Source organism: Herpailurus yagouaroundi, unplaced genomic scaffold (assembly GCF_014898765.1).
Source record: "Herpailurus yagouaroundi ecotype Mexico unplaced genomic scaffold, PumYag 163, whole genome shotgun sequence".
NCBI lineage: Eukaryota > Metazoa > Chordata > Mammalia > Carnivora > Felidae > Herpailurus > Herpailurus yagouaroundi.
The window spans coordinates 19,934,826-20,005,328 of record NW_024412404.1 but is presented as its reverse complement, the minus strand read 5'-3'; the positions used below and the strand labels follow the sequence as shown (position 1 = coordinate 20,005,328).

Genomic DNA, 70,503 nt, shown 5'->3' with positions numbered 1-70,503 from the left:
GAAAACAGCCCGGCGTCCAAGAAGGTCCATTTCCCAACTGGCCGGGCAGGGAGGGCGGGAACAGAGGAAGGAAGGGAACATGGAGACCCACAGCCTTGGCTCCTCCAGCATGCTCATGGTAACCCTTCAGCCTTCCCCACTCCTGACTGTCCCAACAACCCCGTGGGGCAGGCATTATCCTGAGCCCCTTTCTACTGACAGGGAAGCTCAAAGACATGGCAGACGCCCAGCTCTTGTCTCGCTGGAGCTTCTGATCCAAGAAGCAACTTGTCCTTGACTCACGCCGGTTTTGTCCTGGTAGCTAATTTTTGAGGCCTCTCAGCAGGCTGTGAGAGACAAAGCGGCTTCCCCCATGAGCCAGATGGGGGTGGCGGTGCGTCAGGCCTCCCCACCCGGAGTTAGCAAGGAGACAGCAGAGACTCAGGGAGGAGAGGAAAGCTTCCCACCGGCCCGCACCAACTCGTGGCGGAGGGGGGTGAGAACGGGCCTCTCCGGTGTGTTTGGGGCCCTTGTGCAGTGAGGTCAGTGCCAAGTTAGGGACCCACATGGGGGAGGGAGCAGCTGGACAGGCCCCGTGGCAGCTTTCTCTCTCAGATGAGCTCGTAGGGAGGCCTGGATGAGCTCACGGACAGTTGTGCAGCGGAGCCCAGGGCACAGCTCTGTCCAGATGTGAGGGATTAGTGCTGTGTGATGTGGAAAGCAACCTCAGCCAATCCTTTCCCCTGGAGGGCTTTTGGAGCCAAATTAGACCTCATTGCAGACTCGTACAAAACAGGATGTTTTAGGCCGGCGGAGGGGAGTAGATTCATGTTGTTCAGGACTTACAGGGCTGGCGGACCCTCACACTTGGCCAGCCAGGTCAGACTGTTTCCTCCTGGCCCAAGCTGGGGCTGGGAGAGGGCAGGCCGGGCTCCGGGGAGAGGCTTGGCCAGAGGCTCATGGGCGGAGCCCACAGTGGCTGTGTGTGGACACAGATCCACACTGGACAGACCCCCTTTTCACGGACAGCCCTCCCTGGGGGTGAAAGCGACTCTTCTTGCCCCCCAGGAAACCCTTCCTCTCTAGACTGGGCTCTGGAGAGCTGAGTTCTTTCCACTGAGACAGATGAGTCAAACTTTCTAGTCCCTTCACCATGGCCGCTTCTAGATCTGCTTCTGCCTATCAGAGGCCCAGAACAGAGCACAACCATCCAGGTGGGGTCCCTCAGACCACCCCCTCCCTCTTCCTGAGCCTTTCCTGTCCGCGTATGCGGCCCGCAACAGCTTCTGCTTTTAGCTAACAACCCTATCAGACAACTGGCCTTTATTGTGGAAAATTTCAAACCATATATACAAGAGCAGAGAGGGTAGTGGGAAGAACTCCAATGTCCCCGTCACACAGTTTCAACAATTATCAATTTCGGCCAATCTGGTTTGGCCACCCATGCCCCCGCCCACTCCCAGGCCTGGATTACTTTGAAGAGAATCCAAGATATCATAACACTTCATCTCTAAAGATTTCAGTATGGATCTCTAAAAGACTCCCTTTTTTTAAAAATTTTTTTTTTAACGTTTATTTATTTTTTTGGGACAGAGAGAGACAGAGCATGAACGGGGGAGGGGCAGAGAGAGAGGGAGACACAGAATCAGAAACAGGCTCCAGGCTCTGAGCCATCAGCCCAGAGCCCGACGCGGGGCTCGAACTCACGGACCGCGAGATCGTGACCTGGCTGAAGTCGGACGCTTAACCGACTGCGCCACCCAGGCGCCCCTAAAAGACTCCCTTTTAAGAACATAACCAGTCCTCACTTGAGCCGCACATATACTAGAAAAAAATAACCGAAGTACCATTGTAATGTCAACCCCCCTCCCCAAAGTCAACAAGACCATTGTTTTTTTAAAAAAAATTTTTTTTAATGTTTATTTTTGAGAGACAGAGAGAGCGCGAGCAGGGGAGGGGAAGAGAGAGATGGAGACACAGATTCTGAAGCAGGCTCCAGGCTCTGAGCTGTCAGCACAGAGCCCAACGCGGGGCTCCAACCCACAAAGTACGAGATCATGACCTGAGCCGAAGTCAGACGCTGAACCAGCCGACTCCCCTGGCGCCCCAAGACCATGGTCTTTTGAAGAGGCTTTTCTAAGTTCAGTGGCGGGAACTAATGGAAAATACGGAAACAAATTGTTCTCCGTGAAAGATGCTCAGGGTGGAAGGGAGTTTTGTCTCTGCTGTTAGTTCTTACCCCTAAGTGGAAGAGCTGGGATCCAGAGAGAGTTGGGACAGGAAAGTCTCAGGATGGGAAGCCTCTGGCAGAGATCCAGAAGGCCAGCTTGCTGCGGTGAGATCAGGAGAAGGGTGCTAGGGGTCCAGTCATTTGCTAACCATGTGACCTTGGGCAGGTCACTCAACCTCTCAGAGTTACACATTCATCACCAGCAAAATGGCTCACCATCTCTGTCCTCACCTCGAGAACTGTCAACCTTCTGGGCGACTCTGTATGTCCCCTTGGGCCATCCAGCCAACGCCTGGGTCTTACGGTTACAACAGTTTTGCACCTAGACAGAGCAAGTCCAATAACTCTTTGTCCCCACTGTGCCTCAGATGCCCACATCTATGGCCGCAACCTTGATATTGCCACTAGGAAGCTGCTTCACCTCTCAGAGCTGAAGCTGCAATATCTTTTGCCACTCATTCCTTCCGTTACTGCCATCACCCTTCAGCCCCTCCGTTTCTCCCAACTTATTGGCCCTCTTCTTGGCCTCTCTCCTTCCTTATTCAAGCTAGACTCCAGAGCTCATCCCCTTAAATGCTTGCTGGTCAAATCCTCAGTCCTTTGCTCGCTTGCTCTCCCCCATACTCTCTCTGCAGACTCCCAGCTTCCGCTCCATCCAGCCACCTGTCCTGGCCACTCCCAGCCTGTCAGGTGGCACACTGTGGGTCTGGGGTTTCCAGAGTTCTTCCCTGAGTCGCGTCCTTCTCCATGGCCCTCCTCATTCTCCTCATCTCCTCTTGAAGTCCTCTGTATATTTGAGCCCCCTCCCCAGTGGTCTGCTGATAAAGTGGCTCGCAAAAACAGACACAAACCGAAACAGGGCATTTGCTGGTTTCCATGATGTAAGTGCTCTCACTGCGCCTCCCGTTTTAGTGGCTGTGTTCAACAACCCCCCTTACAGAATTCCTGAAAACTTCACAACTAGCTTCCTCTTTCACAAGCCAACGTGTATTACCAGCAGATGATTCCCCTCTTGCTTTACAGAGTGAACAGAGGCCAGCAGGTGAGAACTCACGCAACTTCTTGGCCCTTGGAGTAGAGGTCTGCTGTGCCCCTTGTCCTCTGCTCAGTTCTTCTTTTTCTTTTCTTTTTCCTTTTTTTACTAATTTATTTATTTATTCTTACAATTTACACCCAAGTTAGTTAGCATATAGTGCAACGTTGATTTCAGGAGTAGATTCCTTAGTGCCCCTTTTAGATGCCCCCATTTAGCCCATCCTCCCTCCTACAACCCCTCCAACAGCCCTCAGTTTGTTTTCTGTATTTAAGAGTCTCTTATGTTTTGGCCCCCTCCCTGTTTTTTTTTTTTTTTTCATTTTAATTTTTATTTTTTGAGAGAGAGAGAGAGAGAGCGCACAAATGGGGTAGGAGCAGAAGGGGGGGGGGGATACAGAATCCAAAGCAGGCTCCAGGCTCTGAGCTGTCAGCACAGAGCTCAACATGGGGCTCGAACTCATGAACGATGAGATCATGACCTGAGCTGAAGTTGGACACCTAACCAACTGAGCCACCCAGGCGCCCCTAAATCTTTTTTTAAATTTAGTGATTTAGTTTTGAAAGAGAGAGAGCACACGAGTGAGCGTGGGAGGGGCAGAGACAAAGGGAGAGAGAGAATCCCAAGCAGCTCACAGCCGGGAGACCGAAGAAGGGCTCGAACTCACAAACTGTGAGATCATGACCCGAGGGGAAACACGAACACAAACACAAATATGGAAGCAAATAAGCCCAGAACCGTGAGAGGAACCTTGACTGTGGACCCTGGGTGGATGTTTCTCACTGAAGTTCTGGGCTTGAGAAGCTCTGTGGGACAGCTTCCAAGGGACCTGCACTTCCTGCCGTGCTCCCTCTCAGCCCGGTGTGGTGGGCGAGCACGCCCGGAACTGAGACTGCTATGTCTCCTTTACTTCCGGAAACTAAGTTGACGTGAGAGAATCAAACCCCTCACTTGAATTATTTTGACTTAATATGTTCCTGAGACTTTAACTTTGTCATTTCTGGCTGCTCCCATCATTCAATTTAGATCATTAATATAAATTAGTATATGCCTTTCACCTTTCTGTGAGAATCCCAGATGTGAAAGCCTGAGTGACTCTTTCTTTATTTTGAACCGTGAGTTCCATTTCCAGCCCCTCACAGATGGGCCCCTCCTGTCTCACGATGTTTCTTTCTTTCCGATGACACTCGGGCCCTGGCGTTTCCTCAGGTGCTCATTTTCAGCCTTCCTTGGGTAGCCTAGAAGAGTTTGCTGCAGTCACTCTCATACATCTTGCCTAGCTTATTTTTGCCAAATCTGATCACTTATGTATTTAAAACTTCTGAATAATATACATATATCACCAATCTGCAATAATCCTGATTCAAAAAAAAAAGTTCTTCATTCATTCAGTCTAATCTGCACTGAAACCCTTTTTTTAAATTTTATTTTTTTAAAATTTACACCCCAATTAGCATATAGCACAACCATGATTTCAGGAGTAGATTCCTTAGTGCCCCTTACCCATTTAGCCCATCCCCCCTCCCACAACCCCTCCAGCAACCCTCTGTTTGGTCTCCATATTTCTGAGTCTCTTCTGTTTTGTCCCGCTCCCTGTTTTTATATTATTTTTGTTTCCCTTCCCTTAGGTTCATCTGTTTTGTCTCTTACAGTCCTCGTATGAGTGAAGTCATATGATTTTTGTCTTTCTCTGGCTGACTAATTTCACTTAGCATAGTACCCTCCAGTTCCATCCACGTAGTTGTAAATGGCAAGATTTCATTCTTTTTGATTGCTGAGTAATACTCCATTGTAGATATATGCCACATCTTCTTTATCCATTCATCCACCGATGGACATTTGGGCTCTTTCCATACTTCGGCTATTGTGGATAGTGCTGCTATAAACACGGGGGTGCATGTGTCCCTTTGAAACAGCACACCTGTATCCCTTGGATAAATACCTAGTAGTGCAATTGCTGGGTCGTAGGGTAGTTCTATTTTTAGTTTTTTGAGGAGCCTCCATACTGTTTTCCAGAATGGCTGCACCAGCTTGTATTCCCAGTCCTTTGTTAAGTTCTTTCCTTCAGGCTGTAAGTGTGGTTGTTTCTTTGACTTAAAAGAACAGAAATGACAACAAGAAACATTCTGTAGACCATGTGATCTGATCTCCCTTCCTTCACAGCCAAACTTCTTGAAAAATGTTTCCCAGGGTCCAAATTTCCACCTTCCAACCTCTCTTTCCGTTCCCATCCCACAGCATCTCGGCTTGGCTTTGCCTCCACGACTCCGTGAACAGGGTCGGGGTGGAATTTAGCAGGACTTTCCTGTTGCTCTTTCAATCCTTATCTTGCTAGACTTCCCTGCTGCTTTAGGCCATGCTGACCACTTCATCCTCAGGGAAGCTCCTTGCTTCTCTTCTGTTTCTGGGACAGTGGCCTTCTTCCTGAGTATCTGCATTCTCCAAGGATCCAGCCAACTCTGCTGCCTCACAGGTACCTGGGGGTCACTGACACAAAACCTGAGCTCAGAACCTTCTGGTGTGATGGCTGGTGGTGCCAGGAGGAACCAAGGGGGAACCAGCATTGGGGAGAAAAATGATGAACCAAAATCCGGACGGGTCAGACCTCAGATCTTCCATTTAACTAGCTGCGTGACATAGGATATAGCATTTCACCCCTCTGCATCAACTGGGGATAATAAACAGGTTATTGTAAGGATTGAATGAGTTCGCACACTTGTTTAGCAGGCCATGTGGTACATAGTAAGTGCTCATCAAATGTCTGATATTAATAACTGGTCATTAATGTCAGTGTGACGACTAAAATATCTTCCCTTCATCCTCTCTATACCTACTGCCTCCCCTCATCACTTCTCATAGGAATTCCTGCAATAACTCCCTGCCTTCAAAGCCAAATCCCTCCAATCCATTCTCTGTATTTAAAAAATTCACATAGGACCGTGTGACTCTTGGGTTGAAATAAACCCCAAGATAAGCACTGCGGTTGGCTTATTAGGGCCTCTGGTTTTGTTTCCATGACCCAGTGTCCTCCCATCCACCCTGTGCTTTCCAGCCACGCCAACTCCCTGAGGGTTTGCACACGGAACCGTGCCGTCGTGTGCCTCTCTCTTTGCACACGCCGTTCTCTCTGCAGCCTTGCCTCCCTTCCTTACCTCACCCAGTTCAGGCAGCAGCTTCTTGAAGAAGCCCACCTGGGTATGGAGGTGACCATGGCCATAGAGACAAGCGAGTGATTGGGCCAGCCCCCCGGCCCCTCACACCCTGACCCACACACTGAGCCTTCCTTCGCTTCTCTGTGACTGTTTTCAGGACCCACCTCACGGAGCCCAGCGCTTTACGGGAGTCTCTAGTGTCACAGGGAATGGTGACAAGGCTTGTTTTTCCACAGCTGCTGAACCCTTCATGCCCTCCCATGGAGACCCAGCTTGGAACACAGGGTGTGACAGACACATGGCTATCCACGGCCGTTTAGACGTCATAGAGGAGGTAATCAGGGTGACTTGGGAGGACGTACAGCTTCAGGACCACCTGGCAGGCTGGCAGCTTTTTTTTTTTCTTTAATTTTTTTAATGTTTGTCTATTTTTGAGAGGGAGAGAGACAGAGTGCAAGCGGGGGAGTGGCAGAGAGAGAGACACACACAGAATCTGAAGCAGGCTCTAGGCTCTGAGCCGTCAGCACAGAGCCCGACGCGGGGCTCGGACTCACGAACCGTGAGACCACGACCCGAGCCGAAGTTGGATGCTTAACCGACTGAGCCACCCAGGCGTCCCCAGGCTGGTAGATTTATAGGGCTCAGGACCACCTTGCTTTGGAAAATCGGGAAAACCCATGCCAATTCTGCTCCCTGGCCACCATGTGAAACATCTCCCTGCCCTGTCTGGGCTCTTAGGCTGACCAGCCCTCAACAGACCCTGCCCCTGGTGGGGGGTGGGGTGGGGAGAGGGGCTTGCTTAAACCCAGCTAGAGATTGCCACATAATTACACAATGAGATGGTGGAAATTTGGTCACTGTGTTTTGTTTACACAGCCACGGTTTGTAACCGGGGGTCTATAAACTTGTGTGGGAAAAAATTACACCTTATTTTCACAAACCTTTAACTGGAATTTAGCATTCCAATTCACTATAAATACAGGCAACACACCATAGTAGTCTTAACAGTACTGTGACTTTGTTCTCAATAGAAATCACAGATAATTTCACTCCATCATAGTTGTGAATATATCGACACATCATTTATCCTTGTCAGTATGACGTAATTACAGTCGTCGTTAGACCTGATATTAGATCGTGTTATTTCCTAAGTTAATAAATACATACATTTTTACATCAAAGATTTAATTTTTAGCACTTGAACAGTATTTTAATGCAGTGGGAATCCTTGGAAATCTTAATATGCTTTATTTTGTTTTCAATTAAGGTATTTTTCTGAGAAGGGGGTCTGTAGGTTTCACCAGACTGCTTTTCATTCATGAAAAGGCTAGGAACCCTGAATAAAGAACATTTCAAAATCCCCCACCTGTCATTTGGCAGAATTGCCACCAGGGGGCGGGGCGACAAAAGGAATGTGAGCTCCTAGTGGTGAAGAACGGAAAGGAAAACAGGAAAAAGGGTGGCTCCTTGTCAAACCTGTTGTGACTGGGTGAAGCGCCTATGGCCCGAGCCAGCGGCGGCCTTAGAGAACGAAGCCCTAGGATCCTGTCATGGGGGAATGGCGAGGCCGGCAGGGGCTGAGCCTGAACGAGAAGGGCCCAAGTCCCCTGGCGCTCAGTTCTCTCGCGCCCCACTGGGCCGCCCCTTGCCCCTTAGGATGTGGCTGATGGACTTGGCTCCACTCTAGTGCCCCACTCCTGCCCCCCTGCCCCCGCCCCGCTCCCATCTCTCTCGCTCTAGACGGTGGAGAAGACGGTGGAACACCTAGAGGCAGAAGTGAAAGGCTTGCTGGGTCAGCTGGAGGAGCTGGCCTGGAACCTGCCCCCGGGGTCTTTCAGCCCCACGACCCCCGACCTCCTCGGAGACGGTGAGCGGCTGCCTCCGGCTGGGGTGGGGGGGTGGGGGGAGGGATGGTTGCCCACCGCACGGGTGTGGCCTGGACAGGCAGGGAGAGGCCTCGGGTCAGAGTTGGGAGGGCATCACCCCCTCCCCGGCCCACCCCCAATGTTCTTTGCCCTCGCCCCCCTCTGGAGGGCGCTGCAGCCTGGCATCCGGACGGGGCTTCGGGAAGAGCTGGCACAGTTCACCGGGGTCCCATCCAGGGCCGCCAGGGGCACGGCGCTGCTGCCTCCTCCGCTGGCCATCTTCCCGCCTCAAAGCTCCTGGTCTCCTTTCAGGTCCCTTGCAGGGAACCACTCCTGCGCCACCACAGAACCCTCCGAGGGCGCGGCGGAGGGGCTGCCCCCTGCCCCTCCCCGAACCCCGAGTTCCCTGTCACAGGAGTTGGGGGGGGGGGGCAGGGGCCTGGGAGCGGGGCCGCGGGGGGCCTTCAGCGCTCCCGAGCCGTCCTTTCTCTTTCAGATGGCTTTGGAGCACCGGAGCCAGAGCTGCCCGGCAACTGGAAATGACACGCCCGTGGTGCAGCTTCTCTGGGCACAGAGTGGCACATGGTGGCCTGCCTTCCTCAGCTTTGTGCACAATAAAAGCTACTCCCTTGGGCCTCTGTGTCTGCTGACCGTGACCCCTATAGCCACAGCCCCTTCTCTGTCCACTCCCACGCCCTGAGGCCCACATCCTCCTGCAGGCTCAGACCTGGGGACTTCCGGCGGGCTGCTTCCGCCCGTCTTCGTTATAGGGGCAGACAGGGCAGGAGCTGGTGCGGAGGTGAGGCACCTGAGGCCCAGACCCGCAAGGGGACACAGCGGAAGGGCCCTTGAGTAGCCTCACTACTCAGAATGTGGCCATAGATGAGCGGCAGTGGGAGCCCGTCACAACCCAGACCTCCTGAATCAGAACCTACATTTCAGTGAGATCCCCAGGGGACAGGTGTGCAAATTTGTGTGCGACTTAAAACCTTTTCTATTGAGGTAAAATTCGCGCAACGTAAGTTTCAGATTTTTAACCTTGTTAAACGGTTCAAATTCAGCGGTTTCACACTGTTGTATACTCATTGCCGAACATTTTCATCACCCCCAAAAGAAACCCTGTACCTACAAGCAGTCACTTTTAAAAAATTTTTCTTTTTATTATTATTATTTTTGAAAGAGAGAGAGAGACAGAGTGCGAGTGGGGGAGGGGCAGAGAGAAAGAGGGAGACACAGAATCCGAAGCGGGCTGGAGGCTCCGAGCTGTCAGCACAGAGCCCGATGCCGGGCTCGAACCTCCAGATCGTGACCTGAGCCGCAGTCGGTCGCTTAACCGACTGAGCCACCCAGGCGCTCCCAAGCAGTCACTTTCTATTCCCCTTCCTGCCATCCTTCAGAAACCACTAATATTTCTGTTTCCATGGACATTTTATATAAACGGAATCATACAATATGTGGCCTTTGTGTCAAACCTTTTTACATTGACCATAATGCTTTCAAGTTTCATCCGTGTTGTAGCATGTATCAGTACTTTATTCTCGTATAGCTGAATGATACTATACCATTTTACATTCTCCCAACAATGTGTATAGAAGGGTTTCGATTTTTCCACATCTTCACTGTGTATCTTTTTAATTATAGCCATCGTATTAGGTATGAAGTGGTAACGCATTGTGGTTTTAGGTTGCATTTGCCGAATGGTGATGACCATCTTTTTTGTGTGTGTTTCTTGGCCATTTGTCTTTTTGCGGAAATATCTATTCATGTCCTTTGCTCATTTAAAAATTTTTGTCTTTTTGTTATTGAGTGGTAAGAGTTCTTTATGTATTGTGGATACTAGGCTTTTTCAGATATATGACTTACAAATATTTTCTCCCATTCTGTGGGTTTTTACCTTCTTGGGTGTCCCTTGATATACAAAAGTTTTAATTTTGATGAAGTCCAATTTATCTTTTTTTTTTTGTTGTTTTTGCTTTTGGTATCAGCAAGAATCCATCGCCAAATCCAAGGTCATGGGTATTTATTCCTGTTTTCTTCTAAGATTTTTATAGTGTTTGCCATTACATTTAGTTCTTTGATCTGTTTTGAATTACTTTTTGGATATGGTGTGAGGTTGGGATCCAACTTAATTCTTTTGCTTGTGGATATTCAGTTGCCCCTGCATTATTTGTTAAAGAGAATATTCCTTCCCTATCAAATGGTTCTGGCACCCTTGCCAAAAATCAATTAAACGTAGATGTTTAGGTTTCTGAATTCTATCCCATCTATAGGTCTATCTTTATGCTGGTATCACACTGTTTGAATTACTGTAGCTTTGAAGTAAGATTTGAAATTAAGAAGTGTGAGATCCCTGACTTTGTTGTTCTTTTCCAAGACTGTTTTGGTTATTTGGGGACTGGTCCTTTGCAATTCCACATACATTTTAGGATCAGCTTGTCCATGTCTGCAAAAAGGCTGCTGGAATTTTTATAGGGATTAGATTGAATTTGTAGATCAGTTTGCAGAGTATTTGCCTTGTCAATACTGAGTCTTCCAATCTGTGAGCACAGGGTGTTTTGTATTTTTGTGTTTTCAGTGTACAAGTCTTACACCAACAAATTTACCCTTACGTATTTTTTGTTATTATTGTAAACTGAATCTTATTTTCAAATGGCTCACTGCTAGTACATAGAAACACAACTGATTTTTGTATTTTGATCATGTATTCTATATCCTGCAGCTTTGCTGAATTCGTTTATTAGCTCTAATCGTTTTTGTGTGGGTAGGATTTATAATTTCCTATATAAGATCATGTCATCTGTGAACAGAAACTTTTACTTCTTACTTCCAATTTGGATGCTTTTTCTTGCCTAATTGCCCTGACTAGAGCTTCTGGTACAATGTGGACTAGTGGTGGCAAGAGCAAACATCTTGTCTCGCTTCTGATCTTAGGGGAAAGATTTTCTTCTTTCACCATTAAGTATGTCAGCTGTGGCTTTTCATAGATACTCTCTATCTCAGGTTGATAAATACTCCTTTTCTTACAATTTTGTTTTTAACCATCCAAAAGCATTGGGTTTTTTTCAGATGCTTTTTCTGCATCAGTTGGGGTGATCGTGCGGTTTTCATCCCCCTTTATCCTACTAACAATGTGTATTACATGGACTGATTTTTGTATATTGAATGGTTCTTGTATTCCTTTGATAAATCTCACCTGGCCATGGTGGCTAATCCTTTAAATACCCTGCTAGATTCAGCTTGCTGCTATTTCATTGAGGATTTTTGCACTTCCCTTGTGATCTCTTTGTCTGGCTTTGGTATCAGGGTAACATTGGTCTCATATGAGTCAGGAAATGTTCTATGTTTTGAAGAGTTTGAGCAGGATTGGTGTTACTTCTTTAAATGTTTGATTGAATTCACCAATGAAGTCTCCTGGTCCTGGCTTTTTCTTTGTTGAGAGGTTTTTATTATCGATTTAATCTCTTCTTATAGGTCTATTCAGATTTTCTATTCTTGAGTCTCATTTGGGAATTTGTATATTTCTAGGAATTATCCCATTTTATGTAGGTTATCTCATATGTTGACATGAAATTATTAACAGTATTTTTGTATAACTTTATAATCCATTAAAATAAATAACATTTTATTTCCATAAGTTATCAGTAATGTCCCACTTTCATTTCTGATTTCAGTAACTGAGTCTCCTCTGTCAATCAGTCTAAAAGTTTGTCAATTTTGTTGATCTTTCCAAAGAATTATTTTTTTGTTTCATTGATCCTATTGTTTATCTATTCTGTTTATCTGTGTTCTAATCTTTATTATTTCCTTCCTTCTGGTTGCTTTGCATTTAGCTTGTTCTTCTTTTACTAATTCCTTAAAGTGAAAAGTTATTGACTGGAGATCCCTTTTTTCTTTTTTAACGTAGGCATTTGCAACTATATATTTCCTCTGAGCACTTTTTTTTTTTTAAGGATGTTGTTTAATTTCCACACATTTTGTAAATTTTCCAGATTCCTTCCTGTTATTTATTTCTAATTTCATTCCACTGTGGTCATAGAAGATATTCTGTGTAGTTTCAATCTTTTAAAATTTGTTTAGGGGCACCTGGGGGGCTGTCGGTTGAGCATCTGACTTCGGCTCAGGTCCTGATCTCATGGCTCGTGGGTTCGAGTCCAGTGTCCCCCTCTGTGCTGACAGCTGAGAGCCTGGAGCCTGCTTTAGATTCTGTGTCTCTCCCTCTTTCTATCCCCTCCCGCTCATGCTCTGTCTCTCGCTCTCTCAAAAATAAACAAAAAAAAAAAATGTTTTTAATTCGTTTAGATTGTCTTGTGGTCTATGTGGAGAGTCTTCCATTTGCACTTAAGAATGTGTATTCTGTTGTTGGGTCTACTGTTCTATATGTGTCTGTTATGTCTAGTTGGTCTACAGTGTCATTCAAGTTTTCTGTTTCCTTGTTATCTTTTGTCTACTTGTTCTATCCACGAGGAAAGTGGGGTGTTGAAGTTTCCGACTATTATTAACTATTTCTCCCTTCAATTCTGTCGGGTTTTGTTTCAAATTTTCTGGGACTGTACAGTTAGGTGCATACATGTTTATAATTGTTCTATCTTGATGGATTTAACCCGTTTATCAGGATATAATGTCCTTTGTCTGCCAATCTGCTTTTTTGAGAGTTTATGCCATTTATATTTAAAGCAATTACTACTAAGTAAAGGCTTGTACCATTTTGCTATTTGTTTCCTATGTTATGTATATTTTGGCTCCTTAATTCCTCGATTATTGCCATATTTTGTCTGAGACAGTTTCTTTTTATTTATTTTTTTTTAACGTTTATTTATTTTTGAGACAGAGAGAGACAGAGCATGAATGGGGGAGGGTCAGAGAGAGGGAGACACAGGATCTGAAACAGGCTCCGGGCTCTGAGCTGTCAGCACAGGGGCCCGATGCGGGGCTCGAACTCACGGACCGCAAGATCGTGACCTGAGCCAAAGTCGGTGCTCAACCGACTGAGCCACCCAGGCACCCCATGTCTGAGACAGTTTCAAGTGTACCATTTTGATTCCCTTCTCAGTTCTTTTCCTATGTTTTAGTTATTTCCAGGGATTAACATCTTAATTTGTAACAACCATTTTGAATTAACACCAAGTTTCAACAGTATATAAAAACTGCTCCGACATAGCTCCACCACCTTCATGTTGTTGTTGTCACAAATTACATCTTTATGCATTTTGTGCCCATCAACAGAGTTATATTTCTTTTATTAAATTTTTTTTTCAACGTTTATTTATTTTTGGGACAGAGAGAGACAGAGCATGAACGGGGGAGGGGCAGAGAGACAGGGAGACACAGAATCGGAAACAGGCTCCAGGCTCTGAGCCATCAGCCCAGAGCCCGACGCGGGGCTCGAACTCACGGACTGCGAGATCGTGACCTGGCTGAAGTTGGACGCTTAACCGACTGCGCCACCCAGGCGCCCCAGAGTTATATTTCTTTATTGGTGTCACTGTCTTTAAATCATGTAGAAAAAAAAAAAAGCTACAAACCAAAAAACATAATAGTAATGTTTATGTTTACCTAAGTAGTTGCCTTTGCCAAGGTCTTTTGTTTCCCTCAAGTGGATTTGGGTTACTGCCTGCTGTCTTTCATCTCAGCTTGAAGGACTTTTAGTGTTTCTTATAGGGCAGGTCTACTAGCAGCAAACCATCTCCGTTTTTCTTTATCCAGGAATGTCTTAACGTCTCCTTCATCTTTAAAGAATATTTTGCCAGATATAGGATTCTGGGTTGACATTATTTTTTCTTTCAGCACACTGAATAGGTCGTCCCACAACCTTCTGTCCTGCACAGCTTCTGACAAGAAGTCAGATGTTAATCGTACTGGTGATCTCTTGTATGTGACAAGTTGGGTTCTCTGTTGCTCTCAGGATTCCTTGTCTCTCGTGTCTAGTTACGTGTCTCGATGTGGATCATTTTGTGTATCTTGCTTATAGTACGTCGAGCTTCCGAGATGGGTAGATTAACTTGTTCCATCAAATTTGGTCAGTTTTCAGCCACTGTTTCTGCAGATATTTCTGCTTTCTCTCTCCGCTGACTCCCATTACATGCATGTTGCTACGCTTGATGGTGTCTCACAGGTCTCTTAGGTTCTGTTAACTTTTCTTCATTCTCTTTTCATTTTGCTCCTCAGACTGGGAAAGCTCAAGTGGCTTATCTTGAAGTTTGTTGATGCTTTCTGCCTTCTCAAATTTCTTCTTAAACCCCTCTAAGTGAGTTTTTCGCTTTTACTGTACTTTTCAACTCTAGACTTTCTACTTGGTTCTTTTTTTGTAGTAACAGAAATTTTCTCTCTCTTCTATTCTAATATAGATTTTATTTCTGTTAGGAAATTACAAAAGGGAACCAAATAGAAGTTGGCATTTTTAAAGACAGTCGATTTAAAGTCTTTGTTTGGGAAGTCCAATTTCTGGGTTTTCCTCAGTTTCTATTCACAGATTTTCTGGGTTTCCTGCGTACGGCTCATGCTTTCTTGTTTTGCATGCCTCATAATTTTTGTTGAAAATTGGGCATTTTGATCATTACAATGTAACAACTCTGTATATCAGAGTCTTCCCCTTCCCCAAGATTTATCGTTGCCGCCTGCTGTATTAGTTGTTTAGCGAGTTTTCTGAACTGATTTTTTGACATTTGTATTCTTTGTTAGGTGTCACCATTGAAGTCTCTGAATTCAGTGAGCTTAGTGGTCACTCGTGATTCGACACATTTCCTTAAACTCCTGGAACCAACTCCCCAACCCCCATCCCCAAATCTCCCAGTCTTTGCAGATGTGTTCTGTGTGTGTTGGGGCTTCTGACACTCGGCCAAGTGGTCTAGGACTCGACCTAAGCCTTTATACTTCCTGCTTGTGCAGAGCCTTAAGATCAGCCAGAGGTGAGCGCTGAGAGCCTTCTCGAGTCTTTGCTAGGCATGCGTTCAGCGCTGGGCATGTGCGTGCCCTTCCAGATTGCCAGGGACTCGTGGTGCTCTTGGAAACCATTATCCCCCAAAGTATTTCATGCCCAGCCTTTCTTCCCCAAACTCTTCAATTTGTCTCCTATTTGCCCCTACTGTTACCCCTTCCTCCAGGCATCAGTGGCTAATACATCTGCCTTCAAATGTCCCCCAGGGTTGCCGCCTCCCCCCCTCCCACCCACCTCCACCAAATTAGGTGAAATAAAAGCAAGTCATTTGAGCCGGTTGCTTTCAGGGAGCAACCAGATGGATCAAAATATCCATAGTTCTTGAGGACAACAAGATCCATTCTGTTCCCTCCAGTGCTAAGAACTTACAAGGACCGTGGGATATTGTTTCTGAGGCTGCTGCTGAGCTAGGGGGTTGTGGGGGACAGGGCCGGGGTAAGTGAACACGCAACAAAACCCTCTTAACGGAGCCTTTTTTCTCAAGCATTTGGTTGCTGCAGACTTTCATTTAGTTTCCAGAGTTTGAATAAAGTTGATTCTGACTGTACTCATCACCTTATTTGTTGCTTTTGTGGGGGAGGGACACTCCCAGAGGCCCCTACTCCACCATTTTTTGCTGACTACATTGAAGTTTAAGAAACTCTGATCTAGTCTTTCATTTTACAAAGGCACAACAAAGGCCCAAAGCAGGGACACATGACTTTTCTAGGATCATAGAGCAAATCAGCGGCTGATCTGAGATCGGGACAAGATACTTGACTCCCAGAATGGTACTCTTTCTGCTTCAGGATGTCCAACTCTAACTGTTAGAAGGAACGAGGTTCAGAGTGGACACCTGTGTTGGGCCAAGGCTAGCTTTCCAGGGAATGGGGGCTGAGGGTAAGAGCCCCTTGTAAAGCTGAGGGCTTCAGTGATTGAATCTTTTATGGAGAGGGTCCCTGTAAGGGGCCAGGCAGAAGACTGAGCAACATGGCCAGAGAGAGCTTTCAGGTTTGATGGGGTGAAAATTTAAGCTGTTATCTGCCCGGTGAAGACCTTGGTGATGATTTAGCTTGGTTTCTTGTTTCCAGGTCTGACTCCACTTCCATCAGCCAGGGCAGGGAGGAACCGGCAGCAGAAATAAGGGGCCGAGTCTTAAGCTAGAGCTGTAACCCTTTGCCAAAGCAAGAGGAAGGACACAGCACGGTCACCCAGCGGTCACCGCCCGTGGGCATCTGTAGAGGGCCAACCTGCAGATCCCTCTTGCCCTATCTTCCATCACCTGACTGAACTCCAAACACAGCCTTCCTCGAGCTCACCTGCCCTGTGTGTGACCCAACACCTCCAGGCTCAGAAGTTCTGTCTCAGCTCAGGAACGTTTAGATCAGCATCAGAATGACAAGGCAAGCAGGAGGCAGGAGCGGTTTCTTGGCCCCAGGCCTGCTCAGATCTGTGAGGTTGGGGCCCAGGGACCTGCATTTTGACAAGCGCCTCAGATAATCCTCATACGCGCTGGGGTTTGAGAACCACCACTTTAGGACCATTTCTCCACCCGCAAAGTAAGCTCCTTTATTCAGCCTAATATACAGCAGGGAGGATTTCTTCAATTGTGTACCCAAAACAAGTGACCCCCTTGCCTCGCCCTCACCGTGCTCCTGCCCCCAACCGTGTTCCTTCCGATGCCCCACAGCTGCAGAGAATTCACTCAGGGCTGAAATTCACCGGGTATCTCACCCTCTGGTAGCTCTTCTGGAAGTGACATTAGATGCATGGCAATGAACTGGCCTCGACCACCATTTCCCGGGGGCAGAAAAAGACCCAGGGTAGCCCTCTCCCAGAAAGATGGCCTGTAAGGTTGAATGTCTCCCTCCCCGTCTTCTTTGTCCTGGGCATAATCAACGCAGTTAATAACCTCCTGTCGACCTTGGAAGGCAGTAAATGCCTTTGCCCCTGAAGTGAGCTCACTGAGGAGGTCATGCAGTCCTCCAGCCTATTATGGGTTGGGTTCCACGGGTGTGACCAAGAGGGCAGCCTGAGGGACAGGAAGGTAGAGAGAAACCAAGACCAGGATGAAGGCAGGTGGTCCCCAAGTGTGTGGACCAGGGGTCTCAAACTCCGACACCTACAGGGGCCAAACAGGTAACATGCAGTGGGGTGCGGTGGGGCTGGTGGCAAAACAGAGAGCGCTGTGCTCCAAGGGGGCAGCTGCAGCCTGGCTCCAGCAGCTCCTGGTCTGCAGGGTTGCCAGAGCTGGGTTTTTCCAGGGAAGCCAGCATTGTGTATTTTTACAAAACGTAAAACCTCTCAATACCTCAATGTTGGCAATAAATTCGAATGTCTGAAAAGACGCTTTGGGGACCAAAGTAAATGCGTGTACAGTCAGGTACTGCCTGCTGGGCACCAGGCTACAACCTTTGGTGCAGACAACAGGGCAAAGTAATGTCACGGGACACTTACCGTCACCTTGGAGGGGGCTGGATGCAGGCCCTGGCAGGGCTCAGGAGGCCACCGGGGTCAGCCTGAGTTCACAGTCGTGTCGGGCCAATCAGTCCATCCCACCAGGCAGGGCCCCCCTGGCACCCGAGGGCAAGGGGCCTGCCCTAGGGGGGCAGCACCTGCACCGGGCATGCTGGGCCTTGTTCAAGAGGCCACGGGCATGGAAACAGGGAGAAAGGAGTGAAGAGCAGGACCTAAAATCAATATTCCAGGGCCCACAGGGACTTCTCTGGCTGGGGAGTGGGTCTAGGGGGAACAGGCTGGGATCTAGCTCATGGCTGCCCCATGCCCCTTGGGCCGTCCTCTCCTCTCTTCTATGTCCAGGGGAGACTGAGGGGTCGGGTGGTATTCCCAGGCAGACGTCTACTCCAGGGACAAGGCCTCCCTGGACCCTGCCAGGGCCCAGCTGGCTTGATCTCCCACCTCAGTCCCTGAATTCTCTCCTTTCTAAATTCCAACAGAGGTCAGAAAGGAAGTGAGTGGAGACCCCTGGCAAGGCAAGCTCCAGGCTTCTGGAGAGAACAATGATGTCTAGAAACTGTGACCCTTCTAGACTCACCCTCTAACACTACTGACCAAGGGGCCAAAGGCCCACCAGGACCACAGCCACGAGCACCTCTCAGACCGAAGGGTCCCTGAAGGGAGGCGCCAGTCTTGCGCCTCTCTGGGTTGTCCCCACCCTCCTCTCCGGCGCCTGGCCGTGAGGACTGCCCCAGGAGTCCCACACACACCCTCTTGCCCGTGTTTCTTCCTCAGGACCCGGATGAAGGACCACACTCTTCTACCTTGTCCTCAGTGCACTACACCACACCCGTATTTGACCAAACTCCACACATCACTTCAGCAGCTGGGTCCTGAGCACGGATGTCGGGAACCTCCCTTCTCGTTCCTTACAAGCTGGGGCTCCATAAATTACCCACGCTCAGGATTTCCTGAGCATGTTTCTACTTAAAGTCATATACACTTGCACTGGCTATTAAGGCCGAAACCCAAGGCTGCAGGCAGAATCGGGAGGCAGGAGAAAACAAGCTGGCACCAGGGAAAACATTTCCAAAATGTTCCAGAGCTGGCTGACTTTAATTTAGAAAGTTTTTGGCTATTGACATCCAGGTTTAAGGCACATTCACGTAATTTACACGAAGCCCTGTCACTGGCAGGGAGCTGGCCGTGTCCTCATGGCTTCGCACAGAAGAAGGAACAGATGAGTTTCTGGCCTTTTTCTTCTTCTTCTTCTTTTTTTTTTTTTTTTTTTTTTTTTTTTCCTTTTCTAAGAAAACTCTAAGGAGTGGGTTTGGCAATGACAAAGCTGATGACACATTCTCACCAGATGCAAAGATTACTGTCAAAGGTCTTCCCTTTTACTCCTTACCGAGGACACGGTGCTCCCCAGCCAGCCTCTCTGACCCGAAACGTGCACGCAGCACAGACCTGTATGCATCTGTCTGGCAGGGACTATTCTAAAAAAAGATGCCTCCAAATAAAAATGAAAAATTACAGGACTAATATGAAGCCAAGAGTCTCAGCCACAAGCAAAAGGGGATGACTGCATGAGTCGAGAAATAAAACACGTACTTCAGCAGCAAGCGGCCGTGAGGGCTGGGGAGGGGAAGGCACCCTGAGGGAGGGAGGGACCCAGGTCCTGCAGCTCGAGCATGATATACGGAGCAGGAGAGGTGGCGGAGGATGGGCCAAGGCTCTGCGGACGGACGGGCGGCACTGGGGCACCTGGGGGGCTACTCTGTGGATTTGTTAGAAACAGATGGACATTCTTTTGACCTTTTCCTGGCATCGCTGTTGCCCGCAGGCGGACAGAAGGGAGCCACCGGTCACAGCTCAGTCGTTGCCGCCACAGATCTTCAGCAGAATCTTCTGGTAATCCCCCGAAGTGTCTCCCTGATCACAGAAGCAAAGAAAACATCAGCTGAGGGAGCCGTGGCCCAGTTTCGACCTCCTATCTTCTGATTTTCTTCTGCCCTGAGCGCGTTTACAGAGAGGCAGGCCCCACGGGGGACATTCCCCATCACGTGGGTCCCGCGGCGGGAGCGGCTCACTCGTACTCTGCGTCACTGGCGACCCAAACCCAGTGTGGTGCGGTTCGGCTTCCCCAAACCCCCGCTGAGAAAAACTGAGCTGCACTCACCCCAGTGATCAAGGTCGTAATTTGAAAAATAAATACACAAAAATTATAAAAAGCTCCCCCCAAGCCCCTAACTCTGAGCTAACTCGTGGTGGTCTCTCCCCAGTGCAGTGTCATCGTGCTAAATTGAGACTGCCCCTGATGCGGCACTAACTGTGCTCTGGAAGAGTAATCTCCTGTGGCAGGAGCGTCTGCTGCTATCATTCGGGCATCCCAGCTCAGGGGCGCCTGGGTGGCTTAGTCCGTTAAGCGCCCAACAACTCAGGTTATGATCTCACGGTTCGTGAGCTCGAGCCCCACATCAGGTTCTCTGCTGTCAGCTCAGAACCCGTTCTGGATCCTCTGTCCCCGCCCCTCTATCTACCCTCCCTCACTCGCATGTGTGCACTCTCTCTCTCTCTCTCTCTCAAAAATAAATATTAAAGAAAGAAATTAAGAAAATATGCAGAACACAGTTAGCTAACTTCCTTTTTTTTTTTTAGAAAGAGTTTTATTGATTTATTTTAAATAATTTTATTTATTTTAAACTAATTTATTTTTTAAGTAAGTTCTATGCCCCAGATGGGGCTTGAACTCACGACCCTAAGATCAAGAGTCGCATGCTCTACTGACTGAGCCAGCCAGGTGCCCTTCACTTAGCTAACTTCTCATCATTTCCTTCTACCGTTTCTTTCCTCAGGGGTGAGGCCTATGGCATCTTCCAGTAGCCCACGGGCACACAAGACCCACTCTGTGAATAATTACTAATCCTCTGCTATCAACATCATCATTTTTATAGCCAGGAAATGGAGATTAGCTGTTCTCCGCGACAGGCCCAACATCAAATTTGAGGGAGTGTGAAATCAGAACCTGGTTGTGGTGACTTTGCTTTCAAGGCTCATGTGAGTTCAGAATTTAATGGTCAGACCCGGGCCGCCCCCCCCCGCCACCAACAGGAATGCATTTTGTCAGACCAGCCCTGGAACACGGTGATAAGAGTAGCTAGCGTTTCTTAGACATGTCACATGTCATGACGTGCTTTATAGGGGCTGTCTCAATCAAGGCTCCCCGAACTCCTGGGGGGAACTATAATTATCCCCATCTTGGGGATGATGGAACTGGGGTTCAAGGAGGGTGAGGAACCTGCTTGAGGTCACACAGTTAGCAAGTGGAAGAGCTGGGCTGGACTCCAGTCTGACGAGGAACCGCGTTCCTGCCCCAGGGCAAGGGGCACCCTCGGGACCGGGACCCTCATGGATAAAGGACGGCTGAGTGGAATGGCTGTGACCCCAGGGCCCTGTTCTCAAGTGCCTTCTTATGCTGCCCGTGCCATGAGGCTGGGTGAAGGAAGTACTTGTCAGTGGGCTGAGCTCCAGGGAGCCTCGGGATGGGAGTCCTCACTGACGGGTCAGGGTCACAGGGTGACCAAGTACCCAGGTGGGGAGGCCCTGCGTTTTCTCACACACCAGTGTTTGCGCTCCCCCTCTTTCCACTTACTGAGCAGCAGGTGTGCTGGAGGCTGGGGAGATAGGGACGGGCGCCATGCAAGGTCAAGGCCCAGCCTGCCCTCGGGAGCTTACAACAGTCTGGGGGCAACCGGACAAAGAAGCAGAAGCTGAAGAGGGCCAAGTACGCATCCCACAGGCAAGATGCCCGTGCACAGCGGAGGCCAGAGTTCTGAGCAGGGAGGTATAGGAACAATGCGGGTGACCAGGGAGGTCCACAAGCATCCATCCCCCAGAGGGCCCTTACCGCAATGTCGTGGTACAGCGACTTGCCGTACAGCCGCTTATACTCCATTCTGATGTCCAGGAGGTCGATCTCACTGCGAGACACCATGATGCGAATCAGGGTCCGGTCCTTCGTCCCCGCTCCCTGGAAAGAGTCCACCAAGGGCGTGAGCAGTGGGCATCCTTACTGTCCCACGCTCTGTCCTCTTAGCTGAGGGGTGGCTCTCCTCGGGCCCCAGTCATGGGAGGGGCTGAAACTCCCCCACCCAGACCCCTGCATGCGGGAGGCACATACCCTCATGGCCTTGTTGAGCCTTTCAGCAAAGAAGGCTGGGGTATTCTTGAGACATTTCACTAGAAGAGAGAAACAGCATAACTCAATCTGCAGAAAACTCTCAGTCCGAGGGGCCTCAGAGAGAGCGAGTGTCCTTCCAGGAGGCCGCACGTGATGCCCGTCACTGCATCCACCTTCCTCTCCCCATTTCTCCTCCAGGCTCAATTATCTGTGATCTTGGCTCCGGCTCTTTGGGATAGAATCACGCAGGGCCTAAAAACCAACCTCAGCCTCCTTCCTGGCAACCCATGTGGTGAAAGGAGCCACGTAGGGAAGAAGCATGGCTGGTGACGGGGAACCGCATTCCTGCTCCAGTGCGAGGGGCAGCCTTGGGACTGGGACCCTCACGGAGAAAGGATGGCTGAGTGGAATGACTGTCTCCTTAGAGACCTCAGGCCACGATCCTTACATCAGAGAGGACACGCCAGGAAACGGGGAGCCAAAGATGGGCAGACTGCTACATCCCCACAGGGTACAGGGAGGTCACGAGGGCTATGCAGCTGGGGCCCAAGCCCTGATGGTGGGCAGAAGTGAGCCCACCCGGCCCTGTCCTGAAGGGCACGGCCCCGCGCTGTTCCGGGAGCTAAGCCAGCTTTCCTTAGCAAGGGCCTGTTTTGCTGTTGCAAGTAAAAATCTTTCCACGTGTTTCCATCACCAACATCTGACAACTGCCTGCAGGGATGTATTTTTAGAGGGAACTTGGCAGGATGTGAGTCATCTTCCTCCGGGAGAGGAGCTGGCTGCCCTCCCGCGAGTGCCCGCGCACCACGGCTCCCTTCCCCGGAGCTGCGCCCGAGACACAAACAAGGCACCTCGGGGGCAGCAGGAGGGGCGGTGCGGCAGTGAGCAGGGAGCGGTCTCATTTCCCACCAAGGAGGCCCAGGATTCAGCATCTTGGATCACGTGGTTCGCTAGCTACCCCTCAAGCAGAGAGCGGCGAGCACCCTGAAACCGACAGTGCCGGCGACCCCAAGACACCGACCCACGGCCAGCATGCCCTGCTCCAGGTCCCCGGACATCTCCCGGCAGATGCTCTTCTCAATGTCTCGACCCGTCATCCGCTGGTACTCGTTGAAAACTAGCAGAAAGAGAGGGAACAAGTTATGGACTGAATTCTGTCCCCCGAAATCCACATGGTGGAGTCCTAACCGCCGGTGCGCCTCAGAACGTAACTGTATTTGCAATGCAGACTTTAGAGAGGTGATGGAGTTAAATGAGGCCCTTACCGGGGCGCCTGGGTGGCTCAGTCGGTTAAGCGTCCGACTTCGGCTCAGGTCATGATCTCCTGATTCATGAGTTCGAGCCCTACATCGGGCTCTGTGCTGAAGCTCGGAGCCTGGCTCCTGCTTCGGATTCTGTGTCTCCCTCTCTTTCTGCCCCTCCCCAGCTTGCACTCTGTCAAGAGTGCACTCTCTCTCTCTCTCAAAAATCAATAAACATTAAAACAGAATTAAAAAAAAAAAATTGAGGCCCTTAGTGTGGGCCCTAATCCGATCTGACTGGGGTCCTTATAAGAAGAGATTTGGACACACGAGGAAACACCAGGGACGTCCACACAGAGAAAAGATCGTTTTAGAACACTCCAAGAAGCTGGCCATCTGCAAGCCAAGGAGAGGCCTCCGAGGCTGACACCTTGATCTTGGACTTCCAGCCTCCAGAACGGTGGGAAAGTGGTAGTCTGTTGTGGCATCTGGATCAAACTGACACAGGACACACGGTAAGGAGGCCACCCCGCCTCGCCAGAGCCCGCCTTCTCCCCTCTGCCTGCAGCACCCCACGTGGCCCCACTGACCGTGCCCACCCAGCTCTCGAGTTGGGCAGGGTCTTCACCCCACGAGATGTGCGCCCCCAACTCCCGCCTGCTCATGTGATCCCCTCACCAGACTGCTTTCCCAATCACACCTTACTACCCCACCCAGGACCCCTCCACACACACCAGCAGAATGTTTGCTCTCTTCCCAAATCTTTTCCCGTTTCCAGGCGGACTATATGTGCTAACTCCTATCCGGCCCACACAGCCTGCACTAGGACAGGCCAAGAACCCACGGGAACAGGACCCTAGGTTCCTAGAGAGGCAGATGGCACAGTAGCGACTTAAGTCCTAACTCTGGCTCTGCCCCCGGAGATTAATCCTCGCTTCCCCTGCCCGGGTCTCCCTTTCTATCACTGCTCCCTAACCTTTGGGCATTTGCCCCTCTGTGTCGTGTATTGGTCTTCGTTCCTTCCTATTTTCTTCAGATCAGCTCCTCTTTTTCCCCTAAGTAATAATATTTTTGAAACCACGGGTTTGATGTACTACTTATGTATTCTATACGCATTGAAATAAATAAAGACCAAGATGGAAATCTGTTCCCTCATGCGCCGTGACAGCGTAGTGGAGGGATTAAGAAGTGCTCTGGAGCCAGGGCCCAAGTTCAGACCTGAGCTCTGCCACGTGACCGGCTGGGTGGCCTAACTTCCCACCGGCCCCGCACCGCCCCGTGGCTTCTCCCCCATCTGTACCAAGGGGAGAACACCAGCACCTGCTGAATGCAGTACAGCCTAGGGCACGTACAGAACGGGTGCCTGCGTTTTCACTCGGGCTCCCACCGTGCCGCTGAGTGTGGCTGTCATTCCCAGTCCTCACCGCCTCACATACTAGCCTTTCCGACACAGCTGGCCTCCAGGACTCCCCTCCCCTGGGTGTTCCTTCACAGCCAGCTGTGATGGCCATGGCCCTGTCCTCCGCTGGTTTCTCTCCAGATCCCCTCCAGAGGGAACCTCTTGCGGTCCTAAAGCCTCAAGCACCGATGACCCACTCAGAGCTCCCAAGCTTCCGTCTGGAGTGTAGGCGTCTCCTGACCTCCAGAATCCTAAACCCAGTGGTCCACCTGGAATCTCTGGACAGAGGCTCCCGACTTCTTTCCCTCCTAAAGCCTGTTCCACCCACAGCTTCCCGATCTCGGGGGAGAGGCAGGCACTCTGCTCCTCCTCCAGCCACCCTCCATGCTTTGCTTCTCTCACACCTCACGTCCAAGCGTCAGCAAACAGGGCCAGAATCTGCCCCTCCCCGCCCCGCCCCTGCCACCCGGTCCGGGCCACCAGCCTCCTAGCTGCTCTGCCACTGAACCCTCCACCCTTGACGACACAACAGCCAGTGAACACGCAAAATCTAAGTTAAATCACCTCCCTCCTCCACTCTGAGCCCTCCAGGCCCTCTGGCTTTATTCAGGATGAAAACCTAAGTCCGTGCAGTTGTCCCCAGGGCTGCCCACCACTCTGATCTCGTCTCCTCTGGCTCTCACTCATGCCACCCGCCCCAGCCTCAATGACCCCCTTTGCTGGGAGCCCTCCTGCTCAGGGCCTTTGCACCTGCAACTCTGTCATGTTTTCATTTTTTAAACAAGCTTTATTTATTTTGAGAGAGCGAGAGAGAGAGACGGCACAAGTGGGGAAGAGGCAGAGAGACAGAAAGAATTTCAAGTAGGCTTCACAATGTCAGCGCAGAGCCTGATGTGGGGCTTGAACCCATCAACTGAACCGTGAGATCATGACCTGAGTCGAAACCAAGAGTCATTCGCTCAACTGACTGAGCCACCCAGGCGCCCTTACTCTGTCATGCTTTTAACTCAAACGTCATTACCTCAGCAAGGACCACCCCAAGCACCATCCCTGATCCCTGTACCATTTTCTATCCCCGTTTCCAACTTTATTGTTCATTTCTAAAGGATTTGCCATCTGGCACAGACTTTATTTCGTTTTTGTTTACTGCCAGAATGCGAGGCTCAGGACAGCAGAGATTCCATGGTGCTGTTCCCTACCGCTTCCCCACACCTCCTCCTTGGCCTGGCACATGGTAGGAGCTTGGCTTATAAGTGCTGAGGGAAGGAGTAAATAAATGCTACTTTTGTACAATGTACGATTGTTCTGCTTATGTTTTCATGCAGGCGCTGGATAACTTGGAACAGGTGCTCTTGAGGGCTGTCTGAATTCTAATTTCCACGTCCTGGTGTAGAAAGACACCAGCCCACAGGAGGCTGCCATTCCTCTCACCTCTTCCTTTGCTTTCCTCCAGAACCAGATGCACGCAGAAACTCGGGAAACCCACCAATAACATCTTTTAAATCACCACCAGGGGGCTCCTTTAAGGTGGAGTAAAGCTCCACGCAGAGTAGGATTGCCCAGTGTTCCTGCAAGCTGTCTCCCCATCATATCTTGTCTGCTCTTATCTATCTGGCCCCAGGGAGGCCTGGGACTGCCTTACCTGCCACCAGGTGGGCCCGGCTCCGGGAGCACAGAATTGCGTTGAACTTGGATTCATCTGTCCCCAGGCGGTTCTCCCCAGCTGCATACAGCTCCTAGACAGATGGGAAAATGGCCAGGCAACGCAGGCCTCACCCCAGAGACCAGGCCCAGGCCACCTAGGACGGCCCTGCAGGCCCAGAGGGGAAAGAAATGGGAGCACGCCCTGGCCGTGCTCCCTTCACCGTGTGGAACTAGACACCATTCACACATCCTCTCGCTGGCAACAGAGAGGATTCTGAGGCAGGGTAGTGGGAGGGGCGGGGCACAGGGATGGGACACCCTGGACCAGGAGAACCGAGGCCGACTGGGGCCAGGACAGGCAAGGAACAGCTCTGACCCAAGCAAGGGAGTAGCAGCACAGGGGCAAAACAGAATGAGGGCTGGGCTACCAACTTGCCGCGGGACTCTAGGCAGGCCACCGGCCCGCTCAGAGCCTCACTTCCTCATCTTTAAAGTGTGAAGGTCAGGGGCACCTGGGTGGCGCAGTCGGTTAAGCGTCCGACTTCAGCCAGGTCACGATCTTGCGGTCCGGGAGTTCGAGCCCCGCGTCAGGCTCTGGGCTGATGGCTCAGAGCCTGGAGCCTGTTTCCGATTCTGTGTCTCCCTCTCTCTCTGCCCCTCCCCCGTTCATCCTCTGTCTCTCTCTGTCCCAAAAATAAATAAACGTTGAAAAAAAATAAATAAATAAAGTGTGAAGGTCAGATTAGATCCAGGGTCACAAACTTGAAAGCCCAAAGGGGTCAGCTGGGTAATTGAAATGAGAGAAACGGGCCGTTGTCAGGCCAGGGGGTGGCGGGGACTGAGGCCAACCACGGGGAGGGGCGATCGCTTCTCAGCACCTGCTGTGCACTTTAATAGAGAAGCTAGGCTCAGAGCCGCCAGAAATCCAGATTTCTATGTAAAATTTCCCAGTCTTTATAAGCAGTTTCCCTATCTATAAGGGGGAACACACGAAACAATAAATATTATGACAACTGATAGACTCCAACCGTGGATGTGGGATCTCGTGTGATAGGTGTAGGTGCTTTCCCTGCGTTTCACTGCGGGTACCATGATGTTTGCAAACGGGCAGAATTTGCACTTGCCTGTTAAATCCTTGAAAGTTTGAGCCCAAAATATTTGCCAACTTGCAACCCCAGTACCAGATGGCCCGAAGGTGCCCCCTAGGCCCCAGGTAGTGGCTCTTGGGCCTAAAGGCACCGAGAGCCAGGAGAGGAGGGCAGCCACCAGGGGCCTGGAGATCCCATGGGTCAAGGTGAGGCAGGAGCAGGTCTACAACTAAGAAGACAGAAAAGCAGGCACAGAACCAAGAAACGGAGGCAACTTCTGCCTCAGCTAGGGAATGGACTATCTAGGAAACAAGAAAACAGGAATAGGAAAATTCCCACTGGGATAAGAGCCAGAGCCTGGGAGCTTGGGGGTGCCCAGCCCTATGTCCAGAAATGGGAACGGATGTCGCAAGCCAAGGAAGTGTCAGGGTAGGCCCTGCAGGAGGGCATCTGGGATGCTGTCTGGGCACAGGGAACAAGCCAGGAGTTTGGGCCCTTATCCGGTCTCTGCCTCCTGGTTTCTCTGGGCACAAGGCTCAACCTTTTTGAGGTTCAGTTTCCCTATGTGGAAGGAAATGGGCCAGAGCAGACGAGCAGCTGCCGTCTAGCCCTTAAAAGCGGGCCCTCCACAGAGATCGCCTTCAATCTGGCAGACAGCAGAGGTGAGGTGACCACTGGCAGCTCCTGGTGGGTGCCGGGCTGGGGGTGGCAGGAGTGATGAAAGGGGAGAGGCGAACCAGCTCTGTCTCTCCAGCCAGCACTGCTGTGGTCTGAGCTCATTAGGGGGAAACCCAAACTCCCCTAGAGAGGCACTCAACGCCTGGACAAAGAGGCGCAGCGAGAGACCTTCGCCTTTTGTCCGCAATCATACCAGGCTGGGGAGAAGGGCAGAATTCTCAGGCTGCACAACGAATGTGACAGCTGGCTCCTAGGCTCAGACCTTCAAAAGCATTATGAGGCAAGTGTAAAGTCTGCCCGTTTGCAAACATAATGATATATGCAACCAAACACAGGAAGAGGACCAGGTCACATGACATCCTGCACCCATAACTAACCTACCAACTCTTGCAATACTTACTATCTCTCGGGTTGGCTCTGAGAAGGGATCAGGAAGGGGGGGCGGGTAGAGGGGGAGGGATAAAGATAGGGAGGCGGCTGGAGCCCAAGCCCGGAGTCGCTCAAGGTCACACGGCTGATAAGCAGCAGAGCCCATCTGCCCATCCCAGAGCTTCTCCCTCCAGCAGCAAAAAAGTGGGGGGAAGGGGAGGGCGCCTGTGTGGCTCAGTCGGTTAAGCACCTGGCTCTTGGTTTCTGCTCAGTCATGATCTCACGGTTCGTGAGTACAAGCCCCGCTTCGGGCTCTGTGCTGAGTGCGGAGCCTGCTTGGGATTCCCTATCTCCCCCGACCCCTCCCCGCCTGTCCCTCCTGTGTGTTCTCTCTCTCTCAAAATAAATAAACTCAAAAACAAAAAGAAATAAAGTGGGAGGGGCACACCCCGACGCAGGAAGCCCAGGAGGGGCCCTGGCCAGCACACCCACCTGGGCGTCTCTCTGGACGAGCGACATGTCCACACTGGTGCTTTCATCCCGGTTTCCCTGAAAGGAAGCAGGACGTGTGGTCAAGTCTCCACCCTGCGGTTGTGTCCCTGCTCCGTCCCCGAGCCCTCTCCTTGCTGCTCACAGGTCCACCCCGCTCCGCTCTGAGCCCCGAGCTCTGTCGCGGGAAAGGTACCTGAGACAGAGAGATGAGGAGCCGCTGGAAATGCCCTGACGTGTCGCTTCGGATGGCCTCCTCCAGGGTCTTTTTGAATTCTGAAAGGGAGACACAGAGAAGGCCCCCCCTGCAGCCGCAGTCGCCAGCCGGCACTGGCAGGAGAAGGGCGCGGGTGCGAGGAGAGAGGTGTCTACACGGCCCTTCAGGGACACAGGTGCTGTGACCTCCAGGCCCACCTGGCCTGGCCCAGACCACACCCAAGAGGTTCTCCCCCTCATCCCTCCCTTACCTCAGTCACCTGCCCCGTGAACAGCAGGCAGGGGCGGGTCTTGGGTCAAAGCCCCGTGGGTTGGGGGAGGCAGAAGATGAGGCGATAAGAAGGCCAGGAAAGTTTAAGAGGCCATGGGAAAGGGTGTGGCCGGGGCCCAGAGAGCACAGGAGTGTGCGGAGGGCGGGTGCCAGCCTAACCTGTTTTGTAGGCTCTGCTTAATTCCCGGATGTGCTCGTTGTTGCGGGAAGCAAAGATCTCGATCAGACAGGCTTCGTCGGTGCCAGCCCCCTGAGGTGGCAGACAACACAAACCACAGGCTTGTCACCGCTCCCTCACCAGCATCCAGGGAAGGAGCCGGGGCCCTATGCCCCACGGCACGAATCCCAGAAGCAGCGGCCGCCAACACAGCCACACGCCCCTGTTTGGCTGCTGAGGCCCCAGGCCCAGAAAAGTACCACGTGGTGACAGCGACATGGTGATGGAGCACAGATCGCATGAAGGGCCACCCCACTGCACCACCAGGAAACTGAGCATCGGAGAGGTGTAGTGACTTCTCCAAGGCCACACGGTGAATGGGGGGTTGAGATGCGGACCCAGATCTGTTTTTATTCCAAGTTCGGCCAATGAACGAGACGAGAAAACAACTGAAAAACGGGTATAAAGCAAGAGCAGACGTGTGGACAAATGGGAGTCCCAGACTCGACTATGGAGAATCTAAAGACATCTAGAAGAGGCAGCAAGACGAGGGCGAGAGAGATGACCAACCACGCCAGGGACAGGGAGAGAGCCGAGGACACGGTCAGCATCCTGGCTCCTAGGCTGGCTTGAATCTCGGTCTGCTGCTTATTAGCTGTGTGACCATGGGCACCTTCCTTAACCTCTCTGGGCCTCAGGTTCCTCGCGCATCAAATGGGAACAACGCTAACACCTAACTCCTGGGAAGTCATGGGGATTAAATGAGCTACGCGTGTAAAGCACTTAGAACGTGCCAGTCACAGGAAGTACGCCACAGGGTTAGCTATTTTCATGATTACCACTGCTGTTAGATTACTTGGAGCTTACAAAGAGCTTCGGTTAGCTACCATGCCCGGCCCTCACCACACGCCACAAGAAAGAACATCCACATTCCCGTTTTACAGATGCTCAAAGACACATAGCTTGTCAAGGACAGACGACCCCAAATCTGTGTTGTTTCCTATACTCAACAATTGCCTCCACCTCACGCGGCTGGCTGGGGGGCAGGGGCTGGGCTGAGGTCTGGGCTGCCATCCTCAACTGCCTCCCGACACGTCTCTAGAAGCGGGCATGTCTGAGGATTTCGGCAGGGTCCTCTCTCCCTCTGGGCTCCGTCCTGAATTCTCTGCCTCTCCTCTTGGGGGCAGGAAAAGTCTTTCTGCCTATCAGGCCCTCTGAAAAATGATGGATTCCTTCTGGAGCCCCTGTTCAATTCACAAGGGTTTCCTCCTTCTGTGGGAGCCGCCTCCTCCCCATCCACTGGACTGGGGGCAGATATTAACCCTAACTAGGTCAGTCAGAATCTGACTCTATGTGAAATTTGGACCGAGGGACAGCTTGTCTCTTCTGTGGCTGAACCTCATAGGTAAATGGAGTGGGGTCAACAGGGGTCCTCTGCCCCAGCAGATGAAGAAAGAAGGGGACACTCAGGAAGCAGCAAAGACCAGAGAAATCCTGCCTGGGTCCCTGCCCTCTGCTAATAACAGAGTCCTAAATGAATAAGGATGGCACCACCCAGGGCCTCACATCCCTCTTCCTATCACGGTGTCACCAGCTTCCTCTACAACCCAGCTGCCACCATGCTTTTCAGATGGAGAGACCCGGATGCTCCCCGATGATGAATGATACCTGTGCTGCCTCCCGGAGAAGTCACGAGAACTTGGGCTCCAACCTGAGAGGGTCCAGGAGCCACACTCACAACAGCAGCTAATGAACGGGTTAAGCCACACCATGCAGGCCAGGGAAAGGCCTGGCCTTTGCACGTCCATGCGTGCAAGCGGACACACACGTGAACATGCACATGTACATACCTTGATGGCATCCTTGATCTCATAAACGTCAAAGAGGACCGGGGTCTTCATTAGAGCCAAGATTGTCCTCTCGAAGTTTCCTGACAGTTCAGATTTCAGATCTTTGATCAAATCCTGGTCAAATATTCAAACAAACAAACAGACCGATCTTGAGAATCCACAGGTCTGGGGACCAGCGGCATCTGCGTCAGAGAAGCCAAATCTCAGCCAGCCCAGACCTGCGGAGCCGGGGCCTCCACGTGAGCCAGCTTCCCAGGGGACCCAGGCACAGTCAAGCTGCAGAAGCACAGGGCTAGGACACCAGCCTGTTCAATTCAGCCAGTGTTTACCTAAGATTCGAAAGCCCAGAAGTTCAAAGCACGTCCCACTGCATTTGTTCAGAGCTGAAAGCCTTTTCCTTCAAAGCTCGTCTGTCAGCTACACCTCCTGGGGCGGTCGTGATGAGGGCAGGGACTAGCAGCCTGGGTCTCCAGGAGGGAAAACAGGCCAGGTGGGAGCGGAAGGGCAATGACTTGTCCGCAGTCTCTGTGAGTCATGGCAGAGCCAGGGCTAGAACCCGGATCTCCAGGCGCCTCTCATCAAGCCTCACCCTCTGGCCTTTGAGATTTCCCCCTCAGAGTATCCTTCCGCTCTAGAAAATGCCATGAGCCGAGAGGCCACCACTGGGCGGGCAGCAGGAAGCGCCCTAATGGGCCTTACTGCCCATCGAGGAGATCTAGACTCGCTTGGCACCAAGGAAAAGCAAGGGTGAGTAGGGCTGTGCTGGAGGACATGCCTCAGTCCGGCGGGGAGCAGGCCTCCCTCTGCCCCGCAGTCCCCCTCACCTTCCCGTAAGCGGTCTTGAAGGACAGGAGGATCTGCTGCCGCTGCTTGTTGGAGCGACTCCCCAGGCAGTCGATGATGGCCTGCTCATCAGTCCCTAGGGGAAGAAGAGGTAGGTGTGGGCAGGGCTGCGGTCGTGGGGCCACCCTGGCCTGGGTCCTCCAATTCTCCTGGACGTCCCAACCGCACCCCCGTGTCCTCCTCCTCTCCCGCCACCACTGGGACCGGGTTCTCTCTTCCCGGCAACCCCGCAGGGGGCCCGGCGAGCCAGGGGGCCGTGAGGATGTCGGCCACCGGGGGTTTCTCACCGAAGCCTTTCATAGCCTTCCGCAGAACCTCAGCATCTCGCAAGGGGTCAAAGCCGGGAGCATCTGTGATGGTGCCTCGGTTTCCAAACTGCTCGGACAAACGGACTTAGGTAAGATGGCGTGTCTCCGAAACGCAAGACTTCCCCAGCCCAGACTCTGGAAGTGCCCTGACCACCACAAGTTGGGGTACCCGAAGGAGCCTGCGACCAATAATTGAGGGGGCCTACGGCGATCATTTCGTGTCCTCGTGTTCTGGTACTGAGCTTTCTGCCTGGCTCCTGCGGCTAGGAGCCCCGCTCTAGCTGAGTCCTGATGCTGAAAATCTGCCCTCTGCCCAGGTTCTGCAGGACTGGGCCTGGGTTCCCGATGAAGGGGGTGGGGGGGCCCGGGAGCAGGTGCCACTGGCCTCTTCTTGATAACTCACTGCCACAGTGCACGTGAGCATATATTCGGGTCTTCCTGACAGGGTCTGGGTGGTCCGTGCAGCACGGCACCTCTGTGCAAATGAGAAAAAAGTTTTCCCCCCCAGAAATGCAGGTGCCCAGCCTTCGCGATGGTACACCCAGCCCCGCCACCTCCTGGGCTAGCGCTGATTTCCAGGCTCTGTGACCCGCCTGCCGGACTTCTTCCTCATGCTGACAGCTGTACTCCCGGCAAGCAAATTTTCCTGCCTAAATGGTCTCTTGGTGGACTACCTCCTGTGGCCAGTACAACGCTGGTTTTAACAGAGTTAAGGAGAGAAGCTCCGAGAAGGGACGAGGGGGAAGGCACAGGGAGGACAGAGAGTAGGGAGGGAGTAGGGGATTGTGGGGGCAGGGAAGACAGAGACCCTCAGTCTAAAAATAGTAGTCCAGCACTATGCTTGGTTGGTTTGGCCACGTAACCATGACAATGAATTCTAGGCCCTGCAAACATGAAATGCTCTCCAAAAATGAGCCCAGAGCAGTCCCGAAGGAACCGCCAACACCCTTCCCTCGCCAAGGGAGGTTTTAAGAATCCTCTAAACCCAGCCTGAGAGGCACCTCAGGGGACTAAAGGCTAAGCGCTGTTGGGCACAAAGCCTTGAGGCCAGCGGCCTGGCAGCTGGTACAAAACACAGAGCCCGGGCAGTAAATGACAAAGGAGTGACGAGAACCCCAGGACATTCAGATCCAACTCGCACATGGAACATCTAACCGAACTGGGAGAAACAGGCCGGCTCCCTCAGGTCTTTTCAGAGCACAAACCAGGGGTGGGGGGTTTGAGAGAACGCAACACCCTGTTAAAACAAGATGCTATGGGTGGAGGACCGAGCCCTTATCTGGCCCCTGCGCCCTCCCTGGCCTTGCCGGTGGAAGACACTATGCCACATGTCGCGGGCCTTTGGGGGCAGTGCAGGGCGGGCACTCACCTGGGCTGGAGGCACGGCAGGGGTGACGGTCCCAGACCCCAGGTATCCTGGGTAGCTTGGCACTGGCTGCTGCTGCTGCCCAGGAGGCGGCATCGGCGGCTGCCCGGGGTAGGTCATTGGCGGCTGTCCAGGGTAGGGCCCTGGGGGCTGCTGTCCAGGGGGCGGCATGGGCTGGCCTGGCACAGGGGCCCCTGGGTAGGGCGGATATGAAGGCATCCCGGAGGGCGCGTTTCCTCCAGGGGGCGGATACATTCCATATGGAGGAACAGGCTGCTGGGCAGACGGGGGCTGCCCGAAACCCCCAGGGGGGATGGGAGGGTAACCACCCCCGGGGGCCCCAGGGTACAGATTTGGCACGTTGGCTCCTCCAAATGTCCCGGACATGTTGGATGCCTGAAAGTCCACAAAGCAAGCCTAAGATCAATGGCCGTCCCTGAGGAGCACGGCCACACCCGTGCATCTGTCCTTCCCTGCCCTGAGCTCAGAGTCCGAGCACCAGCGATTTCTTAGCGAGGCCCAACCCGACCACCCGGCTTGCAACTACTGTCCCCCGGCCCCCTATCTGCACTCCTGACCCCTCATCTGCCGTCATGCCCAAGGCACCCATATTTGCTCTAAAAACACACAGTTTACTTATGGCGACTGTCTTCCCAGTAGGTTCGTACTTCAGGGTTGAGGTTTCTGTTTGTTGTATTCACGTATCCCCGGCGTCTAGAACAAGCCCGGCACAGGTGAGACTGCGTGCCGACTGCACTGTTTACACTGTGCCAGCAGTTGTTTTTAGATTATAAAATGTATTATTTTACAAGCCAAGTAACAATAAAAGGAGCATGTCTGGGGGCGCCTGGGAGGCTCAACCGGTTAAGCATCAGACTCTTGGATTTTGGCTCAGGTCATGATCTCGTGGTTGAAGCCCCACACACTGACAGCGTGTGCAGCCCGCTTGGGGTTCTCTCTCTGCCCCTCCCCCACTCTCTCCCAAAATAAATAAACTTTAAAGAAAAAAAAAGAGGTGCGCAATACATATTCCATGAAGGCACCACCCCCACCCAGTTCAGAGCGGAAAGGGACTTGAGAGACCATGCGGCCCAACACATTCCCTTTCCCCTCATTTCACGGATGGTAAAATCAAGATGCACAGGGACGGTGAACCGGAGGGAGGCCTCACGGAAACCCTTCGTTCTCAGATGCAGTTCCGGACTCGGTGCCTGCCCACAGGTACGCACACACACAGACACCTCTGAAGCCACCAAAGCCAGCAGTCTTTGCCCCTCTGGCCATGCAGGTGTGGCCCCCAGGGGCAGCCCCAGCAGGAGGGCTGGACTCACCATTCCCGAGAGGTAGTCCTGGTTGAACTGCCCTGCGTAGTTGGCCATGTTATCCAGCCCGATGGGGGGCATGTTGGGCGGGGGGTAGCCAGCACCTCCCCAGGCACCGCCACCTGAAAGCAACACTGAGCCCTTTAGCACCCTGCTGGCACCCCCAACAGGGAAAGGCAAAGCATCAAGCTCTCAGGGGTGGGGGGAGACGAAAGCAGGGCCTTGGGGACAGCACAACAGACCCCACGGAAAACACTCAGGCGAGAGAGTTGAACCCAATCCCACTGCCAGAAGAAGAGAAGAGAGGGACCCCCACCTCCTTCCGAGGAAGGTGGGGTTCAGCAAACACTCCCAGGACCTCTGTGGGATATTATTAAGGAGGTAGGAGGGCCAAGGGCAGACCTGCCCTCCTGGGCTCACCATCATGGAACAGGAATACAGACATAAAAACAACAACAACAACAGGTCTTTGGGGATGCTGTGCTGAGCCCATGACAGCGGTGAGCTCAGAGAGCACCGAGAATCCACAATGAAGCAACAGCATGGCAGGGAGGGGTGGGTGTCCTGCTGACCGGGTTGTTTGCGATCATAAGTCCGTGAAGGGCAGGGAGAGCAGGATGGGAGGGTGGAGGGAGACAGGGCTGGGTCACAGAAAACACAGACACCCATCCCTACAAGGGGGGCCGTTGGGGGAGAGCCGTAAAAAGGCCCAGCTCTGAACCCAGAGGGACTGGGTGTGTGCCCTGGGGCGAGGGACTCAGCTCCTCTAGTTCAGCTTCCTCAGCTGACAAGTAGGGATAATAATTCATTTGTGTCACACTGCTGCGAGCAGGACTAAGACCTAATGCCCATGCAGGGCTCCCATGCTGCAGCAGGTGCCGGGACAAGGGGCGTGGCAGCTAGCATCACGGTGCGGGCCGCTGGCCTGTTATATGCCTTCCTGACCAGGGCTCCGGGACACTGAGGACAGACCCTGCTGGGAATCACCTCCTCTCAGTGCTGCTCGGTGTGGCAGGGGTAAGACACAAGGGCAGGATCCCTACTGGAGAGAGGACCATGAGGCCAGTGCCGGCAGACCCAGGCTGTGTCTCGTTCAGAGGGAAATGGCCCCGCTCAACTCGATATGCCACACAACAGTGGCCAAGCCACCTCCCTGCTCCAGGCCCGTTCTCCACCTGTCGGATGGCAGGGTGGGCTCAGGAGGCCTGCAGGAGCCATAGGTGCTCAGACTCAAGGACCTCGGCTCTGGGGAAATGAATGTGCCTGGTGGTCTTGTGGGGGCGAGGGGCAGTGCAGCTCAGGCAACCTCAGGATGACCAGCCTGGAATGATCCCCTCTCCTCCTCATCTCAGAAGACCTCGTTTCCTCCCCTACCATGGGGCCCAGTCTCATTTCAGGAGCCTAGGAGGGGCTGGGGCCAGAGGAGCCAACTTCTAAGTGTGAAGAGAGAGGTGTTGGAGCTGGGGCCGGGTTCTGACGGCCTGACCACTGGTGCGGCCCCATTGCTATCAGGCCACAGCATCTGGCAGCTGCAGGAGGCCCATCTGACCCTTAGTGACTGCCTCCTCTTCCTCCCTTGGCAGGAGGGACCCTGCCGCTGCACAACCACGTGTTTGAGCCCGGGGTAGGAGAAGTGACAAGGGGCAATGGTCACCTAACAGTGCTTGGGAGGACACGGTGCCAGAGGCTTTACCTGGCTACCTCATTAGTATCTGGGATAGCCCAGTGAGGAGAGATACTTGAAACCACTTGCAAAGGAGAAGACTGAGAAAATGGAGTCTCTGAGAAAAGAAGGCATTTGCCTGCTGTTATCAGCTAATAACGCAAGAAACTGGGTCTCGGCTTTGTCCCGGCTTTCCAGAAGTGCTTCCAATCCAGGCCTTTCTCCAGCCCCTCCCCACCTGGCTGAGCCCTTGGGGTAGTGAGGAAATGACTAGAAAGCACCATTCCTCTCCCCCTCTCCACTCCTGGATGTTGGGCAGACAGGGCGTTCATTCCCTTCCCCGTCGGCCCCGACCCTCTTACCTGGTGCAGCCGGCGGGTAGCCGCCTCCGGGCGGGGGATAACCTGGGTAGCTCATGGTTCGATCTGAAGGGGAAGAGGAAGAAACCATGCTCAGGCTCTGCCGGGAGCCGCCACCAGCCTTCCCGACAACGGGGACACCCACAAGCCAGGCCCCTGCAGGAGGAGGGGCCGCCTCGGGCGTGACCTGGGCCAGCCCAGTTCACCTTCTACTTGCTGGGTGGGCCCCCAGCTAGAACAGGGAAGCAAGGGTAGACCCATGCCTGCGCCCACACCCACGACAGGCTTCACCACGCACCAGTGGCTGCATTTCCTGGCAAACCCCTTTCTCCCACGCTTCGCTCCCACCTCGGCCGACACAGGATGCTGCACGTGGGGAGCTGTTCTCTGACCTCAGGGGCGAGCGCGCACTGCCTCGTTCTCAGGGGTCTGGGTCTATTTGTCTTTGTTTTCCAGTGTCTTCATCACCATCCAGCCAGAGGCCCTGTCCCCTGAGCCCGACCGACAGACCCCAAGCTATCCACGGTGGCCTCCGAAGTGCATCTGCCCCAAGCTACATTTTTCATTCTCCAACCTCTGGTTCCTCAGGCATAGTACTGTGGCAAGGAATCATCATTTCTAGCAACCAGACACCTCAGGACAGCTCATCTGACCCAGGATCTGGAGTGAGGGCGAACGAGGCAGTTGGGAGCCCAGAAAGGGGAAGTGTCTTGCAGATCAGGAGTAGGGGAGGGGAAAGGCTGGGGACCCAGGACGCTTGCCTGTTGGTGGCCGGTAGGATACCTGCTCTCACTAAGTCCCTCTATATACAGATCCCTCTGCCTGCGCCACGCCACTTGAACTGCCCAGGAGGGACACAGACCTGCTGTGACCCAGACCACTCAGACTGTCATGCAGCCTCCTTCCTCTTGCTCACTGGCGGCTGCCACGGTTTGCAGAGGCACTCAATGACAGGTGGGAGTGGCAGGAAACCCGTAGGCCCCCTCAACAGTCATACCTGCTGACCCCCGGTGACCGCCTTCTCCCTGTACATTGGGCCCCAGCCTAGTTCTCAAACTGCAGCGTGTGAACCCCCCGAGGGGCTTTTTAAACACGTTGCGGGGCCCCGCCGCAGTTTGGGTCAGCAGAACCAGAATCTGCATTTCTAACTAATTCCCAGGTGACGCTGCTGGTGCGGGGAGCCCACTCCGAGAACCACTGCTCTAGATGCCATCGTCCACCCACAAGATTCTAGTTGCCCTTCATAGCTCCTTTGGAGATCTGTGCATGTTGTTGTCAAGGAGGCTGACGGGCTTCCTTAAGGTGCCACTCACTGGTCCCCACAGGGCCCACAGGAATGATGGACGTGGGATGTGTCAGCAGGGGCGACTGTAGGCAGGGCAGCGGGAGGCCAGATGATGGCCTGGTGACCTTGGAGAGAGCTAGAATTGGCCACGAGCAGAATGGGCCAAAGACCCTTCCCCTTGCACACTGTGGTGAGGTAGGTGGTTGAGGGTCCCAGTGGTGCTGCCCTCGGTCTGTCTCATCCCCCCCGTGGCTGGCTGAGCCGTCAGCATAAAGTCCTCCCAGGTCCTGCCCTAGGCCTGACCCTTCTGACAGAATCCCCAGACCCTGCTGATGAGGAGAGCCTGGAAATCTGAATGATGGATGAACCAGGAACCTTCTGATGGGAGGAAGAGGAAGCACCCTGCACGAGGTCAGTGTGAGCTGCAGTTGTGTTCCAGACGCCCTTCCCTCTGGAGATCACCATTAAGCAGAAGCTTTGGGCACCAAAGACCCTTCCATGCCCTTCTCGTCTCCTCCCGGAAGACTGAGGCCAAAAGGCCCATCCATAGCCAGGAAGGGAAAAACAAACAAACAAACAAACAAACAAACAAACAAACAAACAAAACAAAAGCACGAACAACCAAAAGCTGGATACTACCCTGTTTCCACACATCAAAATTAATTTCAGCTAGAGATTTCAATATGAGAGGTGGCCCCAAGCCCCAAAGACATAAAAATAAGTTCTGCACAATAAGAAACAAATATGGAAAACAGCAAAAAGACAAGAGAAATGAAAAATTTAAGAAAATTGTTTTGTGATTTAAAAAAAACAAACAACAAACAAACCCAACAACCACTAGAGGAACTCAAATGATGTGAACAGGCCATTCTAGAAAAGCAACTGAAGGTGCTCACCCATGCTAATACGCTAGGAGAGCTGCCAATTACAAACACAGAGATGTCAGAATGTAACACGCCAAGTTCTGACCCAGAAACTCACCTTCTAGAAATCGATTTCCCAGGCACACCGACACCTGTGTGAAATAACACAGACGTGGATCTCACTGGGGCATTCTGTTGCAACAACAAACCCCTAAATGACCATCTGCAACAGGCTGGTTAAGTTCATCAGAACAGATCCATACAGTAAATACGCTGTAGCTATTTTTAGAATTAGCCAGTCCTACGTGTGGGGATAGGTAATGGTCACCGTTACTAATCAAGGTGAAAATGGTGTATACACTAAGCTAACATCTTTTATATATATATATATATATATATATATATATATATAAAATTTATTGTCAAACTGGTTTCCATACAACACCCAGTGCTCATCCCAACAGGTGCCCTCCTCAGTGCCCATCACCCACTTTCCCCTCTACCTCCCACCCCCCATCAACCCCCAGTTTGTTCTCAGTATTTAAGAGTCTCTTATGGTTTGCCTCCCTCCCTCTCTGTAACTTTTTCCCCCTTCCCCTCCCCCATGGTCTTCTGTGAAGTTTCTCAGGATCCACAGAAGAGTGAAACCATACGGTATCTGTCTTTCTCTGCCTGACTTATTTCACTTAGCATAATACTCCCCAGTTCCATCCACGTTGCTACAAAAGGCCAGATTTCATTCTTTCTCATTGCCAAGTAGTATTCCATTGTATATATAAACCACATCTTATCCATTTGTCAGTTGATGGACATTTAGGCTCTTTCCATAATTTGGCTATTGTAAGCTAACATATTTAAAAAAAATGTAAACATACAAACTCAGTGGTGTATATGTACACACACACACACACACACACACACACACACACACACCATCCCTGGAATGATAAACAAGAAACTTGGTAACCCCGGTTGCCTTTGGAAGGGAAAACTGGGAATAGAAATGAAGCTTACGGTTTATATTTACACTTTTTTTGCCACATACATGTATTGCCTATTAAAAAAACAGCTTTAAAAAAGGCCTGATTCAGGTGCGGATTTCTGAGCTCAATTGAGGCCATGGCTGTCCTTCCAAGATTTAAATAACTCACACAGGGTCTATTCAGCCCCAGGCAGCCTGGCTCAGAGCCTGGGGTTAGCATTATTACATAAATGTACCAGGGGACCCAGACCCAGAGGATCCACTAGTGTGTCCCCGCCCAGGGCAGGACCACAGGGCAGCCTCAGGCTGCTCCCAGCGTGATGGCACTCATTCCCAGGAGGGCTTTGCAGACTTCCCAGCAAGAGTCTAAATTTGTCCCCTGTCAGTAAGCCGGGTCTAAACCCATGACCGGGGAGCAGGCTTTCATCCCTGGGTCTTCGCCTCCCCTTGTGAGTCCACCTCCAGTCCACGCCCTCTCCTGCACTTCCGGTCTGCAACTCACTCCCTTCTCAGTCGCGGAGCCCTCTTCAGAAGCAAAGGCCCCAGCTGTGGTCCCCCAAGAGTACAGGGCAGGACAGGACCACCGCCTCCCTCTTCCCTGCCTCTCTGGGGGGTACACTGAGAGAAAGTTCTGGACAAGGAGACCTGATGCGGATCCCTGTTAAACTCCCGATCATTCAGCCTGCTGCTCAGCCTGCTGATGTGCGGACATTCCGATATCAAACACCTTCCTGCTCAGTTTTGTTTTATAGCCGCTGATTTGGTAAGCATGACATCTGCTTTCTTCCAAGCAACTGGGAGAAAAGGGCCAAGGACCACACTCTTGAACTGTCACTGCCGACCACAAGCCAGCCCCACAACAGCAGGTGCAGCCACTCAGCCAGCCAGCCGGCCCCCAGCTCTACCACAACACCACACACGAGTCCCCATCAACTTCATGATGGTTTAAAGAGGGCCTGCGTCAAGTGAGGATTCTAACACACTGCCCATGCCTCGAGTCCTCTGGTTTACCTGCCTAATAATCCCCAGGAGAAGGGCGACGGCAGCTGGATGACCTAGGGCACCCTTGGGGTGCACCATCCCTGCCCCCAGTGCCTACCCAGCCAGGAGGCTGCCGGGATCCAACTCTCTGACTCACAGTGCCCACATGCTTTCCCCTTTGTGAACATTAAGAAATCTGCTCATCGTCCAGTCTTTGTGTAACTTTGAGCCACCACCGGGGGTGCCTGGGTGGCTTGTGGCTCAGTCGGTTAAGCGTCCAGCTTCGGCTCAGGACATGATCTCAGTTTGCAGTTCGAGCCCCGCATTGGGCTGTCTGCTGTCAGTGCAGAGCCTGCTTCGGATCTTTTGTCTCACTCTCTCCCTCAAAAATAAATAAACATTTTTTTTTTTTAAAAGAAGAGGCCACCACCAGGGCCTGCTGTACTCGGTGGAGGTGTTCCCGGCACCCCGGGGCTGCCATATCCCCGCTCGGAGGTGAACTCAGGCAGGGCTGCTAGGGGCTCCTCACCGTCCTCTCCCAGTGCCTGTCCAGCCCTCGTTCTCCACCGCAGAGGAGAACACAGTGAGCTACAACCTAGCAGATCTGCTTTCTCTTTGGCGTCTAAAAGTATGGCATCTTCCGCACTGACCAGGCCCTTCTCCTACTTCTGTCCTTCAGCAAAGGAGAAAGGTGCCTGGGGAGGAATGCTTCACATTGCTGATGCAAGTCTCACAGACTGGGGCATATCCCCCATTCTACGGTGGCTCTGGTCAGGACGCTGACCTGGGGACTCACTGGAGAGAGCTTATTCCTCAAGGCAGGCAGCTGGCCTCTTTCAGGATTGCTCCAATTCTCAGACACCAGTCCCTGGGAAACGTCCAGCCTCCAGTCCTGCCACTTTTGGGCCCATGTGAAACAAACACCACCCCTGCTTCCTCACTGGGGCCATCCACCTGCCACTGGACACTTGATTTCATCCAGCTGTGGCCCGTCTCTGGCTAAATTGTGCTTCTCCAACTTCAGTCTGCAAAACAATCCCCCATCGGACTTGTTAAACCCCAGACTGCTGGGTCCCTTCCCCACAGTCTCTGAATCGGTAGGTCTAGGACAGGCCTCCAACTCTGTATTTTCCACATGGAAGCTTCCAGGTGGTGCCGATGCTGCTTGACTGTGGACCACACTTTGGGTAGCACTGCTTCATCACGCACGAGAATCGTCTGGACTGCTCGCTGAAAATGCCTGTGCCGTGGCCCCAGTCATTCTGGGCCCTTCAACCTGGGAAGGACCGAGGAATCTGCAATTTAAACAATCACCCCATCCCCATCCCCAGTGATTCTGATGTAAGTGATTCTGCGCTCCACACTCCAGGAAACACTCTTTCCTTTCAGGTACTGGGACACCTTCTAGCTTATACTGCCTAGCCTTTCTTCCCAATAGCAAGCCCTGAAGATGAGCACCTAGACCTGGGCATCCCAGGAGCGCATCAGAACCGAGCCTCATAGTGCCAGGCTGATGAGGAAACAAAAGCAAGAGAAATGTAGCTTGAATTACATCTCCTTACAACCTGAAGCCCACTGACACACATCTGATATTCGCAGAGCGTGACCTTGCTCAAGGAGCTCATGGCTGCCTTCGTGCCTTCATGCTTTTTATTACAAACCACAAGTAACCTTATCTCAACAGCAGCTCGCCCCTCAAAACCCTGAAAGCCTTGCTTCCAAATTCCTTTAAAACACACTTTATCTCTATCCCCCTCCCTCCACAAACTTAAAAGTATATCATCAGTCACTCCCCACAACCCCAGTGCAGCTCTTCCTGCCCACGGGTCCTGTCCCTGTGCTATAATAAAATCACCTTTTTGCACCAACAATGTCTCAAGAATTCTTCCTTAGCCGTTTGCTCACGAACCCCACTCCATAATTCCATCAAAGCGAATGCTGAAAGCATACAGCAGGCACACACTATATACTCTACAGTCTCAAGGACTGTAAAAGGGCCTGTTTCCTAAAGCTGTGTATACGTATGCAAGCATATGGTTACATTTCAAGGGCTCCACAAGGGCAGGAGCCAGAGTCCTCAAACGCAGGAATCTAGAAATGCTGTGCTGGCAGAAGAGGCAAAATCATCCAGAACGAGAACCTTACTCCTCCCGCTCACTCGCCCCCCTCCCGTAACAGAGAGCCTAGTCGTCCCCACCTCATCAAGGGGAGAGGGAGACAGGAGCCTCCAGCAAGGCTGGGCTATGCACACCTCCTGGTGTCCAGGCTGACTTTTCTGGGACATGGAAGAGAAAGGGAGGGTTGGGTGGTGGCAGTGCCATGCCGGGCACAAGGACACGGAAGTATCTTCCCCAGAAGGCCAGCACAGGACTCAGGGGGGGACAGAGCTTGCAGCAGGCTAATGCTGAACAGAAGAGGAGGCCCCCTCTGGGCCCTGCAGCAAGCCAGGCAGGCCTGGACCAGAGTGGAAGCTTTTGGGGGATGACCTCTCTATTGGCCTTCCCCAGCCTGGGGGCTGGAGTATTCATTTGTGTGTGTATTCGTCTTTTAATATTAAATCCTCAATCTGGTTGTATGCAAGAATGTAAATATAGAGTTTAAGTCATGCAGCTCAGATGATTCTCGGCTGATATATTTTTAAAAACAAAAAGAAGAGAAGACAAGCCACCAACTGGGAGAAAAAGTTTATGCAAGACACATCTGATAAAGGGCTGTATCCAAAATATAGAAAAGAACCCTTAAAAACTCAACAGTAAGAAAACAACCTGATTTTTTAAAATGGGCCAAAGGCCTGGACACCTCACCAAAGAAGACCCGCAGATGGCATTTGAGCAGATGAAAAGATGCTCCCCATCAGACATTAGGGAATTGCAAATTAAACAACGATATACCATTACACACTTATCAGAATGCCCCAAATCCCACACAGTGACAACACCAAATGCTGGTGAGGCCGGGGAGCAACCAGAGCTCCTGCTCACTGCTGGTGGGAGTGCAACAGGGGACAGACCCCTTGGAAGAGTCTGGCAGCTTCTTATCTTACCCTATAATCCAGCAATTCTTGGTACTAACCCCAGTGAGTTGCAAACCCGTCCACGTAGAAACCTGCACACAGATGTTTACAGCACCTCTATTCAAAATGGTCAACATTTGAAAGCAACCAAGAAGTCCTTAAGTAGGTGAATGGATGAATACCCAGATGATGGAATATTATTCAGTGCTAGAAAGAAATGAGCTGTCAATCCACGAAAAGACATGCAGTGCGTATGAGAAAAGGCTACATATTGCAGGATTCCAACTCTTGACAGACTGGAAAAGGCAAAACTCATCAGGGGTAAAAAAAAAAAAACAAAACAAAAAAATCAGTGGTTTCCAGGAATTAGGGAGTAGGGAGGGATGAACAGACAAAGCACAGACGACTTTTTAGGCCGGTGAAACTATTCTGTATGATACTAAAACGGTGGGTATATTAGTTAAAATTCAGGGAATGTCCAACACTAGAAGTGAACCCTAAGGTAAACTATGGACTCTGGACGATTACGATGTGTCCACGTAGGTTCATCAATTGTAACAAATGTACTTGTCTGGTAGGGGTGTTGATAACAGGTGCTGATAGTAATGTACTTTCCACTCAATTTTGCTGTGACTCTAAAACTGCTCTGAAATATAAATTACACTTAAAAAAATAGAAAATAGAATTAAAAAAGAACAGGGGTGCCTGGGTGGTTCTGTTAGTTGAGTGTCCGACTCTTGGTTTCGGCTTAGGTCATAATCTCAAGGTTCGTGAGTTCGAGCCCCACATCAGGCCCTGTGCTGACAGCTCAGAGCCTGGAGCCTGCTTCAGATTCTGTGTCTCCCTCTCTCTCTGCCCCTCCCCTGCTCATGCTCACGTGCTCTCTCTCTCTCTCTCTCTCTCTCAAAATAAATAAACGTTATAAATAAATAAATAAATAAATAAATAAATAAAACTAAAATAAAAGAATAAAATAAAAAGATTAGAACATATTGTAGGGAAATTCAAACACAGCCAGAAAGACACAAAGTGAAAACAAAAGGTCTCTCTACCCAAGGTTGCCGCTGAGCAGTTTCTCATGTATAATTCAAGATCCCCTCCCCCAAAACATACACAAAAATGCATGTGTATGCACGCGCGTGTGGTTTATGTATGCTCCTATGTATATACAATTGTTTTAAAGCAGGAGATGTATTTGCTTATCTGTAAACTCTCCTCGCTTCAGTGCAAGGCTAGGTTTGGGCAGACTCGGTGTAATTAATGGTGCACATTCTTACCTGGCACTGTTTGCAGAGATAAAGTTAGTTCGCCCCCAGCCAGTCTGAGCAACTTCTGGCCTCCATACACTGCCCCAGGAGTGGTGGGCCATTCTCCCTGGGTCAGTGGGCAGGACAACAGGAGACAATGACCCAGACAGGATGCAAATGAAGCCCAAAGCAAGCAGAAACATCTACCCAAAGTAATCCACTTCCAAGAATCTTACATGGAAAAGGATCCCAAATGTGACCAGGAACCAGCTCCATCCGGATCTCCGCAGACCTCACTAATCCATGGGCGTGAAGTGGGATTGGGAGGAGGGCTGGAAGGAGGGCTTTACCTCTCAGGGCTCGTCCTTCCTTTTGCATTCTAGGACTCCTAAAGGGGTCTTTAGGTTTTTACTCCAGTCCTAGGTCTATAGACTCCCAAATGTTCACACTGGAAGCGACCTTGAAGAATATCTAATTTCTAACCCCTTTGGTTTTGCAGCTAAAATACACCAGGGGCACTGTTTACTCAAGCCACTAACACACTAGGGAGAGGGTCCGTGGTAGAACTCTGCTTGCTGCCTGCTCCCTCCTGACACAGCCATGCTGCAAAACCTGTGGCCACTTCATCCTGAGCTAGGCTGGCTTGTTTGGTGGTCTCAGTCGGTCCTGCCACTGGAGACCTACTTTCAGGCCCCTCTTCCCAGGGCAGAAGGAAATGCAGTAAATATGCTCTGAATCAGGGTTTGCCAAGGCCATTCCTTATGGCCAGAAGGCTCCAGAGATCCTCAGGTGCCTAGGCTCACACCACTTTCCTCTCCCCACACCTACAGGGTAGGAGGGAAGCCAGGTACAGGCTAGAGCTATGCCACATACAGTCATTCAGAGCTGGCTCAGCACTGACCTGGACCCCCCACCCGCAGCTCAGCCTTAGCAAGCAGAAACAGGCAGCTTGATGTACAGTTCAGTGTTTCCTGAACTGTGTTCTTGGACACCAGCTTAATTATCTTGCAAGTTGAGAATTTAGACGGATGCAAAGAGAGAGAGATCAGTTGTCCAAAAACTTTGGAAAATGCTGCCTACCACATCCCCTCCCCAAAGTGCCAATTCATAATAGCATAATAAAGGCTCTGAGAAATCCTGTAACAAAGGAGCCTACTTAACTTTATCCCCAAATTTCCCAAACTTATTAGGCAATCATGACGACAGTTACCATTTATTGAATAATTATGTGCTAGGCACTGTGTTAAGTGCTTTATGTGTAATTCAACTTTACAACAATTCTACAAAACACTAAAATAATGATGCCCTATTAGAGATAAGGAAACTGAGGTATGGAGAGATTAGGAAACTTGCCCAATGTTACAGCTAGCAAATGACTGAGCCAAGATTCACACCCAAGCAGTCAGACTCCAAAGCCCAGGCCTTTCACTGCCCTCCCCTCGTACCACCCCCCCTGCCCCCCCGGCTATACTATACTTCCTCCAGCCCCAGAAACTAGTATCTCAAAAACTAAAATACACCAGTTGATGGAAGAGTATGGGATTAGGAATTGGGACCATCAAGCCTCACTGTGATCCCAGGTGCTCCATCAAAGGCAGGATAGGGTGGTGGGAAGAAATGAACTCTGATGCCAGACTACACTGGTCTCTACTAGGTGTGTGGCCTTGGGCAGGTTACCTAACCTTTCTGAGCCTCACTTTTCCACATCTGTAAACTGGGGACAGTTAACAGTTTAATATCAGATATGTTCTCCTTGTATCACTTAACCTTTCATTATATCTGTTTCCCCGGTATAAAACAGCAAACAGAGTTAGAGGGTCCCAGAGACCCCCAGACCATTTGATAACACTCATGATGAGAAGTGTGCGGGCAGAGGGGACAGGGTGTAGAGTTGTGGAGTAAAACTAGAGGTGGGGGCAGAGGACGTGAAGAGTAGAATCCAGTCCACCAGTCCCTTCTCTCACACCAAGCCCAGCCCTGGGAGCAGCAGGTCCTGGGAACGGCTGTGTTGGATGTTCTCATCTCCCCAAGGAAAAATCACGAACACGAGACTGGCAAAGTTTTCTTTCCTTTCCCTCTGCACACCTGGGCGCCCTGGGGGCCTGGTGCAAGCCCCAGGAATGGCAGGGGCTGGGGAAACAGAGGCAAGAAGCTGATGGGGGGGGGGAGGGGAGAAGAGCATCTCTGAAAAGGCCTCTTGGAGGTGAAACCTGCTCAGGAGGAGGGCGCTGGGGAAGAGCCCCGGCGCCCCTGCACAAAGCTCCAGCCCTGCAGGCACCCAGGAACTGGCGTTGACGCTTCCACCTGGGCCCCGCGCTAACGGAAACCATTTTCTCTCATCTCAGCTGGGATGAGAGAGAGCACAGCACAGCTCTCCGACAAACCTGGCTCGCTCCTGTTCACGGGACGGTTGCCTCTGACACAGCACCGAACGGGCTTCGGGAAGAGCCGACGCTTAGTCAAAGGCCGATCCCCGATTCGGGATTTCGGAGCGATGGAAAATGAAGGTGAACCCAGATATGGTGTCACCGTCTGGCTCACACCCAAAGCCCAGAACGTGACAAGGGCTCAGGCCTCGGTCCTTGCCGATGCCAAGGGTCTTGTGACAGACGCAGTGGCAGTGAAAAGTCCAAGTCATGGTCAGGACCTGAGGAAACCCACCCCAAAAAAGGGAAACTGTGGGCTGTGCTTCCAAGTGCAGTTCAGGCTGAGAGCCAGGTCTGTGTCTGCCTCACCACTTCCGCCTGGGGTGGCGCCTCCTGGTTACGCCACCTGAGCAAGAGGGGCTGCTCCTGGAACCACCTGAGAAACAAGGAGGAGGGGCCCGCACACGTTAATCAGGCACAAGTGCCAGGGATGCCTGAGCCCTCCTGGCTGCCCCCTTCGCTCTCAAGTCCCTCGCCCTTTCCTGCAAAGTCCAACCCAAGGCCGTTTCCCCAGGATCACCTGGGCCCCCAGGGGTGCAGCGCATCCACACCCCAGAGCGGTTACTGTCTGTGCAACACAGCCTTTCAGTGGCTCGCAGGAAGGCAACTTGGGGAGTTCCTTCCCTGGACCCCGCCTCTGAGTGGGGAAAGAGGAAGCCGAGTGGCTCATCCCACGACTTGTAGCCTAAGCATCACCAGCGTCCATCCTCAGATACTCTGTAGGTCCTGCTACCACCAACTGCTCTCCCTCCCGGACCCTAAACCAGTTCCCCATCTTCACACAACCCACGCTCCCCCATCAAGAGCCACAAATATCACAGGACAGTCACAAGAAACATCTCGGCTCTGCCGTGTGAGTTTTGCCCACAGCCCACACAGATCTGATATCATCTTCTAACACTGCTGCGGAGGAACCAGGGTGATACATGGGGTTTCAAGCCCGATGACAATGATTCCAAGTCTAGCTCTACCACTTGCTGGCTGGGTGACCTTGGGCATCTTGCTTGACACCTTTGAGACTTTTTCTTTACCGGGAAAATTGGGGAAGAAACATCTATCCAACTATGTGGCTGGAAGGATTCGATACACTGATACCCATATACAAAGCGACCCACCATGCAGCTTATTAGCATATAGTAGGCACTCAGGTAATTTCAACTTTCTCCCTAAAAAGCATTAGCCTGGAAGCTAGGATCTGGGTCCTGGCTCCACCACTTGCTGTGTGACCTTCTTGGAGCAGCTCTACCTCTCTCAATTTCGATGCTGTCTGCAAAGATATGACCTGCTCACCTACCTTGGAGTTGCCGTGAGTACTGAAGGAAGCAATAAAAGAAAAAAAACTTTGTCAAGTATGGGACAGCTCTCTTAACTCTATGACCAACTCACACAGTGCTGGTCTCTCCCAAGAGGCCAAGAGGACAGGCTGCGATGTTCGGAAAGGGGGAAAAGGGTCATCGAAGATCCTGGACATACACCCCAACTTGGTCAGTGTCTGGTACTCACCTACCACGTGTCCAGCCCACACAGGAGGGGCGTGCCTAACCAACTATACAACCATGGGGTGTCCCAGGACAATGTTGGTAAGGAGGAGGGCTTTTCAAAGCCCGAGATCAAGGCACCATCATGTTCCTTAATTAGGTCCTTCAAAAATATCCCAGACAGTCCACACCCTGATCCCCCAGAACGTGTGAACATGTTACCTTACATGGCAAAAGGGGCTTTGTAGATATGATCAAGGTTACCAATTATGAGATGGGGAGGTTGGCCTAGACCATCCAGGTGGGCCTGATCTAATTACATGAGTCCTTTCCTGAGCGGAGGCCCCTTCCTGGCTGGGTTAAGGATGAAAAGGAAGAACACAGAGGACGGATTTGAAGCACCGTGGAGGAAGGGGCCATGAGGCAAGGAATGCAGACGGCCTCTAGAACCTCACGAGACAGGGGTGCGTTCTCCTCTAGAGCCTCCAGAAAAGACACAATCCTGCCCAACAAACACCACGAGGCCTGTGAGACAAAAGCGTAAGACAGAAAGGTTGAGCGGTAAATGGTGCAGCCGCTGTGGCAGACGGTAGGGTAATTCCACTTTGGGGTCACAGACCCCGAAGACCAGAAAGCAGGGACCCAAACACACGAGCACACTACTGTCCACAGCACTTTACAAGCACCAAAAGGTGGAAACAACCCGAATGCCCATGAGAAGGAATGAATGAACAAAATGCTGTGCACAACACATGACAGAATATTTCTCGGCCTTAAAGGGAAGGAGATTTGGAGATTCGGACGTGTGCCACAACAGGGATGAACGCTGAGGACGTGATGCTCAGTGAAATACACCCATCACGAAAAGACCGATACTGTGTGATCCCACTTCCAGGAAAGAGGTGCCGGAGTGGCCATATTCAAGAACTGTGGGTGCCAGGGGCTGTGGAGCGGGGACTGGGGAGTTTCTGTTTAATGGACAGAGTTTCAGTTTGGGAAGATGAAAAAGTTCTGCAGATGGGTGGTGGCGATGGTCGCACAACAATGTGAATGTACATAATGCGGTGGAGCCACACACCTTTGAAAAGTGCTTGAAATGGTAAATTTTATGTTTTTTAAAAAACATATATATATATTTTAAGTGCTTATTTATTTTTGAGAGAGAGAGAGACAGAGTGCAAGCAGGGGAGGGGCAGACAGAGAGGGAGACACAGAATCTGAAGCAGGCTCCAGGCTCTGAGCCATCAGCACAGAGCCCGATGCAGGGCTCAAAGCCATGAACTGTGAGATCATGACCTGAGCCGAAGTGGGACACGTAACTGACTTGAGTCATACAGGCACCCCAGTAAATTTTATCTTTTATGTATTTTACCACCAAAAAACTGTGTGTGGTTTTAAGCCACCAAGTTTGTGGCAATTTGTTACAGCAACAATAGAAAACTAATGCATACAATGATCTCCTTATTTCCAGATCCTCCCATCGTGTTCTCTTTGAAAAGGTCCCTGCCCTCCTTGTGTAAAAGATTCATGAACAAGTCTATGTAATTTGGCAAGCTTTCTTTGACATGGGAAGCAATAAACCACCAAGGCCAGAGAAAAACCATTCCAACTGAGAAAGGGAGGAGCAGGTGCTCGCCTCTCCTGTGTGTCTGGGAATAAGAGCTCAATAAAGCTTTGCTCCCTTGTATTATCAGTCAACATGAATCACCATGGTGAGACTTGGGGCTCCGAGCGGGTTCTGTATGGCCAGGCCAGACACACCCAGCCAGGAATGCAAATGCTCTGGGGAGGGAAAAGCTCTGCACAGGCAGGCAATCACACTCCAACTGGCCAGGACCCCACCAACTAGGGCACCAGAACTCACTCCCCCAGCGATGACTCAGTTCATTCCTACCCACCCCACCTCAGCCCTCATTTCACAAATGGGGACACTGACAACCAGAAGGGAAGAAGGGACATGCCTAGGTGACATAACAAGATCTCAAGAGGGCCGACCCAGGACCCCCACCTCCTGCCTCCAAAACAAGAGCTCACTGTCCAAAAGGTAGGACACCAGTCAGCTGCTGCATCTACAGGAGTTCGTCCTGGTTTGGGGAGGTCTGGAACTTATACAATTTTAGGGGCCCTCTTTAAGCAATGACACAATGTCAGGGTGTCTGGGTTAAGCATCTGACTTCAGCTCAGGTCATGATCTCACAGCTCGTGAGTTCAAGCCCAGAGTCAGGCTCTGTGCTGGTGGCTCAGAGCCTGGCGCCTGCTTCGGATTCTGTGTGTCTCTCTCTCTCTGCCCCTGCCCTGCTCACATCCTGTCTCTCTCTCTCTCTCTCTCTCTCTCAAAAATAAACATTAAAAAAAAAAAAAAAAAGAAATGATAAAATGTTTTGCAAATTTTACAAAACGATAGGACTTTGTGAATCCACTGCCAGGGCCCCTCTCGTCGAAGGGCCAAGGCAAGTGAGGTGGGGGTAGGGGTGTCCCCCGAAGCCAAAGCTTAAATTCCATTAGCTTCAAGGTAATGCCATTCCTGGGCTCGGAGAGGTGCCGGGGTTGGGCTAGACCATCGGGGGGAAAGAAGAGGAGAACACAAAGTCCTGGCCTGTGCCGGGGTTCCTTCTGGCTGCGGACACACACGATAAAGCAGTTGCAGGAAGTTACCCACAAGCACTTTAGGAGCCATTCCTAGTAAGGATGGAGATTCCGGCTGAGAATCAGGAAATGCATTCTTTGGGAGAGGAAGGTGGGAGAAGAGTCTAGACAACCAGCTTCCCTCTGAAGGGCCTTGGTCAACCTAAGGCTCTCCTGGGCCTCTCCCTCCCTCACCTATTAAATGGGTGAGCCTGCGAGGGATCCGTGGTCGTGGACGTGTGCTGCTCAGAACCTGGGGCTCCATGAAGGTTTTGTAGCTCACACTTATTTCCTGGTGGGGAGGGGGAAGAGCATAAAAGAGACTCTGGGCCTGACTTAAAGGTTTTTTTTTAATGTTTACTTATGTTGAGACAGAGACAGCACAAGCGGGGGAGAGGCAGAGAGGGAGAGAGAGAATCTCAAGGAGGCTCCACGCTGTCACCGCAGAGCCCCACACGGGGCTCAAACTCACAAACCATGAGATCATGACCTGAGCCAAAACCAAGAGTCGAATGCTTAACCGACTGAGCCACCCAGCCATCCCTGTTTTTTTGTTTTGTTTTGTTTTAATGGAAAAATAGCAGATCTTGTAACACGGGTCCTAAACTTCCTGATGGGAGCACACGGCTAGGGAGGCAGCAGCTACCCCTTCAGCCAGGTGTGCCTGCTTCAGCTGCTCACTGTTCCCCACTTGCACTGTCCCAGGCACCTGCACACATAGTCAAAGGGACAGGTGTCACCCAGGGCCCTGCCAGTTAAGATACAACGAGCCATATGAAAGCCCAAGGCCTATCACAGATCCTCTCTCACAGTGAAGTAGGGGAAGAGGGGTAGCGGACAAGACTGAAGGCGGTGGCTGTTCAAATGGCTTTGGAGAGGCTCAGTCCCTTCAGGCCTAGGGGACAGGAGACAGTATCTATCCCAGGTCCAAACGGCTGAGGCACTCCCCACTCACCTACAAGCCCCAGGAAACCTCTCCTTCAAATTATACTTACCAGCAGCTTAACGGTGACAGAGTCCCGGCCAACCTTCTTACTGCTGAAGTGGAAAGAAATCCCCACCAGAGCCTATAGATCAGAGATCTATAAAGATCCGTGAAGATTCTCTTTTAGAGCTCAAGTATGGGCTGACCCCTGTGTAGCTGGGATCCTGGGCCCTGGGCCAAGGGACACACTGTGCCATGGCAGGAAAATGGCAGGCTCCTGGAGGTCTATGGGCGATGGAAAGACTCACAGGAAATGGCATGTCCGTGGCTCAGCCAGGGCATTTTCTTGGCACTTCTCATCTTCAGGACTTCTGTTCAGACAGTTCCTTCTACCTGGTCTCTCCTCCTTGTCTCCTTTATCCCTTCCTTAAGGCTGGGTCAGTCTTAGCCTTCCTTTAGCCAAGATAGAGCACCCCCTCCCCCCTTCAGGAAGCCCACCCAAATCTCTCCACGCATAATGACTGCTCTTCCTGGAACTTATCAGCATTTGGCCTAAAACGTTTTCTATGTTCTCCAGTGCTCTAACAATACTCCCCCTTTTCCAGTACCTATGATAGGCACACATATTAGCTCAAAATAGATCACCTCATTAATCGTCACAATGTTCCCACAAGATCGGTAGTGTCACCTTAAGGGAGCTAAGGCTTAGAGACGACTGACAGGCAAGGGTCACACACCCAAGTAGTGCCAGGGCCAGAATTACTTTTTCCTAGGGGAAGAGCGAGTGCCCAGGCTGTAGGATAGGCCCTTCCTCCTCCTGCCACTGGCTAGCATAGGGCTGGGCACAGCGAGGGCCTCGCACGTTGACAGGATACGAATGGGCCCTGATTCATCACTTCCACGTCCTGGGTGGCACCTGTTCTGATGGCCTCTTTGGTCAAAGCTTCTGGTGCATGGGCTTCAGGAATTCCGGGGGCAGAGAGGACTCATCAAGGACATTCCCTTCTCTCCCTCCCACACCAAGGCAGGACCTCAAGCGTTTTGAGAGGGTGTACGAACATCCCTAACTCTGCTGGAGAAAGGGGGTAAGTGGCCTTACCCTCTGCAGGGACCGCAGAGCCTCAGTGCCCTGCCCTCATGGGGAAGCTGCCTCTCCTCTCAGGTGTGAGCACAGTGCCATTAAGTCACAGAAACAAGCCAGAAAGCCACCGGGCAGCACTCCACGGATCCTGACCACATTTTCCCAGGCACTGAACAAAAAAGCCTCCGAGAGGTGCGGTTAAACATTCAACTCCCCACCCACAGGCCATGAATTAAGACTAGATGGAGCCTATGTCAATCATTATCCAGGCAGTGCCTCAGGCTGTCCTCTGAGGCCTGGCACCTGGGGCTGACCAGCCTGGAGAGGTTCTGGGCAAAGCAGGCTGGGAGAGTGGCAATGGGACGGTGTATAGGCCTTACCACGGGGCTGAACTTGAGCAAGCCAGTTCTGAAAGACACCTCTTAGAAATAAAAAGTCAATTCCCGGGGTGCTAGCATTGGATGACGCAGGAATCCTAGAATACTGAAATTGGAAGCGGGCTTCATGAAATCATTTGCTTCAACTGGCCTATTTTACTACAGTGGGGAACCAAGACCCAGAGAGCAGAAGAGGTCTGCCTGACGTCTCAGGATTGACTAGGGGCAGGACACAGACTAGAACCATGTCTTTTGACTTCCAGGCTGATGCATTAATGGCCCACGGGGGCTCCCCTCCACTCAGCACAGTTCTGGGCTCCAACCCACTTTCCCGGGCTGGAGAATGGGCTGGGGAAATGTACAGGCTGTCAATAAGGAAGTGACTCTGCGGCCTCCCAAATAAATCCCCGTAAAATCGAGCAGCACAGAAGACAACCTTTGCTCCACGGAAGCCTCTGGGACATTGTGTCCCTCCCTATGAATTAACAACAGCAGAGAGTGGGGGTTGGCCCACTGGGGCCCGTTCTGACCTCTCTGGGGGGTCCGTTTGGAGTTTAAATGGCCTCTTCCCCCAAGCTCTCCTGGAAATAGTCACCTAAGCCTAATACCTGGAGTTGAGAAAGGTGAGCCAGGAGGAGGAAGCACAGCAAGATACTCTCCATCCCAAAGCTGGGTCTTGGAGGGGCCATCCAAATCCCTGCGCGGCCTGTAAGGTCAGGAGGTGGCTCCAAGCGACAGGATGTGCGGCTGCCAGACCTGACTCCTGGGGGCAGCCTAGAAGGAGCGATGATTCTCAGAGCATCAGCGAAGTGGCGGCAGCAGCTGCTTGCCTGTTCATTCTCGAGCCCACGGGTGGGAGGCTGCCCCGCCCAGCACCGAGAGCTGGCCTGCCACTGTAGCGACAGACCATTCCTACTTCCTAACCTGAGGGATAGGGGCTTAGCCAATGGCAAGACTGATAAGCACAGCAGCAGTTCAAATTATAGACAGCAGTGGGCGGTGTCCCAGGAACTTCTGGTTGTCCCCCTCAACCATCTGCCCTCTCTTACTTCCGTAACAGAGCACAAACTGTTGCCTGGCACACGGTGGCTTCAAACAAGAACTGGGTTTCCAAGCCTCCCTTGGCAACTTAAGCAGGGCCCTGCCATGAAAGTCTGATGTCCCGGGCCATGCACGCAGGGGAAGCTCCTGGAGCAGGGCTACCCAGGGTGGCCCCCAGACCGACGCATCAACACAGCCCGGGTGGCTGTCACAAATGACAATTCCCAGTCCTCACCCCAAACTTCCTAAGTCGCAACTAGGGTGGGGCCCAGAAACCTGTGTTTTAACAAACCTTCCAGATTATTCTTCTATATGCTCACATTTGAAAACCACAGCCCCGGAGATTGCTGGAAGCAACTTTACAGAAGGAGCCTGGTGCCTGCACCATCTATCTCATGGAGCGGACATTGACTTGGGCCTCCAATTTCTGAAGAGAGGAGCTCCTCTCTCAATCCATGACCACACCAGAATCCTAATGCAGGTAGGTTAGGGAAGCAGGATGATGAGAAACCGAAGCAAGTCAGCAGAAATCACAAAAGCGATAACATCCAAGTATAATAAATAATGAACAGCAAACAAGATGCAAGGAATAAAATCAAGAATATCTGGTATGTGGGGTGGGGGTGGGGGGGCCTGGCTGGCTCAGTTGGTGGAGCGGGTAACGCCTGATCTCGGGATTATGAGTTCCAGCCCCATATTGGGTGTGGAAATTACTAAAAAAATTAAAAACAAAAATAAAATTTCATGTTTATTTTTGAAAGAGAGAGGGAGAGTGCATGCACATGAGGGGGAAGGGCAGAGAGCGGGGGACACAGGATCCCAAGTAGGCTTCACGCTGACAGCAGCCCACATTGGGCTCAAATTCATGAACTGTCAGATCATGACCTGAGCCAAAGTCAGACGCTCAACTGCTGAGCCACCCAGGAGCCCCTTAGAAAAATAAAATCTAAAAACAAAAAAAATAAAATAAAATAAAAAAATATATATACGTCTCTCTCTCTATATATATAGACAGATAGATAGATAAATATAGTATGTAAAGAGTATTAGGTAAACAGAAAGAAAAACTATTAGTGGAAATACTTATATTAAAAATATGTTGAAGACTGTTTCAATAACCCTGCCTCAGCAGGCTGAGGGTTTTTTTCCAGCCCGTTTTTCAGCTTTTTGCCTTTACCTGCAAATACAGGACTTGGAAAACTACTCACTAGGATTTCCCCTGACATCGCTGATGTGACTTAAAACACAAAGATACAAAAGGGTGTAAGATTTGGGGGCCCCTGTCTTTGTATCTGACATTGGGCCCTCGGACATTTTTGTGTACTGACTATTTTGTCACATACCTTGCGGAATCGAGAAGGGTCATGTGCTGTCCCAAACGAGGAAGGAACAGTGTAATTGCCAGTCAGAGCTGACTGTGACTTTGGACCTAAAGGAAGGGGCAGATATGGAGAGATGCGGCACCTGGGCCTGTCCTTGGGGCTTGCAGGCAAATCTTACTTTACCCATCCCTCCTAAGAAGTTGGGACTGTATTATTTCATGATTATCAGGGAGCTGAGAAGCAGGTGGGGGAGACCTGAGCACCACCTATTCCACACAAACCTGAAAGAAAACTAAACAGACCATGTTGTAAAACGTGTAAAACATTGGAAAACCCCTAGCTGATGCCTCCCTCTACATTTCTGAGCCTTTCACTTACTGTCTTAAAAAATGCACATATTGGGGCGCCTGGGTGGCTCTACACCCAACATGGGGCTCGAACTCACAACCCTGAGATCAAGAGTCACATGCTCTTCCAGGTGAGCCAGCCAGACGCCCCACCATGTAGATCAGTTTTGATCCAAGGATGTTTTAGAAGACAGCATCCTGGATTTCTGAGTATTTTTGTGGAGCAGTATGATCATATTTTAATGTTGACTGGGGCTTTTACTGGGTTATAATTACTAAATGTGATCAGCAAAATTTCTTCTCATTGGGCTGTATTAAGATTTTCTTTGTGGCAACTACACGACCCATACCAGAAGGTTTCACGGACAGGGAAGGCTGTGTATTCTCTGTGGGACACATACTCTAGATGTATCTGTTAACTTGAGCTTATCTGCATTTCCTTGAGTATCTATCAATTATGAGAGGTGCTCCAAAAATTTCTCATTATGATCTTTATTTAAGTCAAGCTGTACTTATATTTATTCTAGATGTATTAATCTGGCATCCATGTTTGGTGTATACAGGTTCATCACGCTTATCTTTGCGATTGTAAGGGCGTCTGCGTGGCTCAGTTGATTGAGTGTCTGACATCGGCTCCGGTCATGATCTCAGGGTTCATGGGTTCAAGCCCCGCGTTGAGCTCTGCGCTGAGAGCTGGGAGCCTGGAGCCTGCTTTGGTTTCGGTGTCTCCCTCTCTCTCTGTCCCTCCCTCACTCATGCTCTGTCTCTCTCTCTCAAAGATAAATAATAAAACATTAAAAAAAAAAAAAGACATTAAAAAATTAATTAAAAGAGTAAAAATAAATGAACCAATTTAGATATTAAAAGTAGAGCAACAAAATAACCAAAAGAAGGAATGAATAATGATAAAGGCCGAAATTAAGGACCAACAAACAGAAAAAAGTGGAAAGGACACACAAAAATCATTATCCAGTTAGCATATCCAGTTGGATTCCCATTCATAATATCTCGCAAAGATGTATTACAAGGCCTGTGATCTGTCCCTGATTTGGAAAACTTAATGTCATAAAAATGTCAACTCTTCCTTCTAAATAAATACATTCAATAACATTTCCAATTCCAATTTCAAATTACAAAAACAGTCAACAGTCTCAGTGCCCATCGATAAGGGAAAAGTTATATAAATTATGGTCCATCTGCACTATAGAACATTCCACAGCTGCTACTGACCTGGAGGAATGCAAACCCAGAGTTACTGCCTGTGATAAACTAACGAAAACACAAGCTACAGAGTAAGGTGTGCAGTATGAATCCATTCTGTGAAAGAAGCAAACATTTACAGGTGCCTTTGTCTACATGACACAGAGGGACACAGGGAGAGACCCTTGGCTGCAGGCCACCCACTGTGCTAACTTCCTGGGTGGAATGGGAATAAAAGAATGAATTGAGAAACAGAAACAAATATCCCCTCAGTGCAGGCCTCCTGCAGCACCACCCAATCCCTCTTCTTCCTTTCAAAGCCAACATTTTCAAAGCCTGTCTACACTCAGTATCCCCAGATCCCCACCTCCTACAGCTCGTGAACCCATTCATTCCAGTCTGGCTTCTGCTCCAACATCCCACCAAAACTGCCCTGGCTAAATAAAGTGCCGAATATCCTCCTTGTCACTTCCCACAGCAACAATGGACACCGCTGGCCATTCCTCCTACTGAGGTGGACTCACCCTGGCCTCTGTGATCTGACACTGTCCTGCTTTTCCTTCCCCCTCATGGACTGCTCTTTTCCTGGCTCCTTTATAGGCTCATCTTCCTTTACTCAGCTTTCAAGGTGAGTTCCTCAATCTCATCATGCCTTAAATCAGACACAATCCGAACAAAAAAATGTCCCTCTAGCCCAGACCCCTCCAAAGCCCCCCACATACCTGCCTACTTGGTACCTCAGAGGCACCTCAAACGCTACATGTCCAAGACTGAACTCATGATCACGCCCACTCTCCAGACCTGGTTCTCATCCAGCGTTCCAGGTCTCAGAGGAATCCAGGGGGGGACAACCTAGGGTGGGTGGGGTGGCCTTTGCTTTTATGCACACAGCACAAGGCTAGGCAGACAGTGGGTGCTCACTAATGTTGAGTTCAACAGAAACATGCCTTGTCACCCACTTCCTAAAAATAGCCATGACCTTTTAGGTGGACACAGCACGCTCACATCTGCTATCACCAGCCCCCCCACAAAAACAACCTCTCCCGCGCCCCCCCACCCCCGCCAGAGAGATGCCACTCGCGGGCTTAACCTGCCACATGCTCCCCCCACCCTGCTACCCTCCTCTGGGTTTCTCCTCTCCACCTTCACTCAGATTCCTCTCATCTCACTGTCCTCCTGGCCAGCCTCTCCCCAGGCTGTAGGTGTCAAAGGCTGGCGCCATGGGACTTTCCTCTCAATTTCAGGAGCAATTCTTCCCTTCTTTTCTGCTAAGGCGTGGCACTTTCAGGAGCACAAGCCCATGGAAGACCAGACACTAAGGGATCACAGAAGCAGGACTCAACCACCTGTACACTCCAATCCCGTTTCAAGTCTCATTACGGTAACACCCTCAGGGGTATCAACATTGTCATCACTACATCCTAACTGATCTTAAACTCCCTTTGCAAACAGTTTCTGCAATCAACCATCTGAGGTAGGCATTTTTACCATTCAGAACACTGGGACCCTGTGTGGCTCCATGGCTTGTCCCAAGTGACCCACAACGGATGAGAACTCTGTCTATTGACTCCTTTTTTGCCCTCACCCCGTTACTTTCTCCCATCAGTGTATCTGAGTCACTGTTCAGGCAGTACTGTTAGGATCCTCCCAAATACAAGCCACCGGGTGACATCAGATGGTTATTTTGTGGGGCAAAGGGGCCAGAGTCAGTAGGCCTACGGTGGTACGGTTTCCGGTAGTTATTAGAAAGTTCCACTGAGTTTCAACAACTCCCTTTAACTATGCAAATTTCCAACAAAGAAACTTCAGTTTTTTCATTTCCCCTAAGGACTTTCCTATCTAGGATCATTCAAACTCCTAATGCTCCAGGAGATAATAGCATCAAGAGGGTGCTGTAGAGAAAAATCCGGGGGAAACCTGTCTGCTTGCCTGGTTGTGATTGTGTAGCACACCCGCACACAGACTCCTCCCTGAGTGCTCCCCATGGGACCAAGTGCTCGGAGCTGCTCAGGCTTAAGGGGGAAAGACAGAAGCTAAGGAGAGAGAGAAGGAGGTGAATGCAAGAGGAAGGAGGGGGAGTTCCAGAAAGGCTCTGGGTCCTCTGAACATCCAGCACTCAGCACAGATTTTGTTTCTACATTTACCTCCTGCCTACACTGGCTTCCCCACCCCCCGCCTCCCCTTCACCCCCCCCACCCCCCCCCACCCCTGTTCTGCAGTGAACAGCAAATTGCCAAGAACCCACACTAACCTATTCTGGCTAGATTCTTACTGCTGTCACCAGGAACTACCCATCCTCCCCTGAATCACAAGACCAAGGCATCACTAATCGATCTTGGCCTTGTAGGTACAGCAATCCAGGATGGGCTCTGTCACCCTTGCCCTGGCTACATAAGGGAATCAAAGAGGACTCTCAGCCATCTCCTACTCTCACCTCTCAGTCTGAACTTATATCTATTTCATTCTCCTTTTTTTTTTAAACCGATCCAAACCCAGCCTTCAAGGTCTAATATCAAAGAAAACCTTGCTTCTCTGGCCTGCCTCTTTCCAGCAGCTAACATCTGCTGAGCACATACATCAGGCAAGGCCCATCCTGGGTACTGTGAGACCAGAGATGGATAAGAAACAGACCCTACCCTCCAAAGAGGAAGGACAGGGCAGAAACAAGACACGTGGTCATACAAATACCAAGCAAGGTGAGTACTGAACAGTGGTGCCAAAGGAGTGGAGGAGAAGGGCTTTGTGGGCTCAGGGGATGTCATGTCCCTTTCTGCTAGGAGGAGGCACCCGGATGGCTCTCGGGAGGGTGGTGAATAATGGGCAGAAATGGGGAAGGAGGGCATTCCAGGAGGACAGAATGACATGAACTGAAACAAAGGAACTGGCAGAAGGGCAGTTCAATCTGAACCTTCAGCTGCACGAAAGAAACAACAGCTATTATTATTGTATTATTATTATGGCTGACACAGATTATGACTTATGAACCAGGCCCTGCTGTAAGCTTTATCTACTGTGGGTGCTATCCACCTGGAGCACAGGAGTATGGTGACCAGTCACCAGTTCAGGTCAACGCCTGAGTAGTATGGTTGTAACATAATAACTCACTGAATTCTCAGTGACCCTGTAAGGTAGGTACTATTATTACCTTCACTTAAACGATGAGGAAACCAAGGCACGGAGACTAGTAAAAGACAAGATTAGGGAGGGATGCGGGACCCCAGGGACTGAGCACCCAATGCCAAAGCAACAAATTTCCCTGGCACCTCACTTGGCCGGTCTTGTCAGGGACCACCTAGAAAGCACAGAGAGTGCCTTTGAGGGAAGGAGCACTGTCAATCCTCCTGGAATCCCCAACAATTGACTTTAGCAAGGAAAGGAATGAAGGAACATAATGAGAGCCATTTAGGAGTGAGCAAGAGAACACACCCTGCCGGTCCAGCTCCTGGACTCAGCCCTGCCCTCCCCTGCAAGTTTTGTTCCTTGTTGCGTGAGCAGGGAAGAGGCTCACCCCCACAGCACCAGTCCATGCCTAGGTCAGGGCAGCCAGGAGCAAAGCGGGGGCTCAGGAGAGAGAGCAGAGGGTCTGGCTACCTAGGATACCCAGAGTGTCGTAAAACACCCAATCTCCATAGCAAGGTCACTGATGGGGAGAGGGGAGGGGGGGACATAAATGCTCCCGGGGCCAACTGTAACCGTCTTGGGCTAGAATTGGCTAGCTTAACTCCCCTCCTCAGAAGGGGAACTTCACAACTGTCCTTTAAGCCAATAGACTTGGTTCCTGCCTATTTAAGCCTTCAAAGGGCTGGGTAGGGCCCAGGGGGAGAGAAAAGTTCAAGAACCCCTCCCTGAAACTGTGCTCGAGGGGAAAGGCAGAGAAGGTAAATACACTGGTGAACACAGTGCCCCGGACGGTTCCGCATTCTCTCAAAGTGCCTTACAAACACTCTCCAACAGCCGCAGCTCCCAGGATTTGCGTCCTCCCCGGTTCAGAATGAAAGTTCCTGAAGCCAGCCTCCCCTACTAGCTCTCCTTAGCACAAGCCTTTCCGGGAAGGGCACATACACTCTCGAGAACTCAGCTAGGTCAGAGGGGCCCGGGCCATAGGCCATCCCCATACCAGCCAGTCGCCTTCTGGTCACAGATTCACCCGGTCGCAAGTTCACCCAGGCGTCTCACGCCGACCCCGAACCTGCAGAGCCCCAGACCCCCGCCGAGCAACACAATCACGTGGTCCTGGCGACAGGGGCCCGGCCTAGGCACCTCCCACCCCACAGGGAGGGCAGCCATCTACTGACAGCCACGCCGACGCAGCCCGTCCGGAACCGACAGCCCGACACCATCATCCTCCCCCCACCACCATCCCTTGCAACCAGGAAGCCGCAGGGCGGGGGCGAGAGCGAGCGCAGGGTAGTCCCGGGCCTCACCGGGCGGGCCACCACGCACTGCAGCCGCCGGGTCTCTGCCGCCGCCCCGCCGCGGGTCGGGCAGCCCTCACTTACCTGGCCACTGACCACAGGGGTGGGGGCCGCGAGGGACAAAGGGGGCCGCAGGCAGCGGCGTCTCTCTCCGCGGGCGTCCGGCCGCGGCTCCTCGGTCGGCCTGGAGCTCTGTCCCACTCCGGCTTTCTGGGCACTCGGGGCACTTCAGGCACTTGGGCTCCGCAACACCCAGGGCGGGGCGGGAGGAGGAGCCCGGCGGACGGAAAACTCGGCTGGGCCCCAGCGCGCCCCGGAGCGGAGCCGCTCGCACTGGGGGCGGGGCGGGGCTGGGGGCGGGGCCGATGTGTGGCCCCGCCCCTAGGTCCTAGCCCAGAGGGCTGAAGAGCTTAGAGCTTACTCCTGAGGCCGGGGAAGAAACACTCCGGCTTGCCGGCTCTCTTTAACCGGCAGGGGATCCCGCGGGCTCTCGGAGGTCGGCGAGAAGTAGCAGCTCCGCCCGCCTTCTCCGACGGTCTCGCTCTCCGCCGGGCACGCCCTGCGCCGCGATCTCGGGGCGGGCGTTCCCCAAGCCCCCTCTGGCCTGTGTACCGTTGTTAGCGACTCTCCTTAAGGTAAAGAACACTTTGCACGCTAAAATGGCCACGCAACCGTATGGATATGGTGGGGGTAGGACGAGTGGCTGTACAGTGGAGAAACCCAGCAAACTACCTTAGCCAGGTGATCAAGGTCAACATCAAGAGAGAGAAATCAGCGGTGAGAGTAGGTGCCCATTGTGGTCTTCCTCCCAAGAATACATATTCCCAGTCTATGGGAAAAACACCAGCCAAACCCTGGTTGAGGGATGTTCTACAAACTACTTGGCCAATACTCCTCTAAATTGTCAAGGTCATCAAAACCAAGGAAAGTCTGCAAACACGTTGTTACAGCCAAGAAAGCCTACGGAGATAGGAAAATAATGTAGTGTGGTGTCCTGGATGGGATCCTGGTAAAAGGACATTAGGTAAGAGCTAAGGAAATCTGAATAAAGTATGGACGTCAGTTAATAAGGCATCAGTATTGGCTCATTCATTGTAGCAAAAGCACCATACTAATAGAAGATGCTAATAATAGAAGAAACCAAGTATTAACTTCTCTTTTTTTTCTGTAAATAGAAAACTAGTTTTTTTAATGTTTATTTTTGAGACAGAGCACGAGCAGGGGACAGACAGAGAGAAAGAGGGAGACTCAGAATCCGAAGCATGTTTGGGGGTTGGGGGAGAGCTCGAGCTCACCAACTGTGAGAACATGACCTGAGCCCACGTCAGACGTTTAACCGATTGGGCCACCCAGGTGCCCCAATATAAAAACTATTCTTAAAAAGAATAGTTAAAATTCTTAAAAAAATTTTTTTCAGTTTATTTTTGAAAAAAATGTTACACAGGTAATAAATGAACAAATGGTAATTTAAAAGCAGTTTTTAGAAACTGAAATTCTTTACTCTCCCAAGACTTTTAGGCGTGCCCTTCCAGATCCTTCTCTCTGCAACACTCTACTTCTACTCTAGGTGAATATATTCACCTAGATGTACTGTTTAAAATGATAATTGCAGTAATTTTTTTTTTCAATGTGTTTTACTCATTGCATCTTGCAGGGTCTTTCCCCGCAAGCGTACCTTGATCTACTTGATTCTTCCTAAGGATTGCATGGTGCGCGCCATCGTGCGTGTCACCTAGCTCCTTAGGGAAGGACATTTAGGTTGCTGCAGGTTTGGGGCTATTGCAAACAGCGCTGCTGGTCCTGTTTCCATTTTTCAGAGCGCACGGAGTGGGAAAGACTGGGCGCAGTAGGCCAAAGGGGAGACTCTGGCCTCGGCTCTGCAGGGGGCAGGGGGCAGGGGTGCGGGTGCCTTGCGGCAGCCGCGCCCCCCGGCAGCCTGCTGCCTCCAGACTCCGAACCCCGGGGACCCAGTCATTTTCCACGGCCTCTGCAACACCCCTCCCAGCAAGGCGCGGCCCTTTTTCGGAGCTGGACTGCATTTTTTAGAGATGAGTGGCCGGGTGAGCCTGAAACCCTGGCCAAAGGCTCCAGTGCGACACGGAGGAAATGCCCCGCCCCCACCCCCAGCAGAAGAGAGGCCGAGGTCAGTGGCACCTGGAGACTCTGCCAAGGTTGGGAATTACTGAGGTGCGGGCGCCCGCGGCGACACAGGAACGGGCGTCGGGGTGAAGCTCCCACCGAGCCCGCGGGGTTCCGAGGAAGCTTCCGTCGCCCGGCGCGCTCTGGGCCGGGGGTTTTGTCCGGGAAGGTCACCTGGCGCCCACCAGGCCTCTGCCTGGGCACCCTGCCCCGGCGGCGCCGCGCGTCCCGGCGGCCTCAAAGGCAAGCTTCTTCGAATGGCTCACTTTTTTCGTAGATGAGCGACTGCCTCTTTAAATACTACCTTAAAAAAAAAAAAGAATAAACAAATCAGGGTTGGAATTCCTTCTGCACGTAGCACACACTTTCTGGCATCGGAACTGAGCTCTTCAAGGCCAGGATGGTGAATAGCTACCACTGTGCTCCCCTTACTGTGACTCAACCGTTTATTTTCAACAAACGTGTGTGGAGCTCCGACTCGGTGGGAACACTCGGGTGGGGGAAACGACTCTAGGTTTGGTGTGCAAGCACCTGGGTTCTGTCACTTGAAGTTACATGTTCTTTGAGCCTTGGTTTTCTCGCCTAGAAAATCTTCAAAATGATCTATGAAAACTTGTAATCACTGCTTCATCGCTGAAAGGAGCTGCTAACAAGCATCAAATGAGGTAAGGGAGAGTAAGTGCCTTATGGTAAATCCGGGGCTGCACAGCCGGGAATAATAGTAGGAGACTCTCCTGATCGTTCTTACATTGAGTCATTGGACAATGATTGAGTATGGCCAATGTGACAGCCCTCTGCTGGGTGCCACAGAGAGGGACAAAAGGAAATTCTCTTGCTCTAGACTCCCATCTCTTCTCATGTGGGGAAACAAATCATAAATACCTCACAAAATACAGGCTTGTAAAAAGCATCGTGCTGGGCGGATGAGCAGCCAGTGTAGAGGATGGGATGCAGAACGGCTTCTTCTGATCTGTCTGGCCAGACTTTTCAATCGACTTTTAATTTTCAAAATCATGTTTATTCTCCACACCCCCCCCCCCCCAAGTATCTATTGCTTTCATTTCTGCTTTTATCTTTGTGGGTTTGTTCCTTCTTTCTTTGGATTTGCCCTAGTGCTCTTTCTCTGGTTTCTAGAGTTGAACTTTAGGGCCATTTATTTTCCAAATCTTTCTGTTGTTGCTTTGTAATAAATATATATAAGACTATAAATCTCCTTCTACATCCTGCTTTAACTACATATCACAAGTTTTTAATATGCCATGCTTTTGTTATCTCTCAGTTATAAATATTTTGGTGGTTTTTTTTTTTCCCATTAGGATTTTATCCCTAATTCATGGATTATTTAGAAGTGTGTTTCCATTTTTGTTTCACAGGCATGGCTTTTTAAGAAAACATTTTGTCGTAGGTTTCTAATTTTAATGCTTGGAGATGAGAAAATGTGCTCTTTTTAGAATTTGTTGAGACTTCTTTGTGACCTGAGAGACAGACTTTTTTTTTTTTAATGTCCCAGTTTTTGTAAAGGCACAAGATTCTAGTATTTCTCCATCCAGTTTGCTAATCTAGTTATTTAGCTTGTTTATACCCTAGGCTTTTTTCCATTCAATCTGCTGATTTCTGAGAGAGTCGATTTAATTTCTACTTTTATTGTACTTTACCAATGTTCTCTGTAATTTGGTCTCATTTTGCACTATAATTTTGAGAACAAATTATTAGGTTCACGTAAGTTCATAATTGCTTTATCTTTTGATGACTTATCTTCTTTTATTGCTTTTCTCCTTGAAAAATTATGATGCCTGATATTAATATTGCTATCTAAGATAGTATTTGTCTCGTATGTTTTTCCTCTCTTTTTTCAGGCTTTACTCTTCTTTAGGTTCGTCTCCTGGAAATGACATACAATTTTTTGTACCAATCTTAAAAAAAAAATCCATCTGAGTATCTGCTCTTTTTTAAGTTTATTTGTTTTGGGGAGAGAGAGAGGGAGGGGAGGAGAGAGAGAGGGAGACAGAGAAGCCCAAGCAGGCCCCACATTGTCAGCGCAGAGCCTAACCCAGGGTTCAACTCACTAACAGCGAGATCATGACCTAAGCTGAAATCAAGAGTCAGATGCTTAACTGACTGAGCTACCCAGGTGCCCTCTGAGTATCTGCTTTTAATTGGCGAGTTTAGTTTATATGAATAATGATTACAGAAATATTTGGACTTATTTCTGCCCCTTGTTTTGGTTACACACACACACACACACACACACACACACACACACACACTCAAGGCTGATATTCACCTAAAACACATTAATAAAATGCTGTAAATTGTAAAAAATTGAAATTCTTCCATCCTGCTTGGTAAATAGCTGTTGCCTTGAGACCTTACAGGGCCCCCACCCCTGACATTCCCCTGACCTAGCAACAAAAGGGGCAATGCTTATCAGAGGGGGCCTACAGCACCTTTTCCAACTCTCTAATTGGTCAGCAAACGGGCCATGCAGGTGGCTTAATATTTTGAATATCATGTGAATTATACTTTCTCCTTGTTTCCTTTTTTTTTTTTTTCCTTTCCTACTTCCCTTTGAATTGTTTGAATTTTCTTTGGTTAAACAGAGAGGTGATACTAGAATTAAAAATGTATGAATAAATAACTACTTACAAGACACCCTTCCCAGGATATCCCTCAAAAAATTCAAATCTATAATGTCAAAAAATGAACCATCTTCTCCCCTCGACCTGCTTTTTTTTCTTGGGTTCTGTATCTCTGGTGAGATACCACAGTAGTGTCCCTCACGTCTGTGGGCTCCTCATGGGAGAGGCTTAGCAAACTTTTCTGTGGTCCAATGTTCTTGTAGAGTTTGCAAAGGTAAGCTATTTTAAGTACAAACAGTTAAGACATCTGGCTCGTTCTACCCTGAGTTCTCTAAAACCCTTTCGTGTTGGAGGGCCCATAGGCATTTTTGGGATTTAGCTAAAAAAAATAAAAATAAAAAAATAAAGTGAGCTGGAGATACACTTAGTTAGGGCTTAGTAGGAAATGTTTGCTAGGGGCGCCTGGGTGGCGCAGTCGGTTAAGCGTCCGACTTCAGCCAGGTCACGATCTCGCGGTCCGGGAGTTCGAGCCCCGCGTCAGGCTCTGGGCTGATGGTTCGGAGCCTGGAGCCTGTTGCCGATTCTGTGTCTCCCTCTCTCTCTGCCCCTCCCCCGTTCATGCTCTGTCTCTCTCTGTCCCAAAAAGAAATAAACGTTGAAAAAAAAAAATTAAAAAAAAAAAAAAAGGAAATGTTTATGCCGTGTGCAATCACTTCTGTGTGTACTTAACATTATTGCTAATCTTCCCACGTAGAAAATGGTTTCTATGGATGTGGCTCTGATTCAGCCAGCAGAACCAGAGGTGGCTCAATAACAAACATGTCCTGTAACACCTGTTTTCAGAAATATGCAGAAACTATATTTGACATCTTCGGAACCAGAAACTAGTCTATGGAAAACTCTTCCAACCATTGTACGTATGGAGTTTTAAGCATGTAAGTCTATTCTACTCCACGCCTGTTTAAAATGGAAGCTCTCTCTTATAGGGAATATACTCAATAAGGCAACATAGAAAATTGTAATATACAAACAGATATAAATACATCTTTTTTAAAAACGGTTTCAAGAAATATATTTTAGGGGCACCTGGGTGGCGCAGTCGGTTAAGCGTCCGACTTCAGCCAGGTCACGATCTCGCGGTCCGTGAGTTCGAGCCCCGCGTCAGGCTCTGGGCTGATGGCTCAGAGCCTGGAGCCTGTTTCCAATTCTGTGTCTCCCTCTCTCTCTCTGCCCCTCCCCCGTTCATGCTCTGTCTCTCTCTGTCCCAAAATAAATAAAAAACGTTGAAAAAAAAATTAAAAAAAAATATATTTTACTAGAATTCTGTGTAATAAGGCACAAACTGTAGGAGTGCAGTGTGTGAATTAAATGCTTTCTGCACCTCACTGTGTCACATCTCAACTTATGCCATGTGTTTTATACTGATAGAGTCTGTAAATTCTAGATGCGCACACCAAGAAAGACAAAATTTTAGCATGACTTTTTTTTTCCTTAATGTTTATTCATTTTTGAAAGAAAGAGCGCAAGTGGGGGAGGGGCAGAGAGAGAGGGAGACAGAGGATCCAAAGCAGGCTCTTCACTGACAGCACAGAGCCCGATGTGGGGCTTCAATCCACAAACCAAGAGATCATGACCTGAGCCGAAGTCAGACGCTCAACCAACTGAGCCACCCAAGTGCCCCTAGGGTGACTTTTATATGAACTACATCGGATGATACAAAACTCAATTTACCACTACAATAAGAACATCCATGACAAGTTGGAAAATACGGTATCGATTCAAGAAATATTTAAGATTAGACATTGCACAAGAAAACTTAAAATACCTAGAAATCTCCTGGCCCAGGACACCTGGCTGGCTCAGTCAGTAGAGCATATGACTCTTGATCACAGTGTTGTGAGTTTGAGCACCACATTGGGCGTGGAGCCTACTAAAAAAAAAATAAAAATAAAGTAACAAGGTTTGTTTCTATAGCCTTCTTGGCTTAAAGTTCCTATCTGGTGATGAGGATGTCTTTTTACTTCTTAGCACAGGGAGGGTACCTTTTGTATGGGAGATTTGTTTCCTGCTCTCCGGGGGACGGAGGAGGGTCTAAGTGTCTTGCACCTGCTGCTTCCCAAGTAGCTTCAGCTCAAAATAATCTATATTCCATTGGGGTACCTTTTGGGCAGCCTGCCCCTCACCCCTACAACATGACTCTACCAGCAGTATTAATTGTTTGCAACTCAAGTAGCTTACTTGTGCAAATTCTACAAAACCATATGACCATACTAGAAGAAGATTGGCATCCCTTTCTATTCTACGGAAGAAAACATACTATCACGAAAGCCTCCCTATAGATAGATTTCTCTGCATTTTTTTGCGTCTGACCCATACTCTCCGCCCCTTAAGCACCGCTGTTGTAGTTTCCAGGCCCTTGTGGTTTCTCACCTGGACTCCTGCAGGGCCTTTCTAACTGCTCTTACTGGCCCCAGTCTCATTCTCTTCAGATCTGTCCTCCAGGGCGGTATAAGATGCACATGTGACTGTGTCACTCTTTTAGGCCCATCGTGAGCTCTCCAGGATGAGGTTAAGCTCTTACCCTGCCCCATCAGCCCATGCCCCGCCTCTCCTTTTGCAATGCATGCAAGTCTTGCCTCTCTCAAAATGTCGACTTGCTTACAATCCATCCTCCCCGTCCTGCCCTGTCATGTCCCCATACCTTTGCTCATGCTGTCCCCTCAGCCTGCAGAACCCTTCTCTCCACTTTTCACTTTGGTTGCTCCTGCTTATCCTCCAAGACTCTGCTTAACTGTCATCTTTTCTAGAAGCTCTCTGACCTCCTCTTTCACCCTAGTGGACTGAACACCTGCTCTCGTCTCTCTCCGCAGCCCCAAACTCCAAAAATGAGAGGAAAGGACAAAAATTGGTATTTTTAAAAAAGAGGACAAGGAATGTTCAGAGGAGCAGAAGCACTGAGCAATTTCTGAGAGACTGAAAGTAGACAGGATGAGATATAACATTTCAGCCGAGCACATGAGCAAACGGTGCTTATGTTCTGGAGTGTGTATCCTGTACTGTACATTACACCTCATATTCTGGAATGTGTATACTGTACTATATATT

General features: G+C 50.7%; 2 protein-coding genes across 3 annotated transcripts in view; one reads left to right on the top strand and one right to left on the bottom strand.

Moving 5' to 3' along the window:
- PLAC9 (placenta associated 9) overlaps positions 1-8,893 on the top strand; it is a 14,471-nt gene extending 5,578 nt beyond the window's left edge. Inside the window, exons 2-4 of the mRNA XM_040485562.1 lie at positions 6,631-6,728; positions 8,135-8,261; positions 8,756-8,893. Coding sequence (XP_040341496.1) covers positions 6,631-6,728; positions 8,135-8,261; positions 8,756-8,802 — 272 coding nt within the window. The 3' untranslated portion in view covers positions 8,803-8,893. The remainder of the gene's footprint in view (positions 1-6,630; positions 6,729-8,134; positions 8,262-8,755) is intronic.
- A 9,818-nt stretch (positions 8,894-18,711) lies between these two features.
- On the bottom strand, positions 18,712-62,954 carry ANXA11 (annexin A11). Of its 2 annotated transcripts, XM_040485560.1 has the most exons (16): positions 62,765-62,954; positions 39,339-39,372; positions 37,076-37,138; positions 35,060-35,172; positions 33,732-34,124; positions 32,342-32,429; positions 32,036-32,130; positions 31,212-31,325; positions 29,364-29,454; positions 28,914-28,993; positions 28,721-28,777; positions 26,092-26,185; positions 22,831-22,926; positions 21,810-21,868; positions 21,537-21,659; positions 18,712-19,561 (listed from the first exon to the last, which is right to left on the bottom strand). In XM_040485560.1, the coding sequence occupies exons 3-16, from the start codon at positions 37,128-37,130 to the stop codon at positions 19,502-19,504; spliced, it is 1,518 nt and encodes a 505-aa protein (XP_040341494.1). In that variant the 5' UTR covers positions 37,131-37,138; positions 39,339-39,372; positions 62,765-62,954; the 3' UTR covers positions 18,712-19,501. The 2 variants fall into 2 exon arrangements, with proteins under 2 accessions (XP_040341494.1, XP_040341495.1); XM_040485561.1 differs by lacking the exon at positions 39,339-39,372.
- Between the last annotated feature and the right edge of the window lie 7,549 nt (positions 62,955-70,503).

What these genes read in the sequence shown, in the direction of transcription:
- ANXA11 (XM_040485560.1), bottom strand. Translation starts at nt 37,130, where the DNA reads ATGAGCTACCCAGGTTATCCCCCGCCCGGAGGCGGCTACCCGCCGGCT. An exon ending in AAGCAGAGCCTACAAAACAG is followed by an intron (nt 28,994 to 29,363) that starts GTTAGGCTGGCA and finishes TCTCCCTTTCAG; the next exon opens with AATTCAAAAAGACCCTGGAG. An exon ending in GGCTCAACAAGGCCATGAGG is followed by an intron (nt 21,660 to 21,809) that starts GTATGTGCCTCC and finishes GACTCTTTCCAG; the next exon opens with GGAGCGGGGACGAAGGACCG.